Here is a 72,089-nt window from a genome sequence, read left to right on the forward strand (position 1 = left end):
GCGTGACCACTATTGATTCTTCTTGTATCTCGAAGGTAAACTCTGTATAACCCGTGCTAAAGTTCTAGGTATAGGACAAGTAAAATTAGTTTTTAGTTCTGGAGATCCTCTTATTTTAAGAGATGTGGTCTATGCTCCATAACTTAGGAGAAATTTAGTCTATGGTGCTACCTTGAATTGGTTAGGTTTTGAAATGGTATTTGAAGCGGATAAATTTATATTATCTAAGGGTGGTGTATTTGTAGGACTTGGTATCTTTGTAATGGTATGTTCAAATTTAGTACTTCTAATGCTTTGAAAGACACTTTGTAGTTAATGATAATTTTTCTCTATGGCATAATAGATTTGGTCATGTTAACTATAAGAAGTACTCTATGTCTAAACATAATTTGATTCCCTCATTTGATTCAAATAAAGCGAAGTGTAGAACATGCATGTTAATAAAGATAGCAAGGAAATATTTTTCAAAAAATGTGGAAAATACTTTATTGCTTGATTTATTGCATAGTGGTTTATGTGATTTTCATAGCACTCTTTCCATAGGGAACAAGAAGTACATGATAACTTTTATTGATGATTATTTACGATTTTGTTATGTATACTTGTTATTTACTAAAGATGAAACCCTTGATAAGTTTAAGGTCCATAAAAATGAGTTGAATCGCAACTAAGTGACAAGATTAAACAATTTAAAATTGATAAACATGGTGAATACTATGACCCAAATTATTTTCAATCTATAAACAAAATGGTATAGAGAAAAGAAAGAATAGAAATTGCAAGAAATAATAACATAGAAAACAAAGAAACACAAGGATATAATGTAGAAAATAATGTAAATTAACCCAACAACAAAATCTAGGCCTGATCAAAGGCCTTAGAGCTCACCGCAAGGCCCCTGAGCTCTCTCACCTGTTCTTTGCAGATGATGCCTTATTCTTCCTGAAAGGGAATATGGATAACATTTGGAATCTGAGAAATATCTTGAACACCTTCTGCATGATCTCAGGTGAAATGATTAACATCCAAAAGTCCTACACTGTTTTTAGTAAAAATACCCCCAGAAAATTCATTCGCCTACTAAGCAAAGGGCTTAAAGTTGAAAATAAGGAAAAGTTAGGCAAATATTTGGGTTGCCCCATGGATGTAACTGGCCACTCGCTGAACATTTTCCAAGATCTTCCTCAAAAGGTAATGGATACTATCTCCTCCTGGAACTTCTCCTCCCTAAACCAAGCTGGAAAGCTATTGCTCATTAATAGCATACTCATTGCATATGCTTCTCACACAATGGCTACCTACCTCTACCCAAAAAAGATCCTTAACAAGACCACCTCAACCTTTCTGAAATTCTGGTGGAGCTCGAGCCATGACAAAAAACCTATTTACTGGAGAAAAAGGAGCCTCTTGGAAAAACACAAGCATGAGGGAGGTGTAAGGATGAGAAATTTGATAGCTTTAAACAAAGCTATCTTATTTAAGCAAGCTTGGAGAATACACTCAAACCCAAACCTCCTGGTTAGCCAGGTATTCAGAGCAAAATACTCGGACTCCTGGTTTGAAAAAAGCTTACGTGGTAAGATCCCTAAGACTAGCTCTTGGGGTGGTAGAAGTATCATGAAAAGTGTGGAACTCATGGGGCCGGGAGTAGGGAAAATTATAGGGAATGGGAAAAATACAAAGATCTTGGACTCAGGATGGGTGGGAGGGAAGCAGATAAAGTTTAAGGGGGAAGTGCCTCAGGGGGAAAAACCTGTATGGGTCAGCGACCTATTAGGGCAGCATAAGGAATGGGATATGGATACCCTCAACTCTTGGTTTGAGCCGCAAACGGTACGTTTGATAAAAACAGTGTACATACCAAACCATGATATGGAAGATGAGTTCAACTGGAATGGTACTCCTCATGGAGATTACATGACTAAATCGGGCTATTGGTTTAGCCTCAACAAAAATAATGGATGCCCAACAGCTTCAATATTCTGGAAGAGATTCTGGAGTCAAAAATTCTGGCCAAAATGGAAGATCTTCTATTGGAAGCTAGCAAATAATGCTTTAGCCACCGGAGTAAACCTTAGGAAAAGGAAGATCCTAAGCGAGAATCCTTGCCCACTTTGTGGACATAAAGAGGAATCGGATACTCATCTGTTTAAGGATTGTGAGATAACAAAGAGAATTTGGAGCTGCTCTAAACTAGGAATCAACTCACACCAACCTCATAACCTGTCGATAACTTCTTGGACTAGGAATTGGCTGTGGTTTTTTATGCAGGAGGATGCAAAAAATGATGGAAGAACGTTCGACTTCTTAAATATCCTTTGGTGCATTTGGCTACTGAGAAATAAAAAAGTTTTCAACCCAAACAATAACATATCTCCCAAAGATGTATTTGAAACCATTAGAATCTGGGAGAAAAGAGGGAAGAAAAATTGGGGGGAAAGAGGAAATGCCATAAATGAGAATAAAGGAGACCATACTACAAAGGAGAAAGATTCCCCCAGGTGGGAATACAGGTGGTGCAACCAAATAGAACACTCTACTCTCATAGTGGATGGGGCTTGGAAGGTTAATAACCAGGCTCCAGATGATCCAGGCACAGCAGCTGTTGGATGGGTTCTGCAGGATAAGAATGGAGAAGTAGCAAGAGGAGGCCATACTATAAGCGCTAGCTCAGCTCCCCAAACGGAAGCCCTTGCAGCTCTGCTTGGCATGAAGGAAAGCCTTAACCTGGGGAAAGTAAATCTTGAAGTGTGGACAGATTCAAAAAATTTGGTGGAAGGTTTATAGGAAAACAAAAGGGCTACTTCAACTATAAAAACTATCATCCTTGACATCCGCGAGTTAGTTAAAAGTTTTAAGTCTATTAAATTTATAAATGTTAGTAGGGAGAAAGTAAACAAAGCCCACCTTATTGCTGTAAGAGCACGAAAGGAGGGTAGTAGGATGTAATTTTTCTCTTGTTTTATCTATCTTGTTGTAAAAAAAAAAAAAAAAAAAAAGAAAATGAACTTTTAAGAAGACCACATGGTTAGCGAGGGGTAGCCTTTTCATCGCTCAAAAGCCCAAAAACATTAAATAAAAGTTCAACCCAATTTCCAAGACCATACTACATGTCTACATCTCTTAAAAATTAATCCTATCTAATGAAATGATAATAATAATAATTTTTAGTTCTCGAGGTAATAAATCATTTTCTTGAAAGAAAAAAAAGAAAGATAAAAACATCATAGTTCAAAGTTTGAACAACCTTTGACCCTCTCTTTCAATCATTAGACCCAAAAAAACCAGTCCACCCAACTCATCAATTTTCCAATCTTCCCTTAAACGACATCGCTTAAACCCATCTCTCACTTCTAGTCCACCCTCTTCTTCACTCCCTCAAAAAAAGCTGTTCTTTCTCGCTCTTAGCCTCTCTACTCTGCAACTTCAATGGCTTCCAAAAAATCTTAACTTCCATTTTTTTACCCTCAAAATCGCAAAAAAATGTTTCCCCATTTCTTTCTAACTTTCTCTCTCCTACTGACACTTTCTCTCTCCTTTGACGACGACGTAAAATGCCTACAAGGGGTAAAATCGTCAATTTCCGACCCACAAAACCGCCTCTCAAACTGGCACTTCGACAACACTTCGGTCGATTCAATCTGCAAATTTACCGGCGTTTCTTGCTGGAATGAGAAAGAAGACCGTCTTCTCTCCCTACAACTGCCGGCGATGTTTCTCGCCGGAAAATTGCCGTCTTCGCTTCAATTCTGCCGGAGTTTACAAACCCTAGATTTTTCAGGCAATCAAATCTCCGGCGAAATCCCACCTCAAATCTGTGATTGGTTGCCTTATTTAGTAACCCTAGATCTTTCCGGAAATGAGCTATCGGGTTCGATTCCTACCCAGATCGAAAATTGTAAGTTTTTAAACAGTTTGATTCTTAGTAATAACAAGCTTTCTGGGTCTGTTCCTTTTGAGTTGGGTAGGTTAGATAGGCTTAAGAAACTTTCCCTTGATGGGAATCAGTTATCAGGTACTATCCCAGATGAGTTGGGTAAGTTTGGAAGAGATGGGTTTAGTGGGAATGATGGGCTTTGTGGTAATTTTGTTGGGTTGAAATGTGGGAGGAGTAATTTGAAGGTGGTTGTGATTGGCGGAGTGATTGGTGGTGGAGCCACATTTATGTTAGGGTTGATGATTTGGTGGTGGTGGTGTTGGGATCATAAGAAGAAGGATGTTGTGGTGATTGATGATGGGGAGAAAGGTGGGAATTTTGTGGGTTGGGTTGGGAAATTGGCTATGAATAAGGGTGTTCAGGTAGTCCTGTTTCAGAAGCCGATTGTGAAGATTCGGGTGGCGGAGCTGTTAGTGGCTACGAATAGTTTTAGTGATGAGCAGATTGTTAATTCAACGAAGACGGGTGTTTCGTACCAGGCGGTTCTGAGTGATGGATCGGCATTGTTGATTAAGAGGTTGAGAGGGTCTAGTAAGTTGAGTGATAAGCAGTTTAGGTCGGAGGTTAATCGGTTAGGGCAGCTGAGGCACCCAAATTTGGTGCCTTTGTTGGGGTTTTGTTTGGTGGAGGATGAGAAGTTGGTGATATATAAGCATATGAGAAATGGTAGCCTCCACTCACGGTTGTATGGTGCGGGTGATCAGGATAGTGTGTTGGATTGGCGAATGAGGGTTAAGATCAGTGTAGGGGCAGCACGAGGGTTAGCTTGGCTCCATCATGGCTGCCAACCTGCGATCAAGCACCAAAATATATGCTCGAACGTGATTCTTCTTGATGATGATTTCGATGTTAGGATCACGGATGTTGGGTTAGTTAGGCTCATGGGTATGGGGAATTCAAATGGTAGTTCTGTTGCAAATGGAGACTTTGGGGAGTTTGGTTATGTACCACCTGAATATGCAAGCACATTGGTGGCATCGTTGAAGGGCGATGTTTACGGGTTTGGAGTCATCCTCTTGGAGCTGATAACGGGTCAGAAGCCTCTTGAAGTTACTAAAGCTCAGGAAGGTTTTAAAGGGAGCTTGGTTCATTGGGTGACTTATCTATCTAGCTCTGGTAGAATTAAGGATGCAATTGATAAGTTTTTGTGTGGAAAGGGTGATGAGGATGAAGTTATGCAGTTGCTTCGAGTTGCTTGTTCATGTGTTGCTTCGAGGCCTAAGGATAGGCCTTCGATGTTCCGGGTGTATGAATCCCTGAAGAACATGGCTGAGAATCATGGTTTCCTAGAGCATTATGATGAGTTTCCTTTGATCTTGACTGAACAAGATGTGGATTAAATTGGTGTATAACATGCTATTCTCATGGCTTGATCCCACATCAAGCAACTTCGTATTTTTTTGGATGTTATCTTTGAGCTTTCAGGCCAGGGGGGTTTCCAGTTCCCTTTATGTCTTCATTGTTGAAAAATTCCTGTAAATTAGAAATTTTTGTATGTTATTACCTTCTTTACTATCAGGTTATTATTGTTAACTAACCACTTGTGTCTTCCTTTTGTATTTATGTTTACTCCATATTCATCTGTGCCACATCCAGGACCTAAGCTTCCATTGTAATGTCACTAAATTTGCGGCATGAAAATGAGTTCGGTTGGACAATTTTTTTGTTAAGTATTTTTTTATAATTAGTTCGGTTGGACAATTGATACCTAAGAGTACACAATTTGCATGTACCAATTCGTCTTTCCGGATATTTGTGACGGTTTAGCAAATGAGCTAACAACTTCCATTCTCTAGGATAGTAAATCACCCACATGGCCACATTATACTTGAAATGTCCCTCATTCCTTCCTGGGTGCTAGAAATTAGAATACTCAAATTATGTGAATAACAACCAATTTTTTTTTCCTATCGTCCGATTTACTTAGAGCTTGTTTGGTTAACCTTCAAATATATGGGAAATTAGAATTTCTAGAAAGTAGACATATGTGTTGTTGTTTGGTTGACAAAAATATGGGAAGTAGAACTTCTTAAGAAGTTTTATTTCCTACAAAATGGAGGAAATAACTTACCTAGCCCCCTTAGGTAAGTGGAAATTTTCATGGGAAATTTTTCCCATATTCAACCAAACAAAAAAATGTGCTTCCTAGAAAATGAAATTTCATTGCAATGCAAATTCAAGGGAAGCTATACTTCCCAATTTCAACCAAACGACCCCTTAATTTTCAATGATTTACTGCTACTAAGTTCATGTTACTTGAACTCCTTTTATACAAGTGCTTGATACTCTCAAGTCCTAACTCCTCATACTAGGGCTGAAAGTTCGGTGTGCGATTTGAATTAGGGCTTAATCCCATCCGATCCGAATAAAATTTAGAATTCAACTTTTCAATTCGAATCCAAACCAATTAGGGTTTGAATCCTATCCAATCCAATCCGAATCATCATACTCTAGATTGGATCAGATCCAAAAATCCAATTTTTTAAAAATTCTAGTTTTTCGATGAAATAAATTAAGCCAACAGCAGCCTAGTAGATTTAGAAAATGAGGAATAAAGTGCAATTAGTGTTTTAGGGGAAGGGTTGAGGTGTTATGTGTATTCGGCTATGGAGTAGTTTTTTTTATAAAAATCAGTTAAGCACTTATGCCCAATCCAGATTCATAATACAAGGCATATTACTATTTAGTTATATTGGATTTTTGGATCCAACTGGCCTCAATCCAATCCGATCTGAAAATTCAATTTTTCAAAAAATTTCAATCCAGAATCCATTCCGAACACAGTTTGAATCCGATTCGAAATATTAATTCGGATTGGACTAGATTTTGAATTTTATCTGAATAACTTTCACTCATACCTCATACAGTGTTTTTTAAACCAGAACATTCAACTTTTTTTTAAAATAGCTAAGTTTAACACTTGAACATATACGTGTATATATATAAGTTTCCGATTCCGGGTAACATATTAGTTATGCCTGAGAGGAAAAAGCTTACAAAATACTTCAATTTATAAATACTTCACTTTGAATTTAACTTACAAAAGAAGGGACTACTTCTCCCTTGGTTTCTACGTATCGATTCACAAAAGAAGGGACACCTTTTCCCTTGATTTTTACATATTACTCCACAAAATAGGGGGCTGGTTTACAAAAACTTACATAATGTTCTTGAACTTTGATGTAATCTTGACAAAAAAAAGATTATCCACTCCATGTGCAACTACATTCTGCGTGGTTTCATCTTGCTTTACTCCATTGCTTGTGTTTCCTCAGTTGCTTCTTGTAACCATTGTCGTATCTCATCAATTAATTGTTGAGATACATGAACTTGTAGTGGAAGTTGACCCAAACTTTCAAGCCTCGCTTTGTTTACATGAGGCTGCACATAATTGTTGCTTCCTCTCACTTTTATTATCTCTATCATGTTGTATTGCAAACTGTGCCACACATTAGCTAGTGTTTTTGGATGAAACTCATCATAAGACTTATTAACTGCTTGTACAAGTTTGAGGACTGTGTTTGGTCTTTCTTTGTGCTGTAGAGTTTGCAGTGCTCTAAAATAACCAACATCTAATAGGTTTAACTCAGGGCTGTTTGGTGGTTGTTGAACTAAATGAAATTCAAACCCATTTTGTCTGCTTGCTACTATCCACTCCGGATCTCTTGAGTTGACATGTGGCTTTGCGTTATCCTGTTGAATATAGATAACTTTGCTTCTGTGAGCAGGCCACTTGGTCATGATTGTTGGCAATACATAGTTGATAAGTTTGTCCCTCATTCTCTCTCTTGTAATTGAAGTTACTGCTTTGGTTTCAAGAGTTCCTGCTGGCCTATTGTTGGATGATCTTTGAGCAGGAACTTCTTCCACAAAAGGGAAAATACCAACCTTCCCATCCCATGTATTCTGACCTAACATGTTAAATGAAGGCATGCCCACAACACCTACAAACATTATCTTAATAACATGTCTTGTAGATTGGCATGCTCTGTATGGATTTGCTTCATTTGGATGTAGATATAATTTTTGAGTTTTTTGATGCATGTAAAACCACTTTTCATCGATATGGATGAAATTGAACATGTCCTTAAACTTGGGCTGCCCTCCCGGTGTTGGTGGATGCTCAATGAAACAGAGTATCCAGATTAGCCTTGCAATTTGATTTTGTGGGGTTAAAAGTGGACGCATTGCATTGCTATGAGGCCTTATACTACCTTTTTTACTAGCCTACAAACAGTAGCTGCACATACTCCTAACTTGTCTGCCAAGTCCTTCAGATTTGTTCTATGTCTCAATGGAATTGATGTTAGCATATGCTCTGTTAACTGGAATTGCTTTCTTCCAACTTTACCTGCCATGTTCTTCTTTACATTTACTTGCTCCTGCTCAGCATTTTGCTTCTTGGCTATGTTCCAGATGACACTTGCAGTTTTCCGACATACATGGAAGTCAGCTGCAATTTTTGTTATTACCCCGTAAGGAAGTTCATTGTTCCTGGCTTGTGACAGCAGCAACTCAGCCATTTGTTGCCTTTGATCATCACTCAACCAAGGCCGAGGATGATGTTGAGGCAAGTCAATGATATCACTATCCATGATTTCTCCCATGATAGAACAACTGAGGCCTCCCCGGCCCAACACCCCCCCCCCACCCCAAAAAAAAAACAAAGGTTGAGTGAAAAAAAAGACCTTAAATGGCTGAAGTTGCTGCTGTTGACTTGATGGTGTTGATCTTGACTTGAGGGCGTTGTGGCTACAAGGAAGTCCTGGTGGAGTAAATGGTGGAGTAAATGTGTTGATGTTGAGTGGATGCTTGCTCTCTCTCTCTCTCTCCTAGTATTGGTGGAGTAAATGTCTTAACTCCCCTCTTACAGTCATTGTATTTATGTTTAGTTTGGCTGTTGAAATTTTGGAAGTGTAAATTTGCCTCCAAAATTTTGGTGTGAAATTATGTAAAGTCAACTTTGGAGGAAAACGAAAAATAAAAACTTAATGCTATTAGCAAACCTGGGCTGGTTAATGCTATTTGGTCCTCACTCCCCTTAATTTTTTTGTTAATAAAGTTGCCCACCTGGGCTGGTTATTTTTCTTTCTTACTTTTTGGTTTTCTCTTTCCTACTTTTTACACTTCTCTCTCCTCCTTTATTTTCCCCTTGCTGTTAGCAAACAGTGCCTTTATCTTGGTTCTTCCCCAAAGCACACTGTGTAGATTAAAACTAAACGGAGGGAGTATATATAAGTCGATTGAAGGGCGTGAACTATTGGATTTAAATGTGGTGATTTGTACTCAAACTCAATCATGCAATTCCTGAATAAGCTGCAGTAAAGGAGTGTAGCTAGCACCAAAAGCAGGATTCTCGTGATACTATTAAATGACTCTTTATTAGCAGCTTTGATGTTCCTCTCATTATGGTGCCCTTTTCCCCCTTATTTGCTCATCACGACCCTGTTTAGTATTAGTGTTTGAGATAGTGGTTAAAGATTTAACAAGATTAAAACGCTATTTAAGATAATTATGAGTGTTTGATAGGGTAGTGGTTGTAGTAGTCGGTAGCAGTTGGAGTAGATTATGAGTAGCGGTTGTGGAACGTTACTACAAGTAACGTTTGAAATTTAGATGTAGCGGTCTAGCAAATAAACATTATATAACATAAGGTAGAATTATTAACCAATGTTTTTTTTTATTTCTTTTTCCTTTTATTGTTTACTAATTGTTTTATTTTATGGCAATTCAATGTTTATTTTACAATTGCAGAGATATAATTTAAATATTTATTTAAAAGATAAGATATTATACAGATATTTTAGTAAAAATGGTAATATAAATTTTTCGAGGGTTGAATATTTTCTTAGACTCATACATTTCTTTGAGCAGCTAAAAAATCGTATACTCCTTTTTGTGTAACTTCTTTGAAAAAATAATCTTGAATTTAACTATTGAACGAACATATAAAATTGTTGTAGTTCATTTTATATTAGAATAAATGTCATTTATTGTCTTTCAATTTCAACAGCTACTTTTGCCAAACACTTCTAATTAAACAACTAATTTAATCGGTGATCGCTGACAGCTACTAGTAGACAACTAGCAATTACCCCCAATAGCAACAACTACTACAACCACTAATAGCTACTAAAATTGCTAGTTTTGCCAAACATGCACGATCCATCTGGGAGCTGAAAATGTTGGATTTCGGGGACCATACAAACTCTGCATGTGAGGGGGTTTTTGTAACACCCCGATAATTCTCTCTTTCTAGAAAATACTTTTATAACAAATCTAGAGAATTACCCAGGCATTATCGCCCGTATGAAAACGTTTCGGCTTACTCAGAATTTTGCAGCGGAAAACTTACTAAAACAAAATCAACTTTATTAAACTTAGAAATAAGAGTCAAACAATGTTTGAACTGAAACACACCAACTTAAAGCTAAAGTCTGAAAATATAAATTCCTAGAAACAACTTAAATACTATGTCACAAAAGCCTCTCCATTCCAGATTCCCCAATGGTATGCATCTTCGAACCTGTAATGTCAATGCTTTCTTGACTCTGCTCCCCGAAGGATCACCACAGGATCAATAGGCAAAGCCATGATCACAAACACAGACAAGCACGTAATCAGCAAAGCTGAGTACTACATATCAGACAACAATAATCCTAAACATGATACTACAATACAACTTGTAGAATAAAATAATAATAACATAACAACTGCATATGACTCTTACTGAACTAGACTCTAAACTTTTATTTCTTCTTTAAATGGAATAGTTATGGACGAGTTGTCTATACTGAAATAGGAAATACGGTCATGACTCCGTAAACCAAATGACCTGCGATATCGAGGAACCTTTGAATAAAGAGGAATGGTGATCAATCCAACCTCGAAGATACATATCACGGCGGACTATGTACCCAACCCTTAGTGTCCAACTCTAGACGTGCACCAGTCTAAAGTCTATAACCTATTCTCGTTTCACTTTACGTTAATATAATTATTACTTGTGTTGACACCACAACAACCAAATAACACATAATTCAATAATCACTAATCACAACAACATTCTTTTTATCTTTGAATTAACAAGTGTTCACAACTTATCAATCAAGACCCTTTTATTTTCTTTTATCCTTTGTTGAACCTAGCCAACATAAATCCGTACCTTTATATAGGTATAACCATACTTACCAAATAAGATCCAGGTTCTTATAAGATAAATAATAATCTCAAGAATCTATGTAACACATGATTCAACTTACTTAATTAATCCACTTACGAATTAATACCAAACTGAAATTATTGCTTGCATCAAACTTCCATACAAACAAGTCATACTAAACATATTCTCAGTTTACATGTAGCAACAAGCAAATAACATGTAAAGCATCTCAGTAAATCATATATATGAACAACAAGGTCCTATACATGATACTAAATTAAAAACATCCCTAGAGCATGTTTCTAACCATTTAGCACGTAGACTATGTACGTACCTTGTATAAACAACGGTAGGCCACTTTAGCTCTAAAAGTCCCCTACAGTGAATTCTCCGCCTAAACAACAAATAATCAAGTAAATACTTGAACTAAAAAAATACAGCAACTTTAAAACGTCCCAAACCCTTTTAAACTTCTTTAAAAATCGTTTTTATAATTAAACTCTCATTATTTTTAATCCCTAGTATAGATCAACTATTCTAGTGATTAAAAACATTAAAAACCTTAAAATATTAACTTTCTGAATTTCCAGCATCTATAAAATTTTCTAAACCTTCTGAAAATATTTTAAATGTATAAAAATCGTATTCCAATCAAAATTCATATTCATACTTTAAATATACGATTTCTAGTGATTTAAAACCCAAAAATCACATCTTTCATGATTAAAACTAAAAATAATAAATCTGAAAATTTTTCTTTATACATATGATCCGAAAATATATATTTCAATAAAAATAATAACTCAAATCTAAATCATGCAAATAATAATAAAATAATAATAAAAATTAGAACTTTAATGGAATCTTAAAGGAGAAGTAAAGAAAACAACCAAATAAGAGGAGGAAAGGGCGCCGGACTGAGGACAGCAGCAAGGACGGCGGCAGCAATTTCGGCTTCAAGAAAAGTTTGTGACGTTTCTTGTTCAACAAGAAACGTTACTTAGCGAAGAAGAAACGATTTTTGAGAGAAAATATGAACTCACGCTCAAGAGGAAGAGAGAGAGAAAATGTCGAGAGTGGGGAAGGAAATCGGAATCACGTGCAAGGGAGGAGAGAAAAATAAGTGTAGGGCAAAATATTTGGGTTTTAGGATATTTAAATAGGCTAATCCTATTGGGCTTAGGAAAAGGAATTCAATGATTAAAACTTTGATGACTAACAAGAGGACTTTAGTCATCAAATTATCCTTTCCCTTTTTATTTCTTTTGGGCTTTCGATTCCATTAAGTTTCTTTTCAAATATGCTTTTAATAATTAAATCTTATTTAAAACACGCTTAATTAAAATATTACAAACTTTATTAAGCTAGAAAAATATTTTTAGTTGACTTTTAAAATAGTCAACCCTTTTTAAAAGTCAAATCATTTTCCAAACTCATTTGGATTTAAATATAATTACATAAATAACTTAATATATTTATGAAAATCCTTTAAAAATGTGGGGGATTACAGTCTACCCCCCTTAAAAGAAGTTTCGTCCCGAAACTTAACACAAAACCCTCTGTTTTCGAAATTGAACTCATCATTTCGAAAATCTTTTGGAGAAAAGGTAGTGCCTCTCGTGCACTTTCCCATTTTTAAAACACTTGTGTACTTATGAACACTTTTCTTATGCGGAGACTCTACTTCTTTTGCACTAACATGTGCAAATTGCCCAACATAGGCATACATATACATGAAAATTCATAAAAATAGACAAAAAGCGCGAAATTTATCGCATTCTACCCCCTTAAAGAAAACGAGTTACGCCCTCGTAACTCACCTCAAGGAATAGGTCTGGATACTTTTCTTCATATCCTCTTCGGCTTCCCACGTTGCCTCTTCTGACTCGTGGTTAGACCAAAGAACTTTGACAATATGAACATCCTTGTTACGCGTACTACGCACTTTCTGTCGAGAATCTTGACAGGTCTTTCCTCATAAGTGAGGCTACTATCTATCTGACTCGTTCAGGCTCTAACACATGGCGCTCATCAGGGATATAGCGCTTCAATTGGGATATATGAAAACATCATGCATCTTTTCAAACTCCATTGGCAATGCCAATCTATAAGCTACTTTCCCAATGCGCTCCAAAATCTCATATGGGCCTACATATTTAGCACTCAGCTTGCCCTTTTTCCCAAATCTCATAACGCCTTTGGTGGGTGATACTTTCAGGAATACTTTATCACCTACAGCGAACTCATCTTCGCGCCGTTTTAAGTCTGCATAACTCTTCTGCCTATCTTGCGCAGCTTGAATTCTAGCCTGAATCAATCTAACGTTCTTGACGGTCTCCTCAATGAATTCTGTCCCCAAAACTACATTCTCACTATAGTCTTCCAGCAAATGGGACTTCTACACTTCCGTCCATATAACGCCTCAAAAGGTGCCATCTTTATACTCGCATGGTAACTATTATTGTAAGAGAACTCAATAAATCTAATTGGTCCTCCCAACTTCCTTGAAAATCTATAGCACAAGCTCGCAACATATCTTCCATAGTTTGGTTAGTCCTCTCAGTCTGACCATCGGTCGCAGGGTGAAAGGCGGTACTCATCTTTAATGTTGTCCCAAGGTTTGCTTGACCTTCTTCCAAAACTTGATAGAAATCTAGAGTCACGGTCTGAAATAATGTCCTTTGGACTCCGTGCAATCTCACTACATGCTTGATATAGGTTGTAGCGAGTTGCTTCTTCTTCCATGTCTCCTTAATAGGTATGAAAACAGCGGACTTGGTCAGTCTATCCATATAACCCAAATGGTATCATTTCCACTCCTCGACTTGGGTAAGGCAGTCACAAAGTCCATAGAAATCGAATCCCACTTCCATCCAGGAACCTCTAGTGGTTGGACTGTCCCCATGGGCCTCTTATGGTCTATCTTCACTTTCTGACAGGTTAGACACTTAGACACATACTCGGCTACCTCTCGTTTCATGTTCGGCCACCAATATATCACCTTAAGATCCTTATACAGCTTGTCACCCCCAGGGTGCACAGAATACGAGTGTTATGTCCCTCATCCATAAGACGTCTCTTTAGTCGTTACACTTCTGTGGTACACACCACCTCCCTTAAACCTTAGACTCCCATCTCATGAATCTTGAAGTCTACTCCTTACCTTGCTTCATTTTCTCTTTTATCTTATCTAGATGCTCATCCCCAACTTGACCCTCAATGATCTCATCGAAAATGACACTCCCAAAGAAAGATTACTGAGTCTAGCCTCACTTTCCCCAGGATTTAAAATTTCTAGGTTCAACCTTTGCATATCTCTACACAACTCCTCAGGGACTATCAAAGACTCAGCTATGACTCGATTTCCTACTCAAGGCGTCAGCCACCACATTGGCTTTCCCTTCATGATACTGGATGTCTAGATCGTAATCCTTAATCAACTCTAGCCATCTCCTTTGTCTCATATTCAAGTCTTTTTGGGTAAATATGTATTTCAAGCTCTTATGGTCTGTGAATATCTTGCAAGTTGCCCCATAAAGATAATGTCTCCAAATCTTCAATGCAAATACTATGGCAGCTAACTCTAGATCATGGGTAGGGTAATTAGCCTCATAAGGTTTCAGTTGACGCGATGCATAAGCTATTACCTTCCATTCTGTTGCAACACACAACCCAAACCATTCTTCGAAGCATCACTATAGACCTCAAATCCCTCATTACCATCAGGTAGGGTTAAGACAGGTGCAGTGGTTAAACGATCTTTCAAGATCTGGAAGCTTCCTCACACTTCTCATTCCACTCAAACTTGGACTCCTTTTTCATTAAATTCGTCATAGGTCTCGCTATCTTCGAGAAATCCTCACAAATCTCCTATAATAGCCAGCTAAACCCAAGAAACTTCTAATGTCAGTCACACTCTTTGGAGTTGGCCACTCACTCACAGCTTGAATCTTAGCAGGATCTACAGAACTCCTTCCTTAGACACAAAATGACCCAAGAATGCTACTTTCTCCAAACGAAACTCACACTTAGAGAACTTGGCATATAATTGGTTCTTCCTCAAGGTTTCTAAGATAATCCTCAAATGTTCATCGTGTTCGGTTTCATTCCTCGAATAAATCAAAATGTCATCGATGAAAACCACTACGAACTTATCTAAAAACTCATGAAAGATTCTATTCATCAAATCCATAAATATAGCAGGAGCATTGGTTAACCCAAATGGCATTACAGTGAACTCGTAGTGACCATAACGCGTTCTAAAGGCAGTCTTAGGTACATCCTTATCAGCTACCCTCAACTGGTGATATCCTGAACGTAAGTCAATCTTCGAGAACACACTAGCTCCGTTCAATTGATCGAATAGGTCATCTATTCTAGGCAAAGGGTACTTGTTCTTATGGTAACATTATTCAACTCCCTATAGTCATACATAACTCATACTCCCATCCTTTTTCTTCACGAACAAACAGGAGCTCCCCAAGGCGATGCACTAGGTCTGATATAACCCTTATCCAAAAGTTCTTGAATTGCGTCTTTAACTCACTCATCTCAGGAGGTGCCATTCTATAAGGTGCCTTAGATATAGGTGCAGTTCCAGGAACTAAGTCTATGGTAAACTCACAGCTCTTGCAGGCGGCATCCTGAAATTTCACTCGGAAATACGTCCATAAACTCATTCACTATTGGAACATCCTCAAGTTTTAACTCAGCTTCTTTACTCACATCTTGCAACTACAGAAAAACAGCTCACACCCCTTTCTCATCAACTTCTGCACTTGTAGAGCAGAGATCACTCCAAAGTTTTTAGGTTTCCCAAATCGTCTATATGAGGTAAATTTTCCCGAAGGGTTTCTCAACACTACTTTCTGGACTTCACAATCGATCCTGGCCTTGTAATGACTCAACCAGTTCATCCCAAGAATCACATCTAAATCTCCTAAGTTAAACTCGATCAAATCGGATGGAAAGACACTCCCTCCTATCTTCAAAGGTAAGTTCTTAAAAACTTAGTACACTTAACGACTTCCCCAGTAGGAATACTAACAGACAAGTCAATTGACTCATACTCCACCAATCCCAGACTCTTTAAAACAGAAGGCGAAATAAAAGAATAAGTAGCCCCCGAATCGAATAACGTTTTAACGAAAACTGAGTTGATAGAGAAATTACCAGTTACCACATCCGCAGATCTCTCTGCCTCGTTATGACTCATCACGAACACTTTTCCTGCAGGTTTGTTCTGGGTAGGATTATCATTAGCAGCAGGCCTACTATGGTTCCTTGGTTATTCTGACCTCCAGGCTTAGGACCCTGGTTCCCTATTTGATTAGACCCTGGTCTAGCCTGATTACCGTTTCCCTGAATTCTCAAACCTTTTCCGTGCTTAGCGTAGCACTCATACTCTCTGTGACCCTTCTTCTGGCAGTAATGACAGGTCACTGCTCTCCTTACAGTCTTCCCAGGATGGTTTTTGTCACAGAACTTACAATGTGAACCCTCTTCAGGTCTACCCTGACTACGTTATCCTGGTTGTTCTTCCTTGAAATTCCCATTCCCATTCCGGTTTTTCTTAAAGTTACTTTGGTTTCCTCCAGTACTAACCTCCTTTCTCTTCTCACCAACTATTCCAGCCTTCTTATCTCTCTCGATTGCAACCCATAAATATGAGAAGCTCTCCCATACACTACATCTAAGGATGTAAAGGTCTCACCCCCTAATCCCAGCTGGATCTCATCAGTCAACCCTGTTCGAACCTCTGAGCCTTAAGCTCTCAGTAGCTACAACCTCAGGTGCAAACCTAGACAAGGCTATAGAACTTACTATAGTATTCAGAAATGGTCATACTACCCATTCTAAGGTTGATGAACTCTTGGGCTTTCTGCTTCCTCATGAAGGCAGGGTAAAACTTTCCTCTCAGCACAATCACAAAGGCTTCCCAATTGAATCCCTCAGCAGCACTCAATCTAGCCCCATTTTCTCTCCACCACAAGTCAGCCTCATCTTTAGGTATAAAACAGCTTGTCCTACTCTCATGTCAGCAGGGCAATTCACTACCTCAAACAACTTTTCAAATTCCCTAATCCAGTTTTCTAGGAAAGTAGGGTCAGCTTGTCCCTTAAAGTAAGGTGGTTTCACTTTGGACAGTCTTTCAAACATTTCTCCAGCAGTCTCTGGACGTTCAACCTTGTCCTGGTTCAGTTTCTCCGCCAAGAGGCGAATAGCGTCAGCTAGTTCAGTGTTGTTAGCCATTCTACTTCGGGACCTGAAAGTAATATAACTCTACTCAGGCTCCAGAAAACTAGTATAGTCATCTAAGCAAGACAATACTTGATTTGATCACTAAAGATCGCATCACATACAATTTCACTAAGTTTCAACATGGAATGTTCACTAATATTCATACAGTTGTTCACGTAAGTAAATTCATAGTCACATGAATTTAGGCAAGAAAATCGAAATCACATAATGAAAATAAAAAAAATATTCCCATTACGTGTCCAAAAATAAATTTTTACTCCTTGAATAAACAAACTAAATTTTATTCTTCCATAGAAGGGAAAAGAAAAATGTGAAATAAAATAACACACTAGTATATATATATATTTCCTAAAATGCTAATCCTATAAAACACCTTTGTCTGTTGGCATATACCCAACTTATTCTTTTAACTAAAACCTTATGTACCTCTATATATATATATATATATAAAAAAATATCATAAGTTATATAACCTATGGCACTACACTGCCATCCTTGTCCTTATCTTCCTTATATTGTTGAGGTACAAAGTCTTCATCACTAACTTCGTCCTCTTCGTCAGTCTCATAGTAGTCAACGAATTTCTCTTGATCTTAGACTGCCTAGTAGGTATGGTGTCCAAGTCTTCCTCAGGTTCAGATTCCACCCTCATACATGCATCATATATGTCTTCCCTGGTAGTTCCTCTAGCATGATCCATTTCTATGATGACTTCATCATCCCTAGCATAGTGTCTCCTCAAGATGCGACGCATTATCCAATGCAGTTCTTCATATTCTCTATGGTCAATGGGTGGATGATGGTCGTCGTCTTCATCGTCAGTCAGGACGATAGGGTTAAAGTAGTTCCTAAATTTGCAGCCATAATAGTAGAGCTACATCACAATAACCCAAAAGGTTTAGCACTCTTCCTTAACGTATTCCCACCAAGAATCAAAGGATAAAAAAAACAAAGGCATGTAAAATATAACACCTTAATAGGCAAGAAGGATATAACAATTAGCAGGAAAGAAAACATTCATGCATCGTTAGTAGGGAAGAAAAATAATAATGCACTTATTTGCAGGGAAGAAAATTTATAATGATGCTGAACTAAATTTTCAATGCAGGCATATAATATTTCTATCCTATATGCCCTTCCTATACTACCCATTCTCACAATGTCATGCTGTAAACCCTTAAAGGTATGAAAATAATGCAGACACTTTTTATAAATAACATTACTTTTGTGCCTAAATAAATTTTCTAAAAAAAAATTTCGAACTCGAAGACATTCGAAAAAAAAAAATTTACTCAACACAAATTTTTTTTTTTTTTTTATTCGGCTCTAAAAAAATTTCCAAAAAAAAACGAAAACGAAAAATTTCGAACTCCTCAAATTTCGGAAACGAATTTTCGAACCTATTCCGAAAAAATTTCGGTTCTAAAAAAAAATTTTGATCCTCAAAATATTTGTGTTCATTTTCGAAATGAAACGTAGGAGCAATACTAAGGTTTCCTTCAAATAATCAATAAGCTAGGTAACTTAAGAAGCTAAAGTCACTTAATAAGCTAGTTAGTTAGGCGCCTATAAGTCTTAAACTAACCTAAAGCTCCCAGATACCACTTTGTAACACCCCGATAATTCTCTCTTTCTAGAAAATACTTTTATAACAAATCTAGAGAATTACCCAGGCATTATCGCCCGTGTGAAACGTTTCGGCTTACTCAGAATTTTGCAGCGGAAAACTTACTAAAACAAAACCAACTTTATTAAACTTATGAAATAAGAGTCAAACAATGTTTGAACTGAAACACACCAACTTAAAGCTAAAGTCTGAAAATATAAATTCCTAGAAACAAGTTAAATACTACTGTCACAAAAGCCTCTCCATTCCAGATTCCCCAATGGTATGCATCTTCGAACCTGTAATGTCAATGCTTTCTTGACTCTGCTCCCCCGAAGGATCACCACAGGATCAATAGGCAAAGCCATGATCACAAACACAGACAAGCACGTAATCAGCAAAGCTGAGTATTACATATCAGACAACAATAATCCTAAACATGATGCTACAATACAACTTGTAGAATAAAATAATAATAACATAACAACTGCAGATGACTCTTACTGAACTAGACTCTAACTTTTATTTCTTCTTTAAATGGAATAGTTATGGGACGAGTTGTCTATACTGAAATAGGAAATACGGTCATGACTCCGTAAACCATAATGACCTGCGATATCGAGGAACCTTTGAAATAAAGAGGAATGGTGATCAATCCAACCCTCGAAGATACATATCACGGCGGACTATGTACCCCAACCCTTAGTGTCCAACTCTAGACGTGCACCAGTCTAAAATCTATAACCTATTCTCGTTTCACTTTACGTTAAATATAATTATTACTTGTGTTGACACCACAACAACCAAATAACACATAATTCAATAATCACCTAATCACAACAACATTCTTTTTATCTTTGAATTAACAAGTGATCCACAACTTATAAACAAGATCCCCTTTTATTTCTTTTATCCTTTGTTGAACCTAGCCAACATAAATCCGTACCTTTATATAGGTATAAACCATACTTACCAAATAAGATCCGCGGTTCTTATAAGATAAATTGATAATCTCCAAGAAATCTATGTAACACATGATTTCAACTTACTTAAATTAATCCACTTACGAATTAATACCAAAGCTGAAATTATTGTTTGCATCAAACTTCCATACAAACAAGTCATACTTAAACATATTCTCAGTTTACATGTAGCATACAAGCAAATAACATGTAAAGCCATCTCAGTAAACATATATATGAACAACAGGTCCTATACATGATACTACAAATTAAAAACATCCCTAGAGCATGTTTCTAACCATTTAGCACGTAGACTATGTACGTACCTTGTATAAACACAACGGTAGGCCACTTTTAAGCACTAAAAGTCCCCTACAGTGAATTCTCCGCCTAAAACAACAAATAATCAAGTAAATACTTGAACTAAAAAAAATACAGCAACTTTAAAACGTCCCAAACCCTTTTAAACTTCTTTAAAAATCGTTTTTATAATTTAAACTCTCATTATTTTTAATCCCTAGTATAGATCAACTATTCTAGTGATTAAAAACCATTAAAAACCTTAAAATATTAACTTTCTGAATTTCCAGCATCTATAAAATTTTCTAAACCTTCTGAAAATATTTTAAATGAACATAAAAATCGTATTCCAATCAAAATTCATATTCATACTTTAAATATACGATTTCTAGTGATTTAAAACCCTAAAAATCACATCTTTCATGATTAAAACTAAAAAATAAATCTGAAATTTTTCTTTTATACATATGATCCGAAAAATATATATTTCATAATAAAAATAATAACTCAAATCGTAATCATGCAAATAATAATAAAATAATAATAAAAATTAGAACTTTAATGGAATCTTAAAGGAGAAGTAAAGAAAACAACCAAAAAGGAGGAAAGAGGGCGCCGGACTGAGGACAGCAGCAAGGACCGGCGGCCAGCAATTTCGGCTTCAAGAAAAGGTTTGTGACGTTTCTTGTTCAACAAGAAACGTTACTTAGCGAAGAAGAAACGATTTTTGAGAGAAAATATGAACTCACGCTCAAGAGGAAGAAGAGAGAGAAAATGTCGAGTGAGGGGGAAGAAATCCGAAACTCACGTGCAAGGGAGGAGAGAGAAAATAAGTGTAGGGCAAAATATTTGGGTTTTAGGATATTTAAATAGGCTAATCCTATTGGGCTTAGGAAAAGGAATTTATAATTAAAACTTTGATGACTAACAAGATGGGCTTGTTAGGACTTTAGTCATCAAATTATCCTTTCCCTTTTTATTTCTTTTGGGCTTTTGATTCCATTAAGTTTTCTTTTCAAATATGCTTTTAATAATTAAATTCTTATTTAAAACACGCTTAATTAAAATATTACAAACTTTATTAAGCTAAGAAAAATATTTTTAGTTGACTTTTAAAATAGTCAACCCTTTTTAAAAGTCAAATCATTTTCCAAACCCATTTGGATTTAAATATAATTGCATAAATAACTTAATATATTTATGAAAATCCTTTAAAAATGTGGGGGATTACAGTTTTAAGCTTTTGATGTATATCAGTAATGTTGGTACTTGGTAGATGTATTACTTTTGGATTTGATTGTTTTTGTGGACGTTGATCCTGTTGCAGTCTGTAATGAACCAGCACATGCCCTCGTCCCTACCCACCATGACTATACTCTTAAAGGGAGGGAAGTGCCAGACAGAGACTTGATTTATCTTCTAATTTCCTTAGAATAAATTGTCAATAACTATATTGTGTATACACTTTTATTCGAATAACTACCTTACAAAATAAAATTAAATAACTATATTTTATTACCAAAACCTATTAATAACTACCACTCGACGTATTTCATCCAAAAATCCACTTGATGGGGACCATTACCTGAAATATGATTTTTTAACACCTTTTTCTTTGTTATTCCCTTCAATACTTCATAAAATAAAGTCATTTCTTTTTCCCGTTTTTCATCTATTTACCCCAAATTCAAAACTCTTTCCCAAATTTCCGCAAAGTTTAAAAGTTTTATAATTGTTTAAAAGATAAAATTCAATAATTTTCGAAATCAGGGTTCATAATTTAATTTGGGGTGTTTTCCAGCTTTTAATTCTTTTTTCAACAATTCATGAATTCTGAAATTATTTTCTTCAAAATGATTTTAATTGCTCTTCCCTTTCCTATCCTACAATAAATTATTTTTCATTATTAAATCATTAAGAAATTCCTTATGCTATAAATTATTAAGTGAATAATTATGACTTTAAAAATTAGTTGTTGGACTTGAAGCAGATTGTTTCATTAGAAAGTTGGATTAGAAAAAGATGAGGAGAAAGAAAAGATGAATCATATTTTACATGGATGTTAGGGGTCAATTGAAGAGGAGTAAAGAGGGTGAAAGAAGGGAAAAAAAACACAACAAAAAGGAAATATAAATACATTTTCACAAGTGAATACATTTTCTCAGGGCGAACGCAGCACAGAAGTTTACAAACATTCATCATATTCATCATCCATGACTTCCTTAATGGGTGCTCTACACTTTCTCTTTCCTCAATTTTTTCTCATCTCTCTCATTCTCATCTCCTCGTTTTTGCAGCTTTCTCTCTCCCACCAACTGTAAGTTTCCATCAATAATCTCCATCTTTTTTCTCCTCCATCTCTATTTTTCTGTGAATTAATCTAAAATTGATATGAATTTTGATTTCTGAAGTCAATCAAATGAAGGAGAAGAAGAAGAAGTATTTGGGCGTAGGAAGCTTTTAGGGTTCAAGGAAAAACCTTCTGGGTCCAATACTACCTTTGGATGCTCTCCCTCTGGTCCTTGCGTTTCTTGTCAATATTCTGAGAAGGTTTTTTTTTTTCTTTTTAACTTTCCTTATAATATTGTTAATTTCCTTATAATATTGTTGCTTTTATGTTAATTTTTAGTTTATACTTTTACTAAGTTGGTTCAATTTGATGGAATTTGCTTAATTGAATCGAGCCCACTTCTTGATTTAGATCCATGTTTGATTGAGGGTTGAGTCTGATTAGAATTAAAGTATTGATCTTGCTTGTGTATGAGAGAATTACTTGTTAATGCTACGAAAATACAGGACGATAGGATACTAGGAAATTACAGGGCGATACTGTAGGAACTAAAACCGCTAACAACATAAATTTAACTTATCTGGAAAACCGTGGCGTGAAGAATTCACTGCCCTAAAGTTGAATTTGCCCCGCTACAACACACGGCCTCATAGCAATCAACCTCCAGGGGTACACGGTCTTTGCGTTTCCAGTGTAGATGGAAAAACAGATTGAAAACGATCTTAAATATTGCCCAGAAAGATATTTTCGTGAGAGGAAGAAGAAGGTGTTTATGATTTTCTGTGTGTTTAAGAGAACAGTAACCTACGTATTTATAAAAGGATAATAGGGTTAAAACGTGGTTACCAACCGACTTAGTGGGAGGAGATAATGGCCCGTAATTAGGAAATAACGGCTCATTAAGGGAGAAAATCCGGAAAAAAACGGTAACCTAATTACTGGCTAAAAACAACAGATTTTCAACCCAAAACTTTAGTTAAGTTAAGTTTATTCCCCAAAGCCCAAAGCCCAAAGCCCAAGGCCCATGGCCCATGGCCCTGGCCCGGACCGGGCGGGCGCGCGCGTGTGGTGACTCCACTCACCACATGCCCACTAAAAGTCCTTTTGTCACACAACTCAAAGGGTATAGAAAGAGTAATGAATAAACCCCTTACACTACCTATTATTCTATCAATGTGGGACTCTTCACATTCTCTTTTGAAGCAACTCTTGAGTTTCCTTCACAAACTTTTATTATAAACTCCAACAATCCCCCACATGATTCAAAAGAGGAAAACAGGAAAAAACAGGGCTGAAAACAGATGATCTGGCCAATAGATACTGAGTTTTGAAGTATCAATGTCTTATGGACTTGAATTGACACTCAGTGCATACAAATATGTCTTACTGTCATAAGAGGTAGATTTCTCTTTGAACCTTTCATGATGTTAGCAAAACTTAGTTGCGCACTCAACCTTTTTCAAATCAAGATTCGTTCTCGCAAATATAATATAGATGCCCCACAATTAGCCTGGATTCTCGTGAATGCTCTAGAGAGCCTAAGCCTTTGGACTCTCATAGGGGATTGGGCGTAACCCCACATTCACATAGGTAAGTTCATCAAGTTTGTACTGTCACAAACCACCTCAAATAAGGCTATGAACTTATTAAGAGCTTATACTCAACCTTACACATATAACAGTAATTTATAACAAAATACTACATCACTTTTATTAATAGGAATGGTAGTAGTACATAATAACTTGAGTTGTTTTGTAATTTCGTTTGACCCTTTGAACTTAGGAATTCCTAAGAAGGGTATCCATCACAATTCACTCACCAATAGGCTTTAAACCCATTCCTTGTGCTGACTCCAGCACCATTTTTCTACAAAGGCCTTTGGTGAGAGGATCAGCAATATTCCTCCCTGATTTTACTACTATACTCGAGTGTACAACACATTTTCTCTAATTAGATTTCTAACTATGGCATGCCTTAAGCGAATATGCCTTCTCTTTCCATTATAGGCTTGATTATTCGCTACCCCAATTGCTGCTTGCGAGTCACACCGCATAGAAACTGATGGAGCTGGCTTCCCCCACAATGGAATATCAGCAAGCAAACTCCTTATCCATTCAGCTTCTTGACCTGCCAATTCTAAAGCAATAAACTCAGATTCCATTGTAGATTTGGCAATACATGTTTGTTTTGATGATTTCCATGATATAGCTCCTCCAGCAAGAGTGAAAACATAACCACTAGTAGATTGTATCTCATCATTATCCGACACCCAATTAGCATCACAAAATCCTTCAAGAACACAAGGTGTCCTTTGATAATGTAGACCCCAATTGGTAGTGCCTTTTAGATACTTCAACAATCTAATCAAGGCAACCCAGTGCTCCCGATTAGGATTGTGAGTATACCTGCTCAATCTACTAACAGCATAAGCTATATCAGGTCTAGTATAATTCATCAAGAACATTACACTTCCAATTATTTTTGCATATTGTTCTTGTGATATACTATCACCTTTATTCTTTTTCAAATGAATACTAGAATCATATGGGGTTTTCACGAGGATACAATTAAATTGATCAAACTTCTTTAATATTTTCTCAATATAATGAGATTGATTTAAAGATATCCCATATGAAGTTCTAGTAATCTTTATTCCAAGAATAACATCAGCCTCTCCTAAATCCTTCATCTCAAAGCATGAATTTAGGAAGCACTTAGTTGTATTTACTACGTCTATATTGGTCCCAAAGATCAACATATCATCCACATATAGACATATGAAAACACAACCAAGTTCATCAATTTTGGAATAAACACAAGCATCAGAATCATTTACCAAAAAACCATTTGAAGTAATAGTTTGATGGAATTTATCATACCATTGTTTTGGTGCTTGTTTTAAACCATACAAAGATCTAATAAGCTTGCATACCTTGTCCTCTTGACCAGGAACCTCACATCCTTCAGGTTGCTTCATATAGATCTCCTCGTTTAACTCACCATTCAAAAATGCAGTTTTCACATCCATTTGATGCACAATTAAATCATGAATAGATGCAAGTGCAATTAAAGTCTAATGGTGGCTACCTTGGTCACAGGAGAATAAGTATCAAAGAAGTCTAACCCTTGTTTTTGGCGATGCCCTCCAACTACAAGTCTAGCCTTATACTTATCCAAAGACCCATCAGGCTTGCATTTCTTTGTAAAAATCCACCTACTGCTTAATGGCTTACAACCTCTAGGAAGGTCTGTCAAAACCCAAGTGTTATTACTCATAATAGACTCTATTTCACTGTTAATAGCCTCTAACCAAAAACTTGAGTCTACCGATCTCATGGCCTCAGCATAGGTTCTCGGGTTTCTCCCAACACAAAAGCATTGATATCTTGCTCATCTAAGCACTCTTTTTCAGCTAGAAAGGTAGTAATAAAATCAGGTCCGAAACTAGACTCAGTTCTAGCTCTCTTACTCCTTCTAGGTTCTAAGGTCTCACTAGATGATGCAATGTCACGATGCAAAACAGAAGAAGATGCAGCAGGCAAGCATGATTGCAAACTAACTTTCATAGGAAATATATGCTCAAAAAATTCAACATCTCTTGACTCTCTAATCGGACCAAAACCAGATGCATCCTTAAGAATGAGTCTATATGCAGCACTGTTAGACGCATAACCAATAAAAATACCATCTACAGTCTTAGGTCCAATTTTACTCCTTTGAAAGTCAGGAAGTCCTATCTTTCCCAAACACCCCCACACTTTGAGGTATCCCAAATTCGGCTTGAAGCCTTTCCATAATTCATAGGGAGTTTTATCTAACTTCTTATGGGGAACTCGATTAAGGACATAACAAGCAGAAAGGATAGCTTCACCCCACATATTAGTAGGCATACCTGAACTAATAAGCATAGCATTCATCATATCTTTAAGTGTTCTATTTTCCGCTCAGCTATTCCATTCTGTTCTGGGGTATAAGGGGCGTAACCTCATGAATAATCCCATTAGACTCACAAAATTTCTTAAGGGAAGTACCATCATATTCTCCACCCCTATCTGATCTCACCCTTTTAATCTTAAGGTCCAATTGGTTCTCTACTTCGGCTTTATAAATAAGAAATTTTTCTTCTGCCTCATCCTTAGAACTCAATAAATAAACCTTAGTAGTAACGAGAAAAGTCATCAACAAAAGTAATATAGTATTTCTTTCCTCCCCTACTCATGGAATTCTTAAAGTCACCTAAGTCACTATGGACTAACTCTAATAAAGTAGAGGAACGGGACACATTTTTGTTGAATGCTTTCTTAGGGTGCTTAGCTTCTACACACACTTCACATTTATCAAAGAAGTATTGCTAAAGTCAGAAATAAGACTAAGTTGTTTTAGCCTTTTAATAGAGGCAACATTCACATGACCTAGTCTAGAATGCCATAAAGAAACAGACTCAGCAATATAAACAGAAGCAGCAGAGTTTTTATTATCAATAACAACATCCAAAACAAAAAGTCCAGCATTACAAAAGCCTTTACCCACAAAAATACCATTTCTGGTTAATACAAGTTTATCAGATTCAAAAGATAACTTAATCCCAGCTTTGTTTAAAAGTGAACCAGAAATGAGATTTCTGCGGATATCAGGAGCATGCAGGACATTCTGCAAAGCAATGGTTTTCCCGGATGTTAATTTCAGGAAAACCTTTCCTTTGCCTAAAACACTCACCAGTGCTTGAGTTTCCCATGAAGATGCACTCTGATCTGGAACTTTCTGGATTTCCTGGAACGCTTCTTTGTTGGCACAGAATATGACGGGTTTGCACCAGTATCCACGATCCATTCTGAAACATTGCTTACCAGATTTACCTCGGACACCACAGCAGCAATACATCATCATCTTCAGCAAGGTTGCTTGAGGTTTCCATCTTTGGATTTGACTGGGGTTTCCTTCCTTTGACGGCACTCCTTGGCAGCATGCCCATACTTACCACACACAAAACAGTTACCCTTAAATTTGCCTTTTCCCTTGAAGTTGTTATTTCTGCCTGGTACCATGAAACTGATTTTGACCTTTGCCTTTTGGTCCTTTACCTGCAGCAGTCTTAGTTTCCACAAGATTAGCAGAACTAGAAGAATGATCAACTGATTTTCCCTTTATTTGGATACGGTTCTGCTCCTCAATTTTTATATGGGACACTAACTCTTGAAGGGTAAAATCTTTCTGCCTATGTTTTAAGGAATGAACAAAATTCCCAAGAGCAAGGCAATTTTTCTAGAAGGCAATTGGCTTGGAAAAGGTCGGAATAGCCATACCCTCGGCAACAATATCAGCACATAAATGTTCATACTCATGAACTTGATCAAGGACAGGTTTCTCATCATTCATAGAAATTTCAACCAACGACTACACGCATATTTTTAGTCCCAAAATCATCAGTCCCATACTTCGCATTCAAACCATCCAAATCTCCTTAGCATTTTTAGACTTACTATAAATCAGATAAAGGGAAGCAGTCATATAATGCAATAACATCCCACGACAGGTCTTATTATCTTTTACGAAATCCCTAACAGAATTTTCAGGAGCAACATCAACAGACAAACAATAATCAACACCAATCTGACCCAAGAAAAATTCCATTTTATCAGACCACATCCTATAGTTTTTCCCATCAAAAGGTTCTAACTTCGACATATCAGGAACAAAAGGATTGGTTATAGGAACAGCATTTAAAATACGGGTACCTTCATTAGGAATATCAGCAGCCATAGTTCCGGGATTAAAAAATATTTCGAAAAAAAAAAAATTCAACTTTAGAATGTAGGAACTAAAACCGCTAACAACATAAATTTAACTTATCTGGAAAACCGTGGCGTGAAGAATTCACTGCCCTAAAGTTGAATTTGCCCCGCTACAACACACGGCCTCATAGCAATCAACCTCCAGGGGTACACGGTCTCTGCGTTTCCAGTGTAGATGAAAAAACAGATTGAAAACGATCTTAAATATTGCCCAGAAAGATATTTTCGTGAGAGGAAGAAGAAGGTGTTTATGATTTTCTGTGTGTTTAAGAGAACAGTAACCTACGTATTTATAAAAGGATAATTAGGGTTAAAACGTGGTTACCAACGACTTAGTGGGAGGAGATAATGGCCCGTAATTAGGAAATAACGGCTCATTAAGGGAGAAAATCCGGAAAAAAAACGGTAACCTAATTACTGGCTAAAAACAACAGATTTTCAACCAAAACTTTAGTTAAGTTAATTCCCCAAAGCCCAGGCCCAAGGCCAAGGCCCAAGGCCCAAGGCCCATGCCCTGGCCCGGACCGGCGGGGCGCGTGTGGTGACTCCACTCACCACATGCCCACTAAAAGTCCTTTTGTCACACAACTCAAAGGGTAGAAAGAGTAATGTATATAAACCCCTTACACTACCTATTATTCTATCAATGTGGGACTCTTCACATTCTCTTTTGAAGCAACTCTTGAGTTTCCTTCACAAACTTTTATTATAAACTCCAACAGATACTAGGAAATTACAGGACGATACTAGGAAAATACAGGGCGAAGCTTAGTCGTTCACTTGTTTTTGGTGGCCCCATTTGAGAAATTTTATCCCTTCCTTTGTAAAATTTACTTGTAATTTTGTTATACTAATTGCTTGGGTGTTTTGAGCTCCGAGTGTTGTCCTGGTATAAAGGAATAGATATTGAAATGGCTTCCTTAAGTGTTACTTCTGTTTATTTTGCTGCCTGGGCGAGAACTGTAGGAGGCATGGCCGTCAGTCAAAGTTCCTATAGGTGTACTTGTGGGTTTCAGAGCAGATCGATTTTGAATTTTGATAGTTTTTTCTAGTTGGTTCCTTCAGTGTTATAATAAAGACATTTGTTTGTGATAATCATTGAATCATAGTAGCATATGGTAAGATGTATGGCTTTTGGACAAGGATTCAATGGCCTGTTTGGTAGGTAGTACTAAAAAGCGATAATGATTTTGAATTATAGAGTAGTTTGTAAGAAAAAGCTTCATGTTGATGTTCATGATAATGAGTATTCATCCCCATACATGTATTTTTCTTCATAAATTTGCATTACTCTATTACCTTTTGGATGTGGCATTGAGTGAGAATGGAATATTGTGGAGAAAATCACATGTTTGTATATGATAACGAGTATGTGATTTTTCTTGCAAATTATATACGATCTCATTACTATTACTATCAAGTACTTGAGCATCCTTGAGTATGATTCTATCACTGTTGATTTGTGTTAAGATATAAACTGATGAAAAGAAGAATGGTAATTTAAGTTACTTGCTCGAATAAATTTTGTTAATCATGTTGCTTCGGTTTTTTAGTTAATAATTTTGTCTTTTTGGTGTCAACATGTTTCCTCTCAGGCTTTCAGCTAACTAGCTGAAATTTGTTATTCTTATTATCTCACAGAATGATAAGAAATATCGCTGTAGTGAAACTGGATATCGCATCCCTTTCAAATGTATCAAAACTGGAGATGTGACAAAGGAAGCAAGTGGTAAGGGCCTTCAAAACAGTCGTCTTACTAAAGAAGGTTCTGTTAGTACAGACAATTCAGAAGTTAAGCACAGGACATTAGCAGACACTGGTCAGAAGGGTGAATTCCAAGAGTATGTCACTTATAGAAGTTGTATACAGGGTGTGAATGAAGAGAAGATCTCAGTTCTTGGATTTGAGGTGCGTTTTACTGTCAAATTTCCTTTTTTATCCAAAGATGAACTTAGCTAATGCTACTTGCTGTTTTGTTTTGGCTGGCAAAATGTTGCTCACTCTTTGGTCTTGTGTAAGTAGTTTTGCTCTCACATGTTTGTGGACAGAGCATTGAGGTGCATAACATGGATTAATTAATCCTGTTCAGAGTTCAGACGACAGTCTTTTTCCATTCAGTTCTTCACATTTTTTGGTTGCTTGACTGATTTTAATTTCCATGAATTCATGTGCATATTTTGTAGGAAATTTTATAGGAACGGTCCCAAGTCCCAACTATGAACGTTCTGCCATTTTCAGTACCAATGAAAGATTATTTCTCATCAGTCTCAACTATGCATCATTTTTTACAAAATTGGTCTCAATAGGTAAAATGCGTTTTTTTTTCTTTTTCTTTCATCACCACCTATTCAACATAACGTCACAACCCCACCACCCAGCACCACCAATAGTACCATTGACTCCTCCACCCCAACCTCCGAGAATTAACCAGTAAGCCAAACCACCCAAAACTCACCCACCACCATAAAATCCGCCGCATCCACCCATAAATAAACCACCACCAACCAGGAATCCACCCAAATACCCACCGTCACCCCTCAAAATCCACCTTATCCACTTGGAAAATCCACCATCACCCATCCCAGAACCCACACCACCCGTCGAAAAACGACCTCACTCCGCACTACTCACATCCCCAGAAAACCCACCATAGCTTCCCTGAATATGCTTCACCTCGCTTAATCCTCACCATCGACTATGAAAATCCACCATGACCCCTAAACCATTAATTTATCATACTCAACTGGGTTCAAATTCATCAAATTGACCAACTTTCTGATTCTAAAGGTTTTTCTTGGCACATCAAAGATGGCAACATTTCACACATCAAATCCAATTCATAAAAACCTTTCTACTACTATAACTGCAAAGCCCTGTATACGAACAATTCTTTTTTCACACTACCACAACCGCAAAACTATTAAACAAAAGCGACAAAGTGAGAAACCACCACGAAAAACCACACCCCCATCTTATAGATCCGAGGTAGAGAGTATTTTTTCTCTCTTTTGCTTTTTTGCTTCATTTTTCATGGATTTTAGATGGTGGATTTTTGGGAGAAGGGGATTTCGGGGGTGGCAGGGGAGGAAGGAGAGAGAAAGAGGAGGAAGAAAAAAACTAGTTTAAGATTTTTTTTACAAAAAATTGAACTTGTGAAACAGTTAGTCAGTCAATTAGGACCAATTTTGTAACAAATGATGCTTAGTTGGGTTTGAAAATGGTGGAACACCCATAGTTTGGACAGTTCCGGTCAATTTTTCCTTTTTATTTTTTATTTTTTATTTTCATCAACTTTGAGAATGTCGGTGCTTATATGTTGTTGCATGGTCCATTTAGTCGTGTTGTAGATAATCATCATTGTTAACTATTTTAGGCCTCAAGAATTAAGTGATTGTGACATCACGCAACTACAGTGTGCTCAATCTTTGCAATTAAAGACACTGGAAACGTGTTTATTTTTGGGGGGGGGGGGGAATCGAGATCAAACTATATTATTTGGTAATATATCAGCCTAAACCCAGAAGAGTTGTAGTTGCTATCATAGATTTACAAGGTCCCTCTTAAGAAAAGTAAAGTTGTCAAAAGACTTAGATAGAGAACAAAATCCTTATTAGAACAACACAACTAAGAGCGCATCATAAAAAAAACAACTTATTACTGCTTAAAAGTTATATTCGGTGAAATCGATTTCATGTCATACACAGAGTTTTTGAAATGTCAAGGCGGACTTTCTTCTCTTTCTTAATCTTAAAAGAAAAGCTGGCTAGTTGATGAACCAGATTGTTAGCTTCCCTTTTGGTACTAATAATTTTGCACTGCCCGCTCTCTACCGAGCTGCTACAGCTTATCAATGGTTAGTAGGAGTAGAAGTATTTCTAACATACTTTTTATTAATGCGCATTCACTTCCGTTATAAATTTTAAGAGTTCCTATTTTCTATTAGTCCTCCTCCTAAATGAGAGGAGGCTCTGAGTAGAACTGAGAAGTCAAATAACCATTTGCCAAATGATCATGAACCACACTTCCCCTGCTGCTGAGTATCCCTTTTCCTTCATGCCCCATCAGTATTCAGTTTAAAGAAATTATGGTTCCAAGGCCATAAGGAAGGGAAGGAAAGTTAATTCTTTGTATTGGGTGATTTTTTTCGTAGCTGTGTTGCAATAACAAGTCATAAATATCCAGAAAGTCGAACTCGGACCTTCTAAGTAGCACAGCAGCTTAATGTCTGAAATTGCCAATTTTAAGCAACTTCTAGTCATATGAAGCGCGAAGTAGTATGTTTATCGCCTACGTAAATATGATGGGCCTCATGTAAGGCCTTGATGAGCAGACTTCAGTAGTGACTTTACCATGGTGTCATTATCTTGAGTCTTGGTCATGCACTTTGTAGGTTTGCAGCTAGACACGTTTTGAAGAGGTTGGACCTTTTATGGGCCTCTGTCATCAGCCAAAGGTGCATGGCTCATATGTTATGTGGCAGCGTATGTGACTGTTGAAAGTATATCAAGACTATTGCTATTGCACCTGCATAGCATTGATGTTTGTAGTATTGTATCCTCTAGATCCTACAAGATCAGGTTTGCCGAAACATGGAAGTGAAAAGATGTGACTTAACATTTCTACTGTCCTCAGTAGAAAGAGCATAAGGAACATAAAGCACCTATTAACATAGTTGGATGGTGATGGAGAAACCATAAATCAATTACTCATGGTGAAACAACGCTAAGTTTTTGAGTTTTTGAGTAATATAGGCTCTCATTTGTGCCTTTTGTTCTCTGGGGGAATGACCAGCTTGTCGCTTGAGCCTAGATCCCAGGCAGTCATGCACCATTTGTAATGGGAGTAATGAATGATACTAATAATGTTTGTTGATCTAAGCAAGACTATTAGAAAAAAATCCTGAGATTGATTTCGGTGCAGTTAGTTGATGGTTTGTGTAGTTTGACTTCTATTCTTTTGGACCGATCTGACTATTTGAAATGTTCTATTATGTACTTCACCAATGAATGAATTTCAAATATATTTAATTCTGTGTCAATTTCGTGCATGATTTTTGCTGCATCTTAGACATTAAAAATAGCTATATATATGGATCTTCTTTCCTCTATGATTTGAAGGCATTGCTGCATATGATTCTCAGGGTTTTCTTGCAGCTTTTGCTTTCATTCCTTACACATGAGCCAAAAGTATTATATGCACGCAATGCGTGCGAAAGCATATATAAAAAATTAAATTAATTGTGTAGAACAATTGTGTTTACATTTTGTTTTTTCAAAAGCTGTTGTTTAGTTTGATGCGGTCCTTTTTTCTTCTTTTTTTCCCCTTTTTTCGTTTAAATGAAGTAGGTAGTTTTTTTTTCGTTATTCTATTTTTGGTGTCCCCCATGTGTTGTCAATATATAATAGAGATTAGTTCTAATATTCTTTAATTGCATATATTCAACAGGTCCTTATATTGGGTCTCTTGCTCGTGAGTGGATCATTTGTATTTTACAGGCGAAAAAAGATTGTAGCGATGGCTGGTTCTGGAAGTGTGAGAGTTGCGAGCAACTCTAGGTTTTAGGTGATTCTTTTGGTCAGCTTTAAGATTTTGTTATGTGTAATGTTATGTGTAATCAAAGCGTTTTTTTTTTGGGCTTCTCTAGACACTTTGTAATGGAAGCTCGATTTAGTTCATATGTTCATGCCCTGTCGGCTTGTATGTAATATACTCTGGCTTGATCATAGCGATCTTATAAATCAATTATATCTGAGAATTTTTACCAATTACTCCACTCAGGCTCTTGTTCTTTTGGACTACATTAAGACAAATTCAATTTAGGAAAATTTAGTTTAGTGAGTTTTCTCTCATAAATTTAATCAAATTCAGTTCATTTCAGTTTAGTTTAGTCCGGACAAATTAAGTTTAGTTCATTTCAAAAGAACAAAGCCTTCATATACAACTGTACCATAGTTTATGCAACACTCATTATTTCAAGGTTAAACTTTATGAACTTTGATCATGAATTATCGCGCCATTATATACCGAGAAGAATAGTTATGTGATATCTTGTTAGATCCAATGTGCAGGTTTTGTATATCGAATTATCATAACTTAACTAAATTATAATTAAATTGCAACGGGTGTATGAATTATGAAACGGATGTATAATAGTAATACTACTTGCTTGGTTTCAGAATCTGCTTGGTCTTGTGACTCTTGTCTGCTTTTGGTGTTCTCCGATTAGTTTTATATATTGGGATTGAAATTATCTATACATAGTCTTTTGGCAAATTGGTGTATGTCTTCTCTATATGCAACCGAACGATTAGCTTCTCTGATTAAATTTGTTGCTCTTTTCTTTTTGTTTGGACTGAAATTAATAATAGGTGCTTTTAATGATTTGGAGCTCGTTGTTTTGTTGCCGCTCTGTTTTGATGAATTTTGTTTGTTTCTTCTCGTGATCGGAACAAAGAATTTGATGCTTGGGTATAGACAATCATTAACATTGTTATTGTCATGTATTTTGTCATACAAAACTACGCTAGAACTCGGGATTATTACCGTCATTTCATTAAGGATTCTTGATTCTATTTTAGGCCCCCTCGATGCCCAGCCATTTCATTTCTCTAGCTTCAATTCTATGGTAATCTCCTGCTTCTTCCCTTATTTCCACATATGGCTTTTATCCAAGTGCCCTTTTTTTTTTTTTCTGAAATGGGTGCTAACACTCGTGTTTAGGTCAAAAAATCGCTCAAGGGACAATTTTTGGCTGGGACATGGATAACTAGATTAAAATACGGAAAATAAAAACGAAAATAAGACAATATATGGTGATGCGGAAAATCCCAATGAAGATGAGTAAAAACCGTGGGTAGCTTGTGAGTCCACCAATCCGCTATGATGTCGGGCGGTGTTAAAGCCACGTTGAATACGTGTATGTTGGATGTTTATATAATGCTAATCATTGATAATCTAAAGTTTTTGACTAAGAGGAGATATACTAAGAAAATATAAATACTTTTGATGAGCGTGGAAACGAGAATAAGTGATTAATGCCTTTGATGATCAATCTTTTGTAGGCTGCCCATTCTACATGAATGTTGAATAATGCTGATTTGTTCTCCTTTTATAGCTCTTGGGCAATTGTAAGTGGTCAGCTAAAGACACATGCGCCTCCTACAGTGTAGGACATAGTGGTTGTACCCATGACTTCGTTTCTTGATGTTTGTGGCCTCCTTCAAATGATGTATATTGCTTTTGACTCATTCTACGGTAGTAGTAAGTGCTTCCTTGATTATAGGGACTGCTGCAACAACCTCACCTGGTCCATTACTCCTTCACGTCGACTGACTGCATCCCTCTCGTCGGTCAACACTTATCGCATCACATAGAGTATATCAGTTATGAGTGTCCTTGATTGCCTCCTTGATTCACTTCAACCGTTTTGACCTTGGAGCCAAGTAATCTTTTATCCCATGTATCCTTTGAATAGTCAAGAGAGTGAAAATAAGGATCACACAAATATAGGAACAACTTTTTACTTTCGTTTGATATTGGTAGCCACCTCCTAGTATTTAGGGCTTTCTTCTTAGTTGGTTATATTGTTGGGCGTCGACTGCTGGCATTTCGGCGTCGTGGCGACATCACTCACCTTCCATCGCGACCTCACTTCCTTGGCGACGTGACGATAATCATATGTCGTCTGAATGTCACTCATCTGATGTCCAAACGTCACTCATCTGTCGTCCAGACGTCACTCATCTGTAGTCCAGACGTCACTTATCTATCGTCCAGACGTTATTCATCAATTGTCTAGACGTCGTTAGTCTAACATCACATCTTGCCAATTTTGACCATAACAACTCGCAATTATATGAGTCTGGTAAGGCAAATGGAAGTACTGCCAGCACATGAGATCATGCGAATTATCATCAGTTCATTTAAGTTAAGTTCTTTGCTTGCACAATTGCATGTCAAATGTAATTCAATCGGTTCTTAACATAACTTTAATACTATTACAACATCTTAGTCCAGTCGATGATAGGTCTTAGTCCAGTCGATGCTTCGCCGTCTTTGACTTCGACCGCTGCCGGGTGGTGGCCATCTTTGGCTCTTGCCACCGATAATTGTAAAGCTTTCTTGGGAAGCTAGATCTAGTTTCTTTTTCTTTTTTTCTTTTCATTGTACTTTAGTTTCTAGTGGTCTCTCCCTGAGATAAGGGTTTCACTAGTACTCCATCTAGACCTGGGCATGTGCTGGGCCTGTTCACGGGATTGGCCCGTGGACTTTGGGCACCGACGCGCTGGACCCGAGCCCATGACTAGCAGATCAGGGCTGAAATTTTCAGATTTTGTTCCAGGCCTGGCATGCCTGCAGGCTGGGCTCATGCCTCTCGTGGACCCGACCCGTGTTTTATGTTGTTTTTTTTTTTGGCAATTTTAGACTAAAAAATAAAGAAAAGGGAAATTTGGCCCACGGACCATATAGGTGGGGTCGTGCAGGGATGGGTCGGAAATAAAATTTCTTGACCGTGATAGGCCCACGACCCATGTAGCGTACAACGGGACGGACCGGGCCTTGAGCGAGCTCGTGCCAGGCCTTGAGCGAGCTCGTGCCGGGAGGGGCCGACCTGTGTGCTGCCCCGACCCATGCCCACTTCTATGTCCAACCACGTACCTGGTTCCAAGTTAAAAAAAAAAAGATGAAAGCTTTACTCCTGGTGAGAGTAATAGTTCCTTTTTTATCTTACAGAGTCACACACCAACACCTCATCCGCTTTCGCTGTAAAACTTTTATTTTGTAACTATTTTAATACATTGTCACAACCAAGCATTTCCTAAGTAAGCACAATCAAGAAAATTTAATCACAAAACGTTGAAACCCAATCCAACGAAACCAAGATATTTAGCTTCTTTAAGTATACATTATACACATGTATGATGTTCACCTAATTCACTTTAAAATCCACAATTAAGGAAAAAGGTAGGACCCAAGTTTAGTATCGCGAACCAGCTTCAATAACCAGGTAGTCGTGTAGAATCACCCTCAAAGGACACCTAAATTATGGGTCGTCGACGAGAATTAATTGTTGAAGCATCACTTGCATATGCATATTGGAAGCAATGAATTAAGGATCAAAATCACGCCTCGGAAAAACTTAAAAGCCCCCCCGGTGCCCGGATGATCCCCCGAATTTCTCGGACTTTCATTCCCTGTCCACTTTTCCCTTCCCTTAGCTCGCTCGGAACGACCCTAGCAAGGCCTAGGAGGGCCTCCAAGCGGCACCACATGACCCTTCCAAAGCACGAATGTGCCTTCAAAGGGCCTCCCACGGTCTTGGAAGGCACCCCATGGGAACCGGTGCCCGGGCCCCGCGGGCACCCGGATTAGTGTACTATAATCCACGATATTTCCAGTTTTCGGGCCATTTTCCGACTTCTCGGGGCCCGACGAGTTTTATGGTCCCGACCTCCCTAGGGTCCGCGGGGTGCCCGAAGATCCCCCATGGGGTCTCAGACCTTAATTTCCTTCCCCCTTTTGCCTTCCTTGGCTCGCTTGGCACGACCCTAGCTAGGCCTAGGAGGGCCTCCGAACGGCACCACATGACCCTTCCACGGCACGAGTGAGACTTTAAAGGGACACCCATGGCCCTGGGAGGCACCCAATGGGCACCGGTCCCGAGCCCTGCAAGCGTCCGAATTCGTGTACTATAATCCACGTTTTTTCCAGTTTTCGGGCCATTTCCGACTTTCCAGGGCCTACCGAGTTTTTTCGTCCTAGACCTCCCTAGGGTGCCCGGGGTCCCGAGGATTCCCCGTGGGGTCTCAGACTTTCATTTCCTTCCCACTTTCGCCTTCCCTTTGCTCGCTTGGCACGACTCTAGCAAGGCCTAGGAGGGCCTCCGAACGGCACCCCATGACCCTTCCATGGCACGAGTGGGGCTTTAAATGCCCTCCCACGGCCCTGGGAGGCACTCCATGAAAACCGGTGCCAAGGCCCCACGGGCGCCCGGATTCGTGTACTATAATCCACGATTTTTCCAAGATTCGGGCCATTTTCCGACTTTCCGGGGACCGGCGAGTTTTTTCGTGCCGGACCTCCCTAGGATCCACGGGGTGCCCGAGTATCCCCCATGGGACCTCAGATCTTCATTTCCTTCCCACTTTTTCCTTCCCTTGGTTCGCTTGGCACGACCCTAGCTAGGCCTAGGAGGGCATCCGAACGGCACCACATGACCCTTCCACGGCACGAGTGTGACTTCAAAGGGCCTGCCACGGCCCTGGGAGACACCCCATGGGCACCGGTGCCCGGGCCCCGTGAACGTCCGGATTCGTGTACTATAATCCACGTTTTTTCCAGTTGTCGAGCCATTTTCCAACTTTCCGGGGCCCGACGAGTTTTTTCATCCCGGACCTCCCTAGGGTCCCGAAGGTCCCCATGGGGCCTCAGACCTTCATTTCATTCCCACTTTTGCCTTCCTTTGGCTCGCTTGGCACGACCCTAGCTATGCATAGGAGGGCCTCCGAACGGCACCACATGATCCTTCCACGGCACAAGTGTCACTTAAAAGGGCCTCCCACGGCCCTAGGAGACACCCCATGGCCACCAGTGCCCCGACCCCGCGGGATCCCAGATTTGTGTACTATAAATCACGATTTTTCCAATTTTCGGGCCATTTTCCGACTTCCGAGGCCCCGGCGAGTTTTTCCGTCCCGGACCTCCCTATGGTCCCCGGGGTCCCGAGAATCCCCCATGGGGCCTTAGACCTTCATTTCCTTCCCACTTTTGCCTTCCCTTGGCTCGCTTGGAACGACCCTAGCTAGGCCCAGGAGAGCCTCTAAACGGCACCACTTGAACCTTACACGGCATGAGTGTGACTTTAAAAGGCCTCCCACGACCCTGGGAGGCACCCCATGGGCACATGTACCCGGGACCCTGGCGCCTGGAGTCGTGTACTATAATCCACGATTTTTTCCAGTTTTCGGACCATTATCCGACTTCCTGGGGCCCGACGTGTTTTTTCGTTCCGGACCTCCCTAGGGTCCCCGGGGTCCCGAGGATCCCCCATGGGGCCTTAGACCTTCATTTCCTTCCCACTTTTGCCTTCCTTTGGCTCGCTTGGAACGACCCTAGCTAGGCCTAGGAGAGCCTCGGAACGACACCACATGAACCTTACACGGCACGAGTGTGACTTTAAAAGGCCTCCCACGGCTCTGGGAGGCACCCCATGGGCATAGGTGTTCGGGACCCTGGCGCCCGTATTCGTGTACTATAATCCACGATTGTACTATAATCCACGATTGTTTCTAGTGTTCGGGTACCCCGCGTATCCCCTATGGGGCCTCAGACCTTCATTTCCTTCCCACTTTTGCCTTCCCTTGGCTCGCTTGGAACGACTCTAGCTAGGTCTAGGAGGGCCTTCGAACGGCACCACGTGACCATTCCACGGCACGATTGTGACTTTATAGGGCCTGCCACGACCCTAGGTGGCACTACATGGGCACCGGTTCCCAGGCCCTGCGGGCGCCCGAATTCGGTTACCATAATGAACGATTTTTCCTGTTTTCGGGGCATTTTCATACTTTTCGGGGCCCAGCGTGTTTTTTCGTCCCCGACCTCTCTAGGGTCAGCGGGGTTCCCGAGGATCCCCCATGGGGCCTCATACCTTCATTTCCTTCCCACTGTTGCCTTCCATTGGCTCGCTTAGCACGACCTTAGCTAGGCCTAGGAGGGCCTCCGAACGGCACCACATAACCCTTCCAAGGCACGAGTGTAACTTTAAAGGGCGTCCCACAGCCCTAGGAGGCACACCGCGTGCGCCCGAATTCGTGTACTATAATCCACGATTTTTCCAGTTTTCGAGCCATTTTTCGACTTCCTGGAAACGAGTTTTTTCGTCCCGGACTTCCCCCTATGGGGACTCAGACCTTCATTTCCTTCCCACTTTTGCCTTCCCTTGGCTCGCTTGGAACGACTCTAGCTAGGCCTAGGAGGGCCTTCGAATGGCACCACATGACCATTCCATGGCACGATTGTGACTTTAAAGGGCCTCCCACGACCCTAGGTGGCACCCCATGGGCACCAGTGCCAAGGCCCCGCGGGCGCCTGAATTCGTGTTCCATAATCCACGATTTTTTCCAGTTTTCGGGTTATTTTTCGACTTTTCGGGGTCCAGCGAGTTTTTTCGTCCCGGACCTCCCCAGGGTCAGCGGGGTTCCCGAGGATCCCCCATGGGGCCTCATACCTTCATTTCCTTCCCACTTTTTCCAATCCCTTGGCTCGCTTGGCACGACCCTAGCTACGCCCAGGAGGGCCTCCGAACGGCACCACATGACACTTCCAAGGCACGAGTGTAACTTTAAAGGGCCTCCCACGACCCTAGGAGGCACCCCATGGGCACCAGCCCCAAGACCCCACGGGCGCCCGAATTCGTGTACTATATTCCACGATTTTTCAAGTTTTCGAGCCATTTTCCGACATCCAAGGGCCCCACGAGTTTTTTAGTCCCGGAACTCCCTAGGGTCCCCGGGGTCTCGAGGATCCCCCATGGATCCTCTGACCTTCATTTCCTTCCAACTTTAGCCTTCCCTTGGCTCGCTTGGCACGACCCTAGCTAGGCCTCGGAGGGCTTTCGAACGGCACCATATGACCCTTCCACGGCACGAGTGTGACTTCAAAGGGTCTCCCACGACACTGGGAGACACCCCATAGGCACTATAATCCACGTTTTTTCCAGTCTTCGGGCCATTTTCCGATCTGTCGGGGCCCGAAGAGTTTTTTTATCCCGGACCTCCCTAGGGTCGCGAGGATCCTCATGGGGCTCAGACCTTCATTTCCTTCCCACTTTTGCCTTCCTTTGGCTCGCTATGCATAGGAAGGCCTCCGAACGGCACCACATGACCCTTCCACGGCACGAGTGTCACTTCAAAGGGTCTCCGACGGCTCTGGGAGACACCCCATGGCCACTAGTTCCCCGACCCCGTGGGCTCCCGGATTTGTGTACTATAATCCACGATTTTTCCAGTTTTCGGGCCATTTTCAGACTTCCGAGGCCCGACGAGTTTTTTCGTCCCGGACCTCCCTAGGGTCCCCGGGGTCTCGAGGATCCCCCATGGGGCCACACACCTACATTTCTTTCCCACGGCTGCCTTCCATTGGCTCGCTTGGCACGACCCTAGTTAGGCCTAGGAGGGCCTCCGAACGGCACCACATGACCTTTCCACGGCACGAGTGTGAATTTAAAGGGCCTCCCACGGCCTTGGGAGGCACCCCATGGTAACCGGTGCCAGGGACCCTCGGCTCCCGGATCCGTGCAATCCACGATTTTTCAAGTTTTCGGCCATTTTTCGACTTCCCGAGAACCGGCAAGATTTTTCGTCCCGGATCTCCCGAGGGCCCGCGGGGTACACGGGATCCCCTATGGGGTCTCTGACCTTCATTTCCTTCCCACTGTTGCCTTCCCTTAGCTCGATTAGCACGACCCTTGCTAGGACTAGAAGGGCCTCCGAACGGCATCACAAGAGCCTTCCACGGCACGAGTGTGAATTTAAAGGGCCTCGCACGGCCCTGGGAGGCACCCCATGGGAACTGGTGCTATAGCTCCGCGGGCGCCCGGATTCGTGTACTATAATCCACAATTTTTCCAATTTTCGGACCATTTTCAGACTTCCAAGGGCCCGACGAGTTTTTTCGTCCCTGACCTCCCTAGGGTCCCCGAGGTCCCGAAGATCCCCCATGGGGCCACACACCTACATTTCTTTCCCACTTTCGCCTTCCATTGGCTCGCTTGCCACGAACTTAGCTAGGCCTAGGAGGGCCTCCGAACGGCACCACATGACCTTTCCAAGGCACGAGTGTGAATTTAATGGGCCTCCCACGGCCCTGGGAGGCACCCTAAGGGAACCGGTGCCAGGGACCCTGGGCACCCGGATTCGTGTACTATAATCCACGATTTTTCAAGTTTTCGGGCCATTTTTCAACTTCCCGAGACCCGACGATATTTTTCGTCCAGGACCTCCCGAGGGTCCGCGGGTTACCCGAGGATCCCCTATGGGGTCTCTGACCTTCATTTCCTTCCCACTGTTGCCTTCCTTTGGCTCGCTTAGCACGACCCTAGCTAGGCCTAGGAGGGCCTTCGAACGGCCCCACAAGACCCTTCCACGGCACGAGTGTGAATTTAAAGGGCCTCCCACGGCCCTGGGAGGCACCCCATTGGAACCCGTGCTAGGGCCCCGCGGGATCCCGGATTAGTGTACTATAATCCACAATTCTTCCATTTTTCGGACCATTTTCCAACTTCTGAGGGCCCGACGAGTTTATTCGTCCCGGACCTCCCTAGGGTTCCCGGGGTCCCGAGGATCCCCCTTGGGGCCTTCGACCTTCATTTCCTTCCCGCTTTTGCCTTCCCTTGGCTCGCTTGGAACAACCCTAGCTAGGCCTCGGAGGGCATTCGAACGGCACCACATGACCCTTCCACGGCACGAGTGCTACATCAAAGGGCCTCCCACGGCCCTGGGAGACACCCCATAGGAATCAGTGCCCGGGCCCCGCGGGCTTCCGGATTCGTGTACTATAATCCACGTTTCTTTTTCCAGTTTTCGGCAGATTTTCCGACTTTCCAGGGCCCGGCGAGTTTTTTCGTCCCAAAACTCCCTAGGGTACCCGGGGTCTTGAGGATCCCCCATGGGGCCACAAACCTTCATTTCCTTGCCACTTTAGCCTTCCTTTGGCTCGCTTGGCACGACCCTAGCGAGGCCTAGGAGAGTCTCCAAACGGCACCACATGACCCTTCCACGGCACGAGTGTGACTTTAAAGGGCCTCCCACGGCCCTGGGTGGCACCCCATGGGCACCGGGACCCTGGGCGCCCGGATTCGTGTGCTATAATCCATGATTTTTCCAGTTTTCGGGCCATTTTCTGACTTCCCGGGGTTCGGTGAGTGTTTTCGTCTCTGACCTCCCTAAAGTCCGCGGGGTTCCCGAGGATCCCCTATAGGGCCTCAAACCTTCATTTCCTTCCCACTTTTGCCTTCCCTTGGCTCGCTTGGCACGACCCTAGCTAGACCTCGGAGGGCCTTCGAACGGCACCACATGACCCTTACACGGCACGACTGCTACATCGAAGGGCCTCCCACGGCCCTGGGAGACCCCCCATAGGCATCGGTGCCCTACCCATACGGGCTTCCGAATTCGTGTACTATAATCCACGTTTTTTTCCAGTTTTCGGGACATTTTCCGACTTTCCGGGGTCCGGCGAGTTTTTTCATCCCAGGCCTCCCTAGGGTCCCCGTGGTCTTGAGGATCCCCCATGGGGCCACAAACCTTCATTTCCTTCCCACTTTTGCCTTCCCTTGGCTCACTTGGCACGACCCTAACTAAGCCTAGGAGGGCCTCCGAATGGCACCAAATGAGCCTTCCACGGCACGAGTATAACTTTAAAGGGCCTCCCACGGCCCTGGGAGGCACCCTATGGGAACCGGTACCCAATCACGCAGGCGCCTGGATTCGTGTATTATAATCCACGATTTTTCCAATTTTAGGGCCATTTTACGACTTTCCATGGCCTGGCGAGTTTTTTCGTCCCGGACCTCTCTAGGGTCGTGGGGTTCCCGAGGGTCCACCATGGGCCATCAGACCTTCATTAACATCCCACTTTTTCCTTCCCTTGCCTCGCTTGGCACGACCCTAACTAGGCCTAAAAGGGCCTCCCACGGCCCTCGGAGACAGCCCATTGGAACCAGTGCCCAGTCCATGTGGGCGCTTGGTTTCTTGTACTATAATCCACGATTTTTCCAGTTTTCAGGCCATTTTCCGACTCTCAAGGGCCCGGCGAGTTTTTTCGTCCTGGACCTCCCTAGGGTCCCCGGGGTCCCGAGGTTCCCCCATGGGGCCTCAGACCTCAATTTCCTTCCCACTTTTTCCTTCCCTTGGCTCGCTTGGCACGACCCTTACTAGGCCTAGGAGGGCCTCCGAATGGCACCACATGACCCTTCCACGGCACGAGTGTGACATCAAAGGGCCTCCCACGGCCTTGGGAGGCACCACATGGGCACCAATTCCTAGGCCCCGCGTGCGCCCGAATTCGTGTACTATAATCCATGATTTTTCCAATTTTCGGGCCATTTTCCGACTTCCTGGGGACTACCTAGGGTCCACAGGGAGCCCGAAGATCCCTCGTGGGGCTTCTGAACTTCATTTCCTTACCATTTTTGCCTTCCCTTGGCCTCGCTTGACACGAGCATAACTCGGCCTCGGAGGGCCTCCGAACGACACCACATGACACTTCCACGGCACGAGTCTGACTTCTAAGGGCCTCACACGGCCCTGGGAGGCACCCTATGGACACCGGTGCCCGGGCCCCGCGGGCGTCCGAATTCGTGTATTATAATCCATGTTTTTTCCAATTTTCGGGCCATTTTCCTAGTTAATGATACCCGCGCGAGTTATTTGGTCCCATACCTCCCTAAGGTCCCGAGGATCCCTAATGGGCCCTCAGACCTTCATTTCCTTCCCACTTTTGCTTTCCCTTGGCTTACTTGGCACGACCCTAGCTAGGCCTTGGATGGCCTCAAAACGACATCACATGATCCAATTCCAAAGCACGAGTTAGCCTTTAAATGGCCTCCACGACCTTGGGAGGCATCACATGGGCACCGGTGGCGAGGCCCTGCGGGTGCCTCAATTCATGTACTATAATCCATTATTTTTCCAGTTTTAGAGACATTTTCCGACTTCCAAGGGCCCGATGAGTTTTTTCGTCCCGGACCTCCCTAAGGTCCCCGGGGTTCCCGAGAATCCCCCAAGGGCCCTATGACCTTCATTTTAATCCCACTTTTGCCTTCCCTTGGCTCACTTTGCACGACCCTAACTAGCCTAGGAGGGACTCCGAACGGCACCACATGACCCTTCCACGGCACAAGTGTGACTTCAAAGGGACTCCCACGGCCCTGGGAGGCACCCTCTGGGAACCGGTGTCCAAGTCCCGCGGGCTCCTGAATTCGTGTATTATAATCAACGATTTTTCCAGTTTTCGAGCCATTTTTTGACTTCCTGGGGCCCGACGAGTTTTTCTGTCCCAGACCTCCCTAGGGTGTGCAGGGTTCCCGAAGATCCCCATGGGGACTCAGACCTTCATTTCCATCCCACTTTTGCCTTCCCTTGGCTCGCTTGGCACGACCCTAACTAGGCCTAGGAGGGCTTCCGAACGGCACCACATGACCCTTCTACGACACGAGTGTGACTTCAAAGGGCCTCCCAAGGCCCCAGGAGACACCCCATGGGAACCGGTTCCAAGGCCCCACGGGGGTCCGGATTTGTGTATTATAATCCACGTTTTTTTCCAGTTTTCGAGCCTTTTTTCGACGTTCCTGGGCCAGACGAGTGTTTTCATCTCGGACCTTCCTAGGGTCCCCTGGGTCCCAAGGATCCCCAATGGGGACTCAGACCTTCATTTCATTCCCACTTTTGCCTTCCCTTGTCTCGCATGGTACGACCCTACCTAGGCCTAGGAGGGCCTCCGAACGGCGCCACATGACCCTTCCACGGCAGTACGACACGAGTGTGACTTCAAAGGGCCTCCCACGGCCTTGGGAGGCACCCCATTAGCATCGGTTCCCAGGCCCCGCGGGCGCTCGGATTCGTGTTCTATAATCCACGATTTTTCGAGTTTTCGGGCCATTTTTCGACTTCCAGGGGCCCGCCAAGATTTTTCGTCACGAACCGACCTAGGGTCAGCATGGGGCCTCATACCTTCATTTCCTTCCCACTTTTGCCTTCCCTTGGCCTCGCTTGGCACGACCCTAGCTAGGCCTAGTAAAGCCTCCAAACGGCACCACATGACCCTTCCAAAGCACAAGTTAGCCTTCAAACGGCCTCCCAAGGCCCTGGCAGGCATCCCATGGGCACCGGTGCCAAGGCCCCGTGGGCGCCCGGATTCGTGTATTATAATCCACGATTTTTCCAATTTTAGGGCCATTTATGACTTTCCGAGGCCTGGCGAGTTTTTTAACCCCCCGACCTCCCTAGGGTCCGCGGGGTTCCCGAGGATCCCCCATGGGGTTGTCAGACCTTCATTTCCTTCCCACTTTTGTCTTCCCTTGGCTCGTTTGGCAGGACCCTAGCTAGGCCTCAGAGGGTCTCCAAACGACACCACATGACCCTTCCACAACACGAGTGTGACTTCAAAGGGCCTCCCACGGTCCTGGGAGGCACCCCATGGGCACCGGTGCCCAAGCCCCGCGGGCGCCTTGATTCGTGTACTATAATCCACGATTTTTCGAGTTTTCGAGCCATTTTCCGACTTCCTGGGGCCCGATAAGTTTTTTCTTCCCGGACTTCCGTGGGGTCCGCGGGGTTCCCGAGGATCCCCCATGGGCCTCTGACCTTCATTTCCATCTCACTTTTGCCTTCCCTTCGCTCGCTTCGCACGACCCTAACTAGGCCTAGGAGGGACTCCGATTGGCACCACATGACCCTTCCACGGCACGAGTGACTTCAAAGTGCCTCCCAAGGCCTTAGGAGGCACCCCATGGGCACCGGTTCCCAGGTCCCGTGGGCGCCTGGATTCGTGTACTATAATCCACGATTTTTCCAGTTTTCGGGCCATTTTCCGACTTCCAGGGGCCCGACATATTTTTTCGTCCCGGACTTACATAGGGTCCGCGGGGAGCCCGAGGATCCCACGTGGGGCCTCTGACCTTTAATTCCTTCCCACTTTTGCCTTGCCTTGGCCTCGCTTGGCACGACCCTAGCTAGGCCTAGTGCCAAACGGCACCACATGACCCTTCCAAAGCACGAGTTAGCCTTCAAATGGCCTCCCAAGGCCTTGGGAGGCCTCCCAGGGGCACCGGTGACAAGGCCACACGGCGCCCGGATTCCTGTACTATAATGCAAGATTTTTCCAGTTTTCGGGGTATTTTTCGACTTTCGGGGCCTGGCGAGTTTTTTCGTCCCGGACCTCACTAGAGTCCGCGCGGTTCCATCACACTTTTTCCTTCCGTTGGCTCGCTTGGCACGACCCTAACTAGGCCTAGGAAGGCTTCCGAACGGCACCACATGACCCTGCCACGGCACGAGCGTGACTTCAAAGGGCCTCCCAAGGCCACAGGAGACACCCCATGGCAACCGGTTCCCAGGCCCCGCGGGGTTCCGAATTTGTGTATTATAATCCACGTTTTTCCAGTTTTCGAGCCATTTTCCGACGTTCCAAGGCAATACGAGTGTTTTCGTCCCGGACCTCCCTAGGGTCCCAGGGATCCCCCATGGGGACTAAGACCTTCATTTCATTCCCACTTTTTCCTTCCCTTAGATCGCATGGCACGAGCCTCGCTAGGCCTAGGAGGGCCTCCGTACGGCACCACATGACCCTTCCACGGCAGTACGGCATAAGTGTGACTTCTAAGGGACTCCCACGGCCTTGGGAGGCACCCCATTGGCACCGGTTCCCAGTCCCCGCGGCGCCCGGATTTGTGTTCTATAATCCACAATTTTTCCAGTTTTCGGGTCATTTTCCGACTTCTAGAAGCCCGACAAGTTTTTTCGTCCCGGACCGAAATAGGGTCCGGGTGGGGCCTCAGACCTTCATTTCCTTCCCACTTTTGCTTTCCTTTGGCCTCGCTTGGCACGACCCTAGCTAGGCCTAGTAGGGCCTCCAAACGGCACCACATGACCCTTCCAAAGCACGAGTTAGCCTTCAAAGGGCCTCCCAAGGCCCTGGCAGGCATCCCATGGGCACCAGTGCCAAGGTTTCGCGGGCGCCCGGATTCGTGTATTATAATACACGGTTTTTCCAGTTTGAGGGCCATTTTACGACTTTCCGAGGCCTGGCGAGTTTTTTCGTCCCGGACCTCCCTAGGGTCCGCGGGGTTCCCGAGGATACCCCATGGGGGGTCAGATCTTCATTTCCTTCCCACTTTTGTCTTCCATTGGCTCGCTTGGCACGTCCCTAACTAGGCCTCGGAGGGTCTCTGAACGACACCACATGAGCCTTCCACGGCACGAGTGTGACTTCATAGGGACTCCCACGACCCTAGGAGGCACCCCAAGGGCACCGGTGCCCAAGCCTTGCGGGCGTCTGGATTCGTGAACTATAATCCACGATTTTTATCAGTTTTCGAGCGATTTTCCGACTTCATGGGGCCAAAAAAATTTTTTCGTCCCGGACCTCCGTAGGGTCCGCGGGGTTCCTGAAGATCGCCCATGGGCCCTCTGACTTTCATTTCCATCCCACTTTTGCCTTCCCTTGGCTCGATTCGCATGGCCCTAACTAGGCTTAGGAGGGACTCCGAACGCCACCACATGACCCTTCCACGGCACGTGTGTGACTTCAAAGGGCCTCCCAAGGCCTTGGGAGGCACCCCATGGGCACCGGTTCCCAAGCCCCGCGGGAGCCTTGATTCGTGTACTATAATCCACGATTTTTCCAGTTTTCGGGCCATTTTTTGACTTCCAGGGGCCCGACAAGGTTTTTCGTCCCGGACTGACCTAGGGTCCGCGGGGAGCCTGAGGATTCCCAGTGGGGCCTCAGACCTTCAATTCCTTCCCACTTTTACCTTCCCTTGGCCTCGCTTGGCACGACCCTAGCTAGGCCAAGTGGGGCCTCCAAACGGCACCACATGACCCTTCCAAAGCACGAGTTAGCCATCAAATGGCCTCCCAAGGCCTTGGGAGGCCTCCTATGGGCACCGGTGCCAAGGCCCCGCGGGCGCCCGATTCGTATATTATAATGCACGATTTTCTCAGTTTTCAGGACATTTTCCGACTTTCGGGGGCCTAGCGAGTTTTTTCGTTCCGGACCTCCGTAGGGTCCGCGCGGTTCCCAAGGTTTCCCCATGGGGCGTTAGACCATCATTTCCTTCCCACTTTTGTCTTCCCTTGGCTCGCTTGGCACGACCCTATCTAGGTCTCGGAGGGACTCCGAACGACACCACATGACCTTTCCACGGCACGAGTGTGACTTCAAAGGGCCTCCCATGGCCCTGGGAGGCACCCCATGGGCACCGGTGCCTGGTCCCCGCGGGAGTCCGGATTCGTGTATTATAATCCACGTTTTTTCTAGTTTTCAGGCCATTTTCCGAGTTTCCGGGGCCCGACGAGTTTTTTCGTCCCAGACCTCCCTGGGGTCCCGAGGATCCCTTATGGGGAATCAGACCTTAATTTCCGTCTCACTTTTGCTCTCCCTTGGCTCGCTTGGCACGACCCTAGCTAGGCCTAGGATGGACTCCAAACGGCATCACATGATCCTTCCAAAGCACGAGTGTGCCTTCAAAGGGCCTCCCACGGCCTTGGAAGGCACCCCGTGGGCACCGGTGCCGAGGCCCCGCGGGCTCCCAGATTCGTGTACTATAATCCACGATTTTTCCAGTTTTCGGGCCATTTTCCGACTTCCCGGGGCCCAGCGAGTTTTTTCGTCCCTGACCTCCCTAGGGACCGCGGGGTTCCCGAGGATCCCCCATGGGGATTTCATCCATCATTTCCTTCCCAATTTTGCCCTCCCTTGGCTCGCTTAGCACGACCCTAACTAGGCCTTGGTGGGCCTCCGAACGGCACCACATGAACCTTACACGGTACAAGTTTGACTTTAAAAGGCCTCCCATGGTCTTGGGAGGCACCCTATTGGCACCGGTGCCCAGGCCCTGCTGGCGTCCGGATTCGTGTACTATAATCCACGATTTTTCAAGTTTTCTGGCCATTTTTCGACTTCGGAGGGCCTGACGATCCCCCCCAAGGGGCCTCAAACCTTCATTTCCTTCCCATTTTTGCCTTCCCTTGGCACGACCCTAACTAGGCCTAGGAGGGCCTCCGAACGGCACCACATGACCCTTCCACAACACGAATATAACTATAAAGGGATTTCAGAGGGCCTTGCCTCGCGGGCGCCTGGAATCGTGTACTATAATCCATGATTTTTCCAACTTTCGGTCAATTTTCCGACATTCTGGGCCCGTTGATTTATTTTGTCACGGACCGCCCTAGGGTCCCCGGGGTCCCGAGGATCCCCTATGGGCCTTAGACCTTCATTTCCTTCCCACTTTTTCCTTCCCATGGCTCACTTGGCACGACCTTAGCTAGGCCTAGGAGGGCCCCCGAACAGCACCACATGACCTTTCCGCGTCACGATTGTGACTTCAAAAGGCCTCCTACGGCCCTGGGAGGCACCCCATGGGAACCAGTGCCCAGGACTCGATGGCGTCCGGATTCGTGTACTATAATCCACGATTTTTCAAGTTTTCGAGCCATTTTTCGAATTCCAGGGTCCTGGCGAGTTTTTTCGATCTGGACCTCCCTAGGATCCCCCATGGGGCCTCATACCTTCATTTCCTTCCCACTTTTTCCTTCCCTTGGCTCGCTTGGCATGACCCTAGCTAGGCCTAGGAGGGCTTCCGAACGACACCACATGACTCTTCCACGGCACGAGTGTGATTTCAAAGGGCCTCCCACGGCCCTGAGAGGCACCCCATGTAGGGCTGGTTAACAGATCAGATCGGGTTGGGTTCAGGTTCGGGTCAATGCTGAACAGGTTGAAACTCTATCAACCCAAACCTAACCCGTTTATTAAACGGGTCGAAAAGCTCAACCCTAACCCGACCTGCTTATTAAATGGGTCACCCACTTAACCTGTTTAACCCATTTATCTATTATAGTTTTTTTAAAAAATATTTATAATATTTATAATACTAAGTGTATATGTGTACAAAAGCTATACTTAAAATCAGAATATGATTCAATAAATTATTTATAATAGATCTTTAGTTTTTATGAAATTTTTGTGAGCAATTTTCCCATTTTAAATATCATCTTCTTATATAAATTTATTCAATGGGTCTTATCAGGTTATTTTCGGGTTCAAAAATTCAACCTTAACCTAACCCGTTTAAATAAACGGTAAAATCAGGTGGACCTATTTATTTAATTGGGTCAAAATCCTCAACCCAAACCCGCTTATTTCAGGTCGGGTTCGTGTTCGATAAACGGGTTGGGTCAGTTTTCCCCAGCCCTAACCCCATGGGCACCTGTACCCAGGCCCTGCGGGCGTCCGGATTCGTGTACTATAATCCACTTTTTTTCCAGTTTTCGGGCCATTTTCCAACATTCCGGTGCCCATCGAGTTTTTTCGTCCAAGATCTCCCTAGGTTCATTGGGGTCTCGACGATCCCCCATGGGGCCTCAGACCTTCATTTCCTTCCCACTTTTGCCTTCCCTTGGCTCGCTTGACACGACCCTAGCTAGGCCTAAGAGAGCCTCTGAACGACACCACATGACCATTCCACGACACGAGTGTTACTTCAAAGGGTCTCTGATAGTTTTTAGAGACACCCCATAGGCACCGGTACCTAGGCCCCGCGGGCGTATGGATTCGTGTACTATAATCCACTTTTTTCCAGTTTTCGGGCCATTTTCCGACTTATCGGAGCCCGCCGAGTTTTTCGTCCCGAACCTCCCTAGGGTCCCCGGGGTCCCGAGGATCCCCTATGGGGCCTCAGACCTTCATTTCCTTCCTACTTTTGCCTTCCCATGGCTCGCTTGGCACGACCTTAACTAGGCCTCCGAACGGCACCACATGACCCTTCCACGGTACGAGTGTGACTTCAAAGGGCCTCCTACGGCCCTGGGAGGCACCCCATGAGCATCGGTGCTCGAGCCCGTCGGGCGCCCGGATTCGTGTACTATAATCCACGATTTTTCCAGTTTTCGGGCCTTTTTCCGACGTCCCGTGGCCCAACGAGTTTTTTCGTCCCAGACCTCCCTAGGGTCCGCGGGGTGCCCGAGGATCCTCCATGGGACCTCATACCTTCATTTCCTTATCACTTTTGCCTTCACTTGGTTCGCTTGGCACGACTCTAGCTTGACCTAGGAGGGCCTTCGAACGGCACCACATGACCCTTCCACGATGAGTGTGACCTCATCGGGCCTCCCACAGACCTGGGAGGCACCCCATAGGAACCGGTGCCCGGGTCCTGCTAGCGTCTGGATTCGTGTACAATAATCCACGTTTTTTCCAGTTTTCGGTCCATCTTCCGACTTTCTGGGGCCTGGCGGTTTTTTTCGTCCCGGACCTCCCTAGGGTCCCCGGGATCCCGAGGCTCCACCATGGGGACTCAGACCTTCATTTCCTTCCCACTTTTGCCTTCCCTTCGCTCGCTTGGCACGACCCTAGCTAGGCCTAGGAGGACCTCCGAACGGCACCACATGACCCTTCCACGGCACGCGTGTGACTTCAAAGGGCCTCCCACGGCCCTAGGAGGCACCCCAAGGGCACTGGTGTCCGGGCTCCGTAGGCTCCTGTATTCTTGTACTATAATCCACGATTTTTATTGTTTTCAGGCCATTTTCCGACTTCCCGGGGCCCGGCGAGTTTTTTCGACTCGGACCTCCCTAGGGTTCGCGGGGTGCCCGAAAATCCCCCATGGCGCCTCATACCTTCATTTTCTTCCTACTTTTGCCTTCCTTTGGATCGCTTGGCACGACCCTAACTACGCCTAAGGAGGGCCTCTGAACGGTACCACATGACCCTTCCACGGCACGAGTGTGACTTCAAAGGGTCTCCCACGGCCCTGGGAGGCACCCCATGGGCACCAGTGCCCAGGCCTCGTGGACGTCCGAATTCGTGTACTATAATCCACGTTTTTTCCAGTTTTCGGGCCATTGTCCGACTTCTCGGAGTCCGACGAGTTTTTTTGTCCTGGACCACCCTAGGGTCCCCGGGTTTCCCTAGTATCCCCCATGGGGCCTTAGACCTTCATTCCCTTCCCACTTTTGCCTTCCCTTGGCTTGACCCACGCTCGTCCCTAGGAGGGCTTCCAAGTGGCTCCCCATGCCCCCCTTCTATAGCACGGGTGTGTGATTATTTATATGTATATTGTAATCATGTCATATGCGTGTATATTGAAATCATTGCCAAGGGGTAAGCTCTAAATATATGGTTGTACAAAAGATATTGTCTAAATATCAACAAGCGGCTGAACCCCGCGGGTGCGGTGAATCGTCAATCACTTACCCCCTTGTCTTTGAGATAGCCTGATTTGAGGAACTGTTGTCTACTTTTTGTTCATCATTTAGCAATGGAAGCAAAGGGATCATATATACATGAGTCGCTATGATTCCAGTAATTGGATTGAAAATCAAGAGGAAATTGAAGTGTTGATCACTAATCATTTCAATAATATATATACTCCATCTAGCTCAACTTCTACCAACCCCCAACAGCCAGTGGCAGATCTAGGATTTTTATATAGGATGGACCGAACTTATTGATTATTTTCTTTGAAAACGATGTATAGATCACTCATAAGTCGAGATAGAAAAGCCGAAAAAACCAAACTAGCATTAGATATACGCATGTTTCAGGGAATTAATACTCGTTGCCATGGTCTAACAATCTCCTATATATTTATTCTTTGCTTATGACTTGATTTTTTTTCTCTGAGCTTCAAAGGAGGCATGCACTTCAATCAAATCCATAATTAAGAGATTTTGCAACGTCTCGGGCTAGATACTAAACCTCTAGAAATCATTTGTTAAATCTAGCCCGAATCTCTCACTGGAGAAGCAACAAGATCATAAAGACATATTAAGAATGGATTCTCAGGCTTCCCGGACTCGTACCTCGGAGTCCCAGTTGATATCCAAGACACTAAAGTGAAGCACTTCACCCGTCTTCTCAATAAAATCTCCAAAAATATTTCCCTATGGCGGCATCACACTTTATCTCAAATGACAAAGTTGGTCACTATATATTCGATCTTGTTCGCATCTATTATGCATTAGTTGGATGTGTTTCGTCTCCTCAACACTATTATCAATAAAATTATTGGTATGCTAACTCATTTTTTTGGACAAGTCTGCAGGGTAATGGGATTCACCGGAGCTAGTGCGCGTAAGATTATAGGCATGGTATTGTTTGTTCATTCAAACCCTAACAATATTCTATATATACTGGCCTATGACGCAGTCTGATTAGTACTCTACCAAAACTAGGTACACCCTTGTCTTACAACAAAAACAAAAAGAAACCCTTGTCTTGTGCATCGTTTGGGGTCTGAGCATCATGTCTAAATGGAAACTCTTTCTCTGAAAACTCTGGGATAATAGGCCAACGACTACTGCTAATCTCTTTCGTCGTGGGATTAGGGCTTCAGACAGTTGTCCCATTTGTTTAGGTGAAGCATAAGATTGTTAACATCTCTTCCATTTTTACCCCCATGCTTCTGCAGCCTAGAGTATGAGTAATTCGGTTATCGAACTCCCAACCACTCATCACCTACACTTTGCACAATGGCTTACGTAACTACTTCTTGGTTTCAGGTAGAACGATGGTTTAAATGGTAATCACTTGCCTTCTTATGTAGCTATCGTTTGGGCAAACTGGAAAACAAGAAATGATCAAGTATTTCGGTAAATCCATGCCACTATTTAGGCACTTTAGGGGAATATTGAGGCAAGTAGCCAACAACATTTGACATATTCCCATGAGCATTTTGTGGCTTCAACGCCAAATTTGAGGGTTGGTCCACCCCCGAGGTTAGTTATTGCAAATCTTAGGCACCAACAGCAAGCTACACCAGAGGTTGTTACAGATAGATGGCTCATGGGCTAAAAGTGTTCATAAATACTTGACCCGGTGGATCCAATTAGTCATCTGGTCGATCTGATCCAGTAAATCAAAGATTCAGTTTGTTTTTTTAGTTTTCGAATCTGATACGAATCAGAAATTTTCCTCTAGGATATGCGATCCAAAATATCTTAAAATATCTGTTTTCAAGACTGGATATTCGAAATATCACATGATACGATCTGAAAATAATTTTATGAACTTTTACTTTAAAAAATTCAATTTGTTAGTTTTTGGATATCTGATTTGATGCGAAATTTCGAGTATCCGGTTGTTTGGGATCAGATTGAGGTCGCATAGAACACCCCTAGATAAAAGGACCCAAATGTGGGGGAATGGCTGCATGAGTTGCCAGCTTCACTGGTTCCAACAATTGTACTAGTCAGGTGCTTCACACTTCCTAAAACTCCAAACTGAAACAAAGGCCTGCCTCCTAGCTTTTGATTGGGCCCGATTCGCCTCGCTCTCTTGTCTTAAGTTCTATACGGATTCGAAATTGCTTGTTCGTCTTCTAGGGTCTCCTACAACTTTGAATATCTCAATCCAGCACTCTTACCGATATTGGCAACATTGCAACCACGTCTAAATGGTACAGAATCACAAAGATTCCCATAAATGATGTCGCTCCAACTCACAATTTAACAAAGCTTTGTAGGAACTTTTATTTTCCTTTTCTTTCTCACTAGTTAACTTTTTGTATGTTTTCTCGTTTTAAAAGAAAACATAGGATCACGACAATATATACAAGAATTTTTGTTCACTGTAATAATACATCTAAAATTATGTAAATGAATCAACTTCAAGTTATTGGTACACTTCAAGTTATCGGTACACGTATAGTTTGATTGAGTTTGGTTTATTATCATTCTAACTATACTTAACTAACTGAACCAAGTTGAATACCCAAGTAACAAGTTAATAGCTACGGATTCAGACCAGATACTAGAAGATTCAAAAAGCGCCGACTGAGGTATGGTCAATGCTCGCAGGAGGATTATAGTGCATACAACCCATTTCTAACTTCCATATCCATTAGACATTGACTAGACTCGTAAGTCGTATCAAAATAAGGTTAAATTTACTTGCTTCACCAGAAATATCTTGCCAGGTCTACCCCTGATATTCCAATTTCCAACAATGGACTATAGAGTTTGGCACTCAAGAATCTGCTGCCAGGAAATGCTAGTCTAGCTCAAAAACCCTCTTCCCCTTGATTGTTTCTCAACATCATTATAAGAATGCTCATGTTTGACCCACATTGATTACATAAATACAAACAACCTAATCATAATAAATTTAATTCTATGATACAAATTGAACATGATTTCATAACTAGTAGGAATAGTACTTAAAATATGCTTCATAATGAAATTGAACAAGTTATGAGGTATACTTGAATAATCAAAACATTCAAAAATAAAACAGCTGCAGACTAGCATGAGTAGGATGATCTTCACGTTCAAATTTCGGAAAATTTGAACAGCTATGCCTCTGGAAATCCCAAGCCCTACAGCTTATTATATCCTCAACCGCATATTCCAGTCGCCCTTGAGGAGTTGGCGAAAATTGGGACCAACATACTGAAACCTTGCCTTCTAACTTGATTTAGTAAAATTACAATAGATATTACCATTATCACTGCTACTTGCTTTCCTGCTGAAAAATATACATATAAGCTACTCGAAACTTCGATTCTGTGGGTATCTTGAACAATGACAGCAGTAGCAAAAGACCACTCCAAAGCAAAGAATGATGCTGACACTGATCCTCAAACAACCAAATTCCTCTCTTTCAAATAAATCTACAGCAACACGAGGGGTAAAGAGTTTACAAACATCCGAAGGAGCTACTGAAATCACAAAAAATAGTCAGGGGTCTTCCGAGTGGTGTCGGGTTCAATCTGCCGAGGTGCAGGGTCGAATTGGAGGAAGTTCTGTTCCATGTTCTCCCCAATCTCAAGGATTGCAGCCATGTTTCCACAACGGTAACAGTAATTTGGTGCACTAAAAACTGTTACTACATTTTTGTCCTGTAAAATTTTAGCTAGATTAGCAAGTAAAAATTACAAAACAGTAATCACCGTATTGATTGATAAATATTTGGTTTTTCCAGACCTGACACCAATTAAAACCTTCCATCACAAGCTGGTGGGCTCTGGATATAAGAGTAAGTCCATTGGTGTGGTTAAAGTGAGCTGCTATATCCTGCCCGAAAGTATAGCCAGCTCCACGAGGAGATATTCCCCAACCACACCGATCATCAGGATCAGACCACAACAGATCACACATAGGTCCTTCATGAGGAACCTGTACAGACAGAGCATGAGAAACATATATCAATACAAGCAAATATAGGTTAATCATTCATCCCAGGAGCTTTTCATCTTTCAACCATTGCAACCAAAAATAGATACACAAGCTATTTCTTTCCATCTTAAAACATCGATAACAAGCATTTCAATGACTCAAACTAGTAAAAGAATTAGGGACACAATATCTGCAAAAAAATCCAAACTCTTTGAAGAGCTAGCCTCAAAAAGCTACAACACCAGTATTTATATACCACTATACCTCCTGTATACGATCCAAGGCTCGGATGTTGTCCAATGTGTCCAAAGATGGTGAAAGACCTCCATGCAAACAGAAAACCTATAATGCAGCAATAAATAGTTCTAGCCCATCATGAACACACAGAGCAAATGAAAAGATATGTAAGATGCAATCTAAAGCTCTGACCTGACTCTCAATAAGAGCTGTAAGAGGTAGGTAATCGAAAAGATCAGTAAAATGCTTCCAGACATTAGCATTTCCATACTTCCTTAAGCATTCATCATAAAAACCATACCTGAAAGGTCAATAAAAAAGCAATCAGATGAACTCTGTAATAAGGTAATTCACTAGCAGCCAAAGAAAATTCTAAACTAGATTATAAGTGGTTCCTACGGAGACAAATTTCACTATGCGTGAATTCCTTAGACAGGAATAACAAAATATACAAGAAATATAGGTTCCTTGCCAACTTCAAAATCAAATAACAGATTGAATTTCACATTACAACTTTCAAAATAATTAAAATAATAAGAAATTCCTCTAAAAAAAAAAAAAGTTAATGACAAACCAAAATTTGTAAAGCTAAAAGGAAATATTCACAGGTGAAATATATGATTTCACATAACAATGACAAACCAAAATTTGACAACATACCAAAAAATAGAGGAATTAAAAGGTAAGGTTATGTCACATCTTTAACATACACTTCCAATTATTTGCAGTTATATGCACCAGGACAAATATAGAAGTCTGCATCCAGCTCAAGATTTAGGTCAATATGTACATACAAGATTCTCCGGAATGAAAAAGATACAATAGTCTTAATCAGATTCAGGTACAAAATGTTTCCAAAATTTGCGATATGTGCAACAGATGGTTAGTCAACTATAAAGATTGACATGGCAACAGTGCCTTACACTTGAGTTATTTGCCGGCTTTCATGATTTCCTCTAAGGATTGTAATTCTATCCCTGTAACGAACCTTCAAAGCCACCAGGAGAGTGACAGTCTCAACTGAGTAGTATCCACGATCTGTGAATACCAGAAAACAATAGACAATTAAGTCAGTGGATGAACGCAATTAAGCAAAACTAATAGCTTAAGGTGTTCTCTTCATTAATGGAAAAAAAGTGAAGTGTATACATATAGTCCAACTAGGTGCAAACATAAAGTTCAATCATAAGCTCTGGTAAATTTGATTCAAGAAAATTCAGGTGAAAAAGACGCATCCCTAAAGGAGCAAGTTCATTCCACCCCCTCCCCCTTTACTCTTTTAAACTATATGCTTAACAGGCAACATCAATAAGGATTTAGATTCCAGATACAACGATGCAGCTAGCACTGTCAAAAGTTTCACAATAAACAAATCTTTCCCCACGTGCAACTTGAGCAAGAGAAAAAATAGATCACAACATCAAAATACATAACGTTTATCATGCTCCCACTCTTCGAGAAAGTAAAAAAAAAATCATATACTATCAAAATGGTACTTCTAAATTAATAAAGGCTGTCTCCAAAGAAGCCCCCAGCCACACAAGCCCAAAGATAATAAAAACAGTATGAATATAAACACGATACCCGAAAAGACAACAGTAAAACACAGTAGGAAGCATAAAATCACATGTTACATAAAGGAGTAGATGCTTTTCAATACAACTTGACTACTCGATGCAAAAAAGACTTCAAATGAACAAGACATGGTGAAGTCATATCCGCCATGACCAACGAAAACACAATTCCTGCTTCAACCAGGAACTGAGGCCTACAAATTTATTTAGGGCAACACATCAAAAAAAAAAAAAAATAACCATCTATCATCAGCACAAAGAGTAGAAGAATACAAAGCATACTCCAAGAACTGACCCTAGCATAGCATGGTAGGAAACATACAAAAAGCCACAAAAAAGGTTTGTAAGAGTAGAATGAAACCATAGTTAGCATTAAAGAGGATATCTGAAAAATGCAACTTTGGCAGCGAAATATTATTGAACCTTCATTGCAACTGACAAAAACCAAAGTGAATAAGCTATCTGTAGTCTTCTATAAAGCATAAGTCGAAGAAGGTCAAGGCCAGAGAGTGACACAGAGAAATCTTTTCCATTAAGTAGCCTTCATCACAAACATGAGACATGTTGTATATGTTTCCAGGCAATAAAGCCTATACTTGCATGGATACTAAATGAAAGTCACGTGTCCATTTTCAAAAACTAAATATTTCCGAGTTTTTGAAGCCTCAAGGAAACTTATTCATTGACAGAATATCATATAAGCACATGTTTCTTATTTTCATGTCCATTTTGTATCTGTTTCCCATTTCCATGCAACATTCAAAAAAACTGCTCTCACTCTACCACATAATTTGATTAAAGCTCTTCAGATTTGAAAGCAACTTCTTGTTCAACACAAGCATGCCCAATTATATAGCTAGAAAGTAATTCAATCACACGACCAAAGTTCATAATGATAAATCAAATCATTTACCCTCTTTGCCTCCCTAGGTACTCCTTGACTACAAGGCTAATGAGACCTCTGATTACATAAAATCTATACGTCACGAGATAGCAGAGCGCCAAGCTCTATCTTCATATCTGCAATCTCAGTCATTTTTTTCATCCAGTTTCAAAAACATCAACTTAGAGGATTGAACTGAAACAGTTTACCAGAGTCCCTGAATATTAAGTGCATGTTTGGTTTGATCCACGGAATTAAAGCAAAATGTATAAAACGGACGGAAATGAATGGTCACAACGCTGCAATTATTGGGTGTTCTGTTCATCTATAAAAGAAGACACTTATAAGTCTGGGATTTAAAAGGGTAATGTAATGTGTTATCATAGGGTTGAAAAGGATAGCTATTGAGTGGTAAAAGTTAACATCAAGAAATGGAAACAATAACCTCACATCTCACAACAACCAACATGTAACGAAAATGCTTTCTTCCTTCCCTTTCCGACACAAAAAATCTCATTATCAGACCTATTCTCACATATCCTCATGAATTTATTTCAGCGTTATCTCCATACCACCGTTTCAAACCTTATCTTAGTTAATCCAATAATTTCAAATGCCCACTGTGCAAATGACTTTCATAATACACGGTCAAAACTCCAAACCCTATTAACTCAATGCCTTGCGAAAAAAATCTAGCGTCAACCTTTTACAACTTGAAACCAACTCTAACATGTATTGCATATCTATACAAACACGATTCGTGTCAAATATCAGGAGCAGCACAAGAGGGTAAAAATAGTTGCCCTTTTCAATCTTCCCCTAATTAAGGCAACCAGTTCGCAAATACAAAATCGTTTCATCACAATATAAATACAAATACAATATCCTTTCATCTCCATGATGCCAACCTGACCCTTTTTCGTTTTTCAAAGCACTCTGAACATGGCAATACCTAACACAAAACATAATTCCACTACAATATTCAAAAAGACACAAGATTATTAATATTTAAAAAAAAAAAAAAACATCTAACCATATTACCAACATACTTATCTCTTGAACAAACACAAGAAACAGATCGTATATTCTGATAAAACAAATAAAAACAAAAGAAAAAGAATTAATTTCAAAAACTTACCTACATAATCTCCCATGAAAAGATAATTTGTATCAGGAGCATTTCCTCCAATGCGAAAAAGCTCAATGAGATCGTAAAACTGTCCATGAATATCGCCGCAAACGGTGACCGGACACTTGACCGGCTGCACATTCCATTCTTCCACCAAAATCGCTCTCGCTTGATCACATAGAGTCTTCACTTCTCCCTCCGACAACGGCTTACATTCCATCAGCTGCTCGATCTGTCGATCTAGATCCGCGTGCGACGGCATTTTTTCGATCTAAAACTTCTGGAAAGCGATAAATCCTCGACAAAAAAATCGATTGAAAAGTGTAGATTTCTCCTTTTTTGAACGATTCAAACAAGCATTTGGATCGATTGCGATGAAATCAGGGTTAGGGTTTCAAATTTGGAGAAATCGATATAGAGGAACTGAATTTAGAAATAAGATCGATCTTTTGGAGATCATAACACGAAGGGAGAAGAATCACGCCATTGATTTGGCTCCATTAAAGATGGAAAATTCGTGGAACTCTGTGCTCTCTCTCTTTCTCTCGATTTCGTCTCTTTCTCTCTCTCTACTTTCTCTCTCTAAAAGAGCAAAATTTGGGAAAAGATAAGGGAAAATGTATTTATATTGAAGGAGAGGGCCTGAAATGAAATTCGAATTGAAATGAAATGAGACAAAATGAACAGCGATAGCAAAAGGGTATTTTGGGGAGTTCACTTCACCGGTAGCTCCGCCGAGTCAAATCGAGTGGTCGCAATGACACGTACTCACTTTGGCTGTGGGGAGCAGGAAATTGGAGAATTTTCAAAAATTAGTTTACGTGGCCCCAATTTCATTTAGAGTTTGATTTTTTTATTTGACAAGTACCACATTTAAAAATCTAAATTAGTATTTGGGCTCGTACGTTGTCTCATGTGGTATTTTTTTTTCAAACTTGATATGTTTTTTTCCATTCACATTTGAATATAATAAAGAAAACTCAACATTTAAAAGGTACAAATAAAATAATGTTGACATTTAAAGCATGATTAAAAGTTAGCTGAGATGGTAACTATGTTTTATGTAATTGTAAGATGTCATGAGTTCAAATCTTGTTACAAGCCAAACTAGTTTTATTATCATATCATATATAATATTAAAGGAAGAAAAATTCTGCCTACGTGTCAAGCGACCATTATTCAAAGCCTCACATTGCTCCTCGATTTCTCCTTTGCTTTTCATCAATCTGCCACGTGTCATTAGCCTTGAGATCTATTTTCAACTCATAATTTTAGGCGTAATTGAATTCCTTTTATCCATCATTCTAGCATTTTAGGCAACAAATCAATTAGATGAACCAGTTATGTTAGGATTTTAAAATTAAATCAATTACTTGCCACATAAGTGTAACCTTTAAGGAAATAAAAATCATTTACAAAACCTGTTTGATAGCAGAAAACTTGACCAAGCAGCACATGGAGTATATTCCTTGATTTTCGGCTATCAAAGATTGTTTCTTCACTTTATTTTCATAAAAAAAAAATTCTTACTATATAATAACTTATTGTATATTTGTGGTACTAAAGAATTTGTATAAATGAAATTGTCAATCAATGTTTTTTAGTTTTCTAATCAAAAGAAAACTTCTTCGTGCATTTTATCATGACATAGTTACATCAGTCACTGAACACACGGGTCATAAGCCAGTTTAAAAATATATTTTTAATTACACGATATGATTATAAAAATTAAATCATGAGCTAATATTCAACCATGATTTTAGGAGAAACATCCTAAAATCTTAAATTTATAAAATATTCCCCGCATTTTAATGTGTTTTTTGTTTCATTTACGTACCTATTTATAGATGTATATATCACGATTAAAAAGATTGTTTAAAATGTTGTAAAAAATGATTTTTATATATCATGAAATATAATTTTATATTTTATATTATTTCAACCTTAAATGCATGAAATCTGATTATTATGGATTTAATAAATTTGGAACAAAAACAACTACTTAAAAAAACAATTCCCGTGCATTATGCACAAGTCCAAATCATAATCTTAAACGTATAACTTCTTGCCATAATGTAGATGGACAGGCGGAAAAATAGAAAATACTAAAAATTTATTTTGTTGGGAAAATTTATAGTACGAAGTGACATGTGTTTCTTGTGTAACTTTTGTAATATAATATAGATCGTAATCTACATAATATATATGACTTTACACAAGATACCATGAAGTAAAAAAACAACTATTAGATGTAATTAAGTATACCTAAAATAGTATTGAACTTCAAACATATTGAAAAAAATATATGAAAAATTATGCATATAATCTACAAGGGTCTAAAGCAATATGTTCAAAATGTAATTTTTCGACAAGTTAAAAATAATTGTTTCCAACTATTATATCTAGATGAATAATAAAATTTATTGGTAAAAGCGGTAACTTTTAATCTTAAATGGATCACTTCTAGGTTAAGAAAACTGATGTATTTATGACAAAAAGTTACCTCCATGTAATAATAACTTATTGTATATTTGTGGTACTAAAGAATTTGTATAAATAAAAAATTCAATCGATATATTATTAGTTTTCTAATAAAAAAAACTTCCCGTGTATTTTATCATGACATTAGTTACATCAGTCACTGAACACACGGGTCATAAGTCGATTTTAACATATATTTTTAATTACACGATATTATTATAATAATTCATGAGCTAATATTCAACCATGATTTTGTTCAAAAAAAAAATATGTCACACCATGACTATGATCAGAGGTTACATATAACAAAAACAATAACAACTCAATCTTTAGTCCCGAAGTGGTCTAGGTGGGCTAATATGAATCATCATAACAAATCATATCCACGACCAATACATACTAATTTTTTTTTTAAAAAAAAAGAGTTAAGGTCTGTTCTCTTTAGCATAAAACAACTGAATGAATTGAACTGAATTGAATTAAATCATAACTAAATAATAATTTAGGAATTGAACTGAACTGAAAATAAGTTGGGAGAACAGTACCTTAAAGTGAGAGAAGTAAGACAAGAGACAATATATAAAACAAGAAATTAAATAAGGTAAAAAAAAGTGAAAACCAACATATAAGGGTCGGTTCACTTCAACTTATTTTGACAAAACTATGACGATATAAGTTGAAAAAATTTAGATGATTAGGTGATCCAACGGGTTGCCAACCCTCTAATTATTGAAATTTCCTGGCCAATAGTACATTCAGACATTAATTTTATGATTGTTCTCTCTCCAATTTATTGTATATATATTAATATTATTATTTATTGTGTCTAAGAGGGTTTAACCTTAGGATCACTCAAAATTTTCCCACGCTCTTACATTCAAATGAAACAAAAATTTAATACATCCACTTATGAACTTACCTTGATATTAATATCATTTTTAAAGAAAATGACACTTTGAATTTGGCCCATTCTATATAAAAATTCTAAAATAAAGGATTAGCAGAGAGAGTGAAACATGGCCCATGTGCTTAAATTATAAAATATAGCTTTCTTTAATGAGTTCGAGACACTAATTGAGAAGGTGAATCAACAAAATGAGTTAATTATATATCAAAAGAGGGATTTATAAGTATTCAATTTTAGTTGGTCTATAAGAGAGTAAAATTGTTGTTGAAAGATCAGAAGTTATCGAATTAGAAAAGTTGTTAATTTGCCTATGCACTTTGTTTTGACAACTTCTTTTTTCTTTGATGTAAAAGATAATATTGAAATGTAAATCATATGGAGAACTTATAAAACACACATACATTATACAAGTACTGTGTTATTTATATTTGTTTACTATACAAAATTATCATTTTCTAAACTTCTTAATATTAAAATTGTGGTGGCTTAATATATTCTAAAATTTTTTAGGAAGAAACTAATGAGTAAGGATTATTTCAAGTAGCAACAGGGAATAAGGTATTTAGGCAAAAAAGTAAAGTGGGAAACCCCTATGATACTCATTACGTCAGATGGAACGGGGAATAAGGTATGATACAATATATATCGAAATTGTGGTAATTTCAGGTAGCAACGGGAATAAGGTATTTATACCCATATGGTATTTATTCCTTCAGTTGGAACAAAATTTCTTATGATGTTTCAAAAAACAGTTTTTTCACCATGTGTTAAAAGTCAATGACAATCCCTATCACATGGTAGGTTTGTATCCCCGAGACAGTTCTTAGTCATGGCTAATTTTATGTAGCCATTTATTAGTCACGAGTAAAAATTGCCTAATAGTACTAATTTATGAGAAAGAACATGGGAAGTCTAACACTTTAAGGCCATTTCGAGTAAAAAATGAAGACTGTAATGTGGAGAGGGTTTCTAAGACAATTGACCCCTAAGTGCTTACTGGGATAAGACCAAGTTCGTGCAACTTTTCTCCCTTTTCGAAGCAGTTGAGATCATTAATTTACCTTGTCATCTCAACCCTTAGATGATGGCTTTGTGGGGCTACAATCAAATTGGTATATTATATTAAATCATGTCATCACTTTATTAATTTTTCAAAGAATTCCCATACATAAGTTATTAGCGGTTCAATTGTATCGAAAGTGTGGAGAAAATATGGAATTCCAAAGTTTCTCTAAGGTGTTGTTGGCTTTGCTTATGACTATGTTATACAACCTCCGTTCTTTTTCTACTGCAACAATTGAGTACTGTTCACATTTGCCAATGCACTATTTAAACTATTAATATTTTTAATTACTTTTTAGTAAAATTATACAAAAATGATATTCTGAAAGTATATATCGAGACGAATATAATCTAACAAGACTCCACATGATAATATTTTTCCTTACATAAAAATCATAATTTACAGTTTAAGGTTATGATGGTGAATAGATAGTGTAAAAATCTCATTTTGCAATATTATAGAAATAGAACGGAGGGAGTAACTTCTTAATAAATTTCGTTTTGCACTAAAAAGAAGTCTTCCAAAACATATGAGTATCATGTATATGTTAAACAACTTTATAATTAATATAAAAGTGTATATCTCTTAAACACAATTTTTTATCAAGTTAACGTAAGAATCGTTTACACGTTTTCATTGTAGCTGATATATAAAAACTAAATAGTTCCCGTGCATTATGCACGGGCCTAAAACCTAGTTTGACATGACATGTGTACATATTGGACAATTCTAGATTTCTAGTGGAGTAGAGGTGCCACGTGGCGTGCAAATGTTGTCAGACATGACTTCGGATGACACACCGAGTTAGATTTAAATATTCAAGTAAATTATTGTATCTTTTCATTAGATCATTTGTTTACGTTTTAGTTGTGCCTCGTCTTTCTATTGATTGTCGACTGAGGAAAACAGAAATTAAATAAATTGAATCGTTAGTTTTATATATTTGACATAGAATAAAAATTGATTTTCTCAAATACACCAAATATTACTGCTGATGAGTTGGGAAGAATAATCGACATACTTCATTGTTCAACTTTATGCTATCAATGGAAGTTTAATTTTTCCACAATGTATTATAATTTTTGGACAAATTTTTCTTTTGATAAAAGATTCAACCTCTATCAAAAAGATATATCGTGATTATATTTCATCTTTTCAACAGATTTAGTAATGAGCATAACAGCATTGTCATTTCGTTAGAGAGAAGAACTTATGATAAGGAAGCAAGTCATTAGTATTTTACCATTTTACTTTGCGGCTTTATTACAAACTAAAACTATAACTTGGTAGTTAGGTACGCACTTTCTAAGTAACTGGTCCGAGGTTTGTCCCATCATACAAAATTTTTATTTGAGAACGGTACCACAAATTTCTAAGAGATTGCATTTAATAGTGATGTGGCACCATGTCAGCTTGACATGAGTGACATGTAGCGGCCGGACTCCAAAACTTTTCCACGCATTTTAATAATATATACTTTCTCCGTAACAAAATAAATGTTACACTCTTAAAAATACGTTTTTCTAGACAATTTTTTTAAAAGAAGAGAAATAGAAAGAAAGAAAGAAAGAAAGAAAAAAAAGTAACTCATGTGATATGAGAGAGATAGATATAGATTGTTGCCTAAAACGAAAGTGTAACATCTATTTTACTACAACTATATCTAGAAAGTGTAACATTTATTTTGTTGCGGATGAAGTATAAATATAAATTAGAGGTGATCATGGATCGGGTCAGGGTCGGGTTTGGGTCGGACCAAGCCCTAAAAAGAATTGCCCATTGGTCGGGCCGAGTCAAAATTTTGTACCCAAAGCCCGCTATTTCATGTCAAAAAGGCTTTTCGTGCCAAAATCGGGCCGGACCAAAGTCGTGCCAGGCTAAAAATATACTAAAAAGTTATTTTTAACTTACCCAAAAACCGTCCCAAAGCCAAAAAAACAGGTCGGACCCGACCGTTTGGACCAAAAATCTACCCAAACCCGCCCAAAATTCGAGTTGGGCCTGCAAGCTGGGCTTTTTTATCAGCTCTAATATTGATAGATAGATTTGACAGGTACCACAATTTTAATAACGATAATTATTTGGGTATTACCTCTTCTTAAATAAAATAATAAATGTTAATTACTTAAAGAAATAAAATTAATGATAAAAATCACCCTTAAAACAAAAGTCACTCCTTATCAGTTTATACTTTTTGGGTTATTTAAACAACTTTGAGTACTTAGCTTACTAGCCACTAGGGGTGTTCATAAAAAACTGAAACCGAAATATCGTACCGAAATACCGAAAAATCGATCTAAACGGGCAGTTACCATATCGACAAAAAAAAAGTTTAACGGTACGGTTATCGAGCCGATAAAATTTGCGGTTAAACGGTACGGTTACGGTTATGATTTTTGAGTGAACGGTTAACCGAAATATTTTTTTCTCTATTTAATTATTGTGAAACATTTTCAAACATTTACATTAATTCTAATATTTGTTGCTAAGTTACAACAATTAGAGAAAGTATGCAATTATTTGAAAACTCTAGTACTAATATAAATACTAGAATTATGAAACGAAGTGAATTTTTAGTGTTGGTTATATTTTCCAATTGATTTATTATCCACTTTATAATACATTTTGTATTAGAGTATATATAATATTAAAATATATGCACAAAAAAATTGGAAATATATATGTACATTAAGTAAAACATAATATATAACTTAAATAATGGTTAGCTGAAAACCGTACCGAAAAAATGGTTAACCGCTTAGGCGGTAACCGGTCTAAACGGTTATGGTTCGCAAAAAAGAGCGAACCAAAACTTCCTATTACCGAACCAAAATATTGTTTCGGGACGGTTAACCACCCATAAATACCCCTACTACTAGCCACGAGTACGATGATGCTTTGTATGTGTTAATATGACATTATAATTTCATCCAAAGGAATATTCATATGACTTAGAATAATAGAGCAACATTTACATACCATTTGTAAATTAAAACAATTAAATAGATATCTCAATGGATGAATAAGGAAAAAACTAAGTTGTTGCTAATTGCCCTAATGTCAAATAAAAGTCCTAACTATTCACCTAAATTAGTCAACTGGTAAACAAGGGTTGAACCACAAGCATCAGAGGTCTCACTAAGGTATAGTCATTAAGAGTAAGGTAAGCCGAAAAAATCGTCAAGTTTTGATTGAACTAAGTGATTAAAACTATTAGAATCAAATCAGGAAAAGCACTAGGAAGAGAAAAACACCACAACTATAATTCATATCCAAAAACCAAGTAGATATATGGGGATTGACATATATTGGGGATATGCAAAAGAGAATAAACAAACCTAAAAACCTCTAAAATCATTCTTAGGGAGTTTAGAGTCCTAATTATGGCAACAAAACCTATATTTCAAGGTATTATCACCTAATTAGACCAAGTTAGGAATTGAAATCAAATCCAAGTCAATACAAATCAACAAGTGATATATAGCAACTAATCAATCACTCGTGAAGGTCCACATAAAAGTAAACCATTAAGGGGGCAATAAAAGGATCAAAAGATGATGGAGCTCAAATCAACTAAGTCACAAATCAACATTAGTGAATGAAAATGCACAAGTTCTAAACATAACAAACCTAATAAACTCTACTCATGATAATAGGATGAAGACAATGATTGGGCTACTCTCAATCCTAATTAATGAACTACTCAATATTCATTATACTAGCAAACATCCTAAACATAAAAAAACTAGCAATAAATCACCAATCCATGAGTAGCAAAAACCAAAAACCAAGACTTCAAAACAAAAAAAAATATAGAGAACAAACAAGAACAAACTAGGAAAAGATGAAAACTTTAATTTAGATTAACTATTAAACATGAAGATTAAGCAATGAAAACATGAAACTAAAGCGTAAAACTAACAAACTAAAAATGCATAAGAACAATGAGAAAGAAAGAAAGGTTTTGAAGGATTACTAAGGGAACAAGAACTTTAAAGAAATTCTCTAACCTATACTAGTAGTTAAGTTTAGGGTTACAAAAATCTCGATTCTTTTCCAAAATAGGGTAGAGGAGTATTTATGCCTCCGCTAATACAAATGTCGTAAAAGAAAAGAAACACGTAAAAGGGTCCAACGGGCAGTAGCTCGGGCGGGCTCAAGGAGCCCGAGCAAGCTTGTGTGAGAGGGCCCGGGAGGACACGAACAAAGCCCGAGCAGTGCAGGGTGACCGGGCTCAAGCAATACGTACGCCCGAGCATGCGACAAGTTTCCAGATCAGGTAGGAACTTTGGCTCCTGATGAGCCCTGGCGGGTGACTTGACGCGGGCGGGCTATTTGGAGCTCAGGTAAGTTGTTAGGCTCGGGAAAGCTTCTTCCTTCTTACTTCCCTCTTTGCTCCCCTCTAAATTTGTAGAACTTAAATTTATAAACATCAAAGATCATATGGAAGAGTAGGGAGAAGGATGTAAATACATGTATATGTGTGCTGAGAGAGTTAAATAGAAAAAGAGGCAAAATTAAAGAAAAGGTTAGCTAAAATAGGAAATAAATCAAGTAAAATAACCTTAAGACTACCATAAGAGTGAGATAAATCTCACTCATCAATGGTTGAGCCATCTTTACTTTATCCACGCGGTATAATTTTCAACTATTCAAGACTATTTTATTATCAATTTTTACACACCGATACGTGTAAAGTACATCAACATTCGTAATTGAGTAATTGGTTGATTTAGCAAGGTGTCACGTGGCAACTATCCAACATTAAGAATTCTTTTAGAGTATGGTTCACATGGTAGAAGTTTTGCAAAAGGGTAATCTAGAGCCAATGATATAAAGGAAAGTTGGAGTGCCACAATATCAAGGAAAACAACTAATAAAATTGAAGATTGAGACCATCGTGGCAAGTATATTAAATGGAAGTAAAAGAACTCCATGTTTTACCATAGATGATTATGAAATTGAAAATTACACATTTGCATTCAAACCACTTGGGTAAAAACTTAATAAATGAATTGCCTCAAATAAGGAAGTCTCATTCTATTCGATCATAAGATTTGTCCATGTATAATTAAATAGGAAACTATTATGTTTTAATGGATGATGTTAGAATGCCTTGAATCTACTATATGGAGTTGTGAACTATTAAGCACAAGAGGTGTCACTGTCCGGTCATTGAGTTGGGGTCCATGGTAAAGCGCCCTAATTTGGGGGGTTTTGTAACGCCCCAACCTCTGGCCATGTTTATTAAGTTAATTAGATAGTGATTAGTAGCGATATATACATAGACGGTCGGTGTGTTAATGAAAGCATAAGGCAAACATAAATTCATGAACTTAATCACATCATAACTTGAAAATATTATAATTATCCATTGCTGAAAGTTAAGTTGGAACTTAGCAACTGACATAGTCTGGCATAAACTTAAACTATAATCATAAGTGTTTTTAAGAAAGCTTAAAACTAAACAACTCCTCAAAGCTACGTCGTCCCATTATCATCATCGGTACCTAAAACTGAAAACAAAACGTCATGAGGCGAGCCTCAGTAACTGTAGGCGTGTTTTTGTTTCGCTTACGCGGTGTGAGCGCATATTATATTTGACTATCCCATTGATAGGGTTTTATTGAGCATTATTTTGAAAGAAGTCACCAACAATTCTTTTTAGGAAGAATCATAAACCTAATTGGATATGAGAAACCGTATGGACAAATTAGGGACTTATCCAATGTAGATTTTTCCGTCGTGACTCCATAGATGGTCAAAGTGAACCAAAGAGTGAGTTCGAAGGTGAGGGTACAATACAGTCAAAAACTATATTGTCCATTGTTGGCCTCTATTAAATATGATTCATTACATATTTTATGCCAAAGAATAATCATATAATATTTTTATACACCCTAAAAATATTTAGTCTAAATTGGCTCAGGAAACACATAAAAAGACTATTTTTTAGTGACAAGTTATTATGCAATCAATTTACAGGGAACCTAACAGCTTATCCAAATTAATATGATTAATGTTAGAATAGTTCTTTAGGTCTTTGATTAGCAAAGATAACATGTGGGTGATAAAAGTAATAAAGCAGGAACAATCAGATAATATGAACATAATGACCAGGCAAACATATGATATACACTAGTAGAATAAATGCTTATTTCTGCGGTCAATAAGTGGCCTATTACGGCGGTTTTCGCCGTGCAGCAATTAAGGGCGTAGCAATATGTAATTAATATATTGCTACAGTTTTTAACCGCATCAATATTTTAACATATTGCTGCGTTTCTAGCGAAAACCGCAGCAATATATCTATTTTATATTAGAAAAATTTAGTATATTGCTGCGGTTTTAAGGGCGAACCGCAACAATATACTATATTTTATAACAAATAATAAGCATATTGCTGCGGTTTTTACTAGAAACCGCAGCAATAGGTACAGGTGTACGTAAAAAAAAAATTTGCAATTGAATTAGAAAGATGAAAAAAATAGCAAAAATTCAAAAACTTCCAACAAAATCTAAATACAAAACATAACAAAACAAAAAAAAATAACTACTATTCGGAAATTCAACACTCCATTGCATCAGAAAAACAATTATGAATTCAACA

General features: G+C 40.3%; 3 protein-coding genes across 3 annotated transcripts; 2 read left to right on the forward strand and 1 right to left on the reverse strand.

Moving 5' to 3' along the window:
- The first annotated feature begins 3,155 nt into the window (after nucleotides 1-3,155).
- LOC104898046 (probable inactive receptor kinase At1g27190) lies at nucleotides 3,156-5,474 on the forward strand. Its single transcript, XM_010685052.4, has one exon. It carries the CDS (start codon nucleotides 3,484-3,486, stop codon nucleotides 5,275-5,277), a length of 1,794 nt encoding a protein of 597 aa, XP_010683354.1. The 5' UTR covers nucleotides 3,156-3,483; the 3' UTR covers nucleotides 5,278-5,474.
- A 16,839-nt stretch (nucleotides 5,475-22,313) lies between these two features.
- LOC104898100 (uncharacterized) lies at nucleotides 22,314-34,078 on the forward strand. The gene is made up of 4 exons (XM_048645926.2): nucleotides 22,314-22,545; nucleotides 22,640-22,778; nucleotides 29,952-30,218; nucleotides 33,756-34,078. Exons 1-4 carry the CDS (start codon nucleotides 22,442-22,444, stop codon nucleotides 33,870-33,872), a joined length of 627 nt encoding a protein of 208 aa, XP_048501883.1. The 5' UTR covers nucleotides 22,314-22,441; the 3' UTR covers nucleotides 33,873-34,078.
- A 22,083-nt stretch (nucleotides 34,079-56,161) lies between these two features.
- On the reverse strand, nucleotides 56,162-61,631 carry LOC104898047 (serine/threonine-protein phosphatase PP2A-2 catalytic subunit). Its single transcript, XM_010685053.4, has 6 exons — nucleotides 61,038-61,631; nucleotides 58,366-58,480; nucleotides 57,635-57,743; nucleotides 57,470-57,547; nucleotides 57,014-57,205; nucleotides 56,162-56,928 (listed from the first exon to the last, which is right to left on the reverse strand). Exons 1-6 carry the CDS (start codon nucleotides 61,288-61,290, stop codon nucleotides 56,755-56,757), a joined length of 921 nt encoding a protein of 306 aa, XP_010683355.2. The 5' UTR covers nucleotides 61,291-61,631; the 3' UTR covers nucleotides 56,162-56,754.
- Between the last annotated feature and the right edge of the window lie 10,458 nt (nucleotides 61,632-72,089).

Source organism: Beta vulgaris, chromosome 6, assembly GCF_026745355.1.
Source record: "Beta vulgaris subsp. vulgaris cultivar EL10 chromosome 6, EL10.2, whole genome shotgun sequence".
Taxonomy (NCBI): Eukaryota; Viridiplantae; Streptophyta; class Magnoliopsida; order Caryophyllales; family Amaranthaceae; genus Beta; species Beta vulgaris.

Coding starts and splice junctions, on each gene's coding strand:
- LOC104898046 (XM_010685052.4), top strand. CDS start 3,484: ATGTTTCCCCATTTCTTTCTAACTTTCTCTCTCCTACTGACACTTTCT.
- LOC104898100 (XM_048645926.2), top strand. CDS start 22,442: ATGACTTCCTTAATGGGTGCTCTACACTTTCTCTTTCCTCAATTTTTT. Junction 22,779..29,951: donor CTTGTCAATATTCTGAGAAG/GTTTTTTTTTTT, acceptor ATTATCTCACAG/AATGATAAGAAATATCGCTG. Junction 30,219..33,755: donor TCTCAGTTCTTGGATTTGAG/GTGCGTTTTACT, acceptor TATATTCAACAG/GTCCTTATATTGGGTCTCTT.
- LOC104898047 (XM_010685053.4), bottom strand. CDS start 61,290: ATGCCGTCGCACGCGGATCTAGATCGACAGATCGAGCAGCTGATGGAA. Junction 58,481..61,037: donor TTTCATGGGAGATTATGTAG/GTAAGTTTTTGA, acceptor TGGTATTCACAG/ATCGTGGATACTACTCAGTT. Junction 57,206..57,469: donor CCTTGGATCGTATACAGGAG/GTATAGTGGTAT, acceptor CTGTCTGTACAG/GTTCCTCATGAAGGACCTAT.